This window comes from Panicum virgatum, chromosome 6K (assembly GCF_016808335.1).
Source record: "Panicum virgatum strain AP13 chromosome 6K, P.virgatum_v5, whole genome shotgun sequence".
Lineage (NCBI taxonomy): Eukaryota > Viridiplantae > Streptophyta > Magnoliopsida > Poales > Poaceae > Panicum > Panicum virgatum.
The window spans coordinates 22,551,081-22,623,169 of NC_053141.1; the positions used below are offsets into that span (position 1 = coordinate 22,551,081).

A 72,089-nucleotide genomic window follows, 5' to 3' on the forward strand; every position below is an offset into this window, starting at 1 on the left:
TGTGGAGTCCGGATAGATTGTGCTCAGAGGACAGTCTTGTTATCGGCTTCCAGTGGTCAGGAGGTTACTATCAGTTCAGTGGAACCTTCTGGATTTCTTAGCAGGATATTATCGGAGGTTCATTGAGAATTTCTCCAAAATCGCGAAACCCTTGACTTCTTTGCTAGAGAAGAATGCGGATTTCATATGGATTGATGAGCGTCACATGGCATTCGATGAGTTGAAGAAGAGGTTGACTACTGCGCCAGTCCTTACTCTTCCCGATCAGGCCAAGAGGTTCACAGCTTAGCATGAGCTAAACTATCCCACTCATGATCTTGAGTTAGCCGCAGTTGTGCATGCTCTGAAGATTTGGAGGCATTACTTGTATGGACAGCAGTGTGATATCTACACTGATCACAAGAGCCTCAAGTATATTTTCACGCAGAATGAGCTGAACATGCGGCAAAGGAGATGGTTAGAGCTGCTCAAGGATTATGACCTGGAGATTCACTATCATCCGGGTAAGGCCAATGTTGTGGCAGATGCTCTGAGCAGAAGAAGCTATGTCAACATGGCCGTTGCTTTCTAGATGCCTCCAGAGTTATGCGAGGAGTTTGAGCAGTTGTGTCTGGGTTTCTTGCATCATACTTCGAGTGCAGCATTCGAGGCAGAGCCCACTCTAGAGGCAGAGATCTGGCAGCATCAGAAGGAAGATGAGAAGCTGCAGGAGATTCGTGAGTTGCTCAAGAAAGGCAAGGCTCCTCATTTCAGAGAGGATGATCAGAGTACTTTGTGGTACAAGAACCGCATTTGTGTGCCAGAGGGGAATGATCTCAGGAAGTTGATTCTGAGTGAGGCTCATGATATGGCTTACTCTATTCATCCGAGAAGTACTAAGATGTATTATGATCTTAAGGAGCGTTTCTGGTGGCCCGGGGTGAAGCGTTCAGTCGCCGAGTATGTGGCCATCTGCGACACATGTCAGCGTGTGAAGGCAGAGCATCAGAGGCTGGCTGGTTTGTTGCAGCCGTTGAAGATTCCCTAGTGGAAATGGGAGGAGATCACGATGGATTTCATAGTGGGATTGCCTCGTACTCAGCAGGGGTACAACTCTATATGGGTAGTAGTGGACCATTTGACGAAGGTTGCTCACTTCATTTCGGTGAACACTACTTACTCCGGTGCCAGACTTACAGAGTTGTACATCTCCCGGATTGTCTGTTTGCATGGTGTGCCCAAGAAGATCATATCTGACAGAGGATCTCAATTCACTTCACGGTTCTGGGAGCAGCTCCATGATTCGTTGGATACGAAGCTGCGTTTCAGTACCGCCTATCATCCTCAGACAGATGGATAGACAGAGAGAACCAACCAAGTGTTGGGGGATATGCTGAGAGCTTGTGCTATTCAATATGGTACCAGTTGGGATAAGTGCCTGTCGTATGCTGAGTTTTCCTACAACAACAGCTACCAAGCCAGTCTGAAGAAGTCCCCCTTTGAGGCATTGTATGGCAGAAAGTGCAGGACTCCTCTTCATTGGGATCAGATTGGTGAGAAGTAGCTCTTTGGCCCGGACATTATACAAGATGCAGAGCAGATGGTGCAGACTGTGCGGGAAAATCTGAGGATTGCACAGACTAGGCAGAAGAGCTATGCAGATGGCAAACGGAGGGACCTGACCTTCAAGGTGAACGATTATGTGTACTTGAAGGTGTCACCAATGCGGGGAATGCGCAGGTTTAATATAAAGGGGAAATTAGCACCATGGTACATTGGTCCATTCAGGGTGCTAGAGAGGAAAGGCGAAGTTGCTTATCGCCTAGAGTTGCCCACTGATCTCTCCGAAGTACATGATGTCTTCCATATCTCTCAGCTGAAGAAATGTCTGCGACTACCTGAGGAGCAGGCACCACTGGATGGGTTAGATGTGCAGGAAGATCTGACTTATATTGAGCATCCGGTGAAAATTCTGGAGACATCAGAGAGGGTTACACGGAACAAGCGCATCAAGATGTGCAGAGTTCAGTGGAGTCATCACAGTGAAGCTGAGGCTACATGGGAGCGAGAAGATGAGCTGAGGAAGACATATCCAAATCTCTTTGCTAGCCAGTCCAGCTGAATCTCGGGGACGAGATTCCTATAAGGGGGTAGGGTTTGTAACACCCTAAATTAAATTTCAGCATTTAATAATAAATTTAATTGGCTTTATTAAATTTTCTAAGGTTTATTTGCTTAGCCTTGCATTTATAATTTATTTTCACTTCATAAAGTAATTAAAATTTATTTTAGGGCTAACATGTGTGTGCATTCATGCTGGTGCATAAGTTTTATTTTGTTTGAGTGCATAGGAGTTTGAATTCAAATTTGAATTTGAATTAAAATTAGTTGAGTGTTGGTTTGAAAAAGAAAAGAGGAAAGGAAAATAGAAAACCCCAACTGGATCTAAACCCAGCAACCCATCCAGCCCTCCAACCCAAGCCGCCGGCCCAAACCAGCAGCACCTCGGCCCATCTTTCCCTCTCCGCTCGGGCTGAACCGCTCGCCCCGAGGCCCAGCACCATGGCCTAGAGCGCCCCTTTCCCGCATGGCAGCCCAACCCTCTCCTCCTTGCTTCTCCACCCAGCGCGCGCTCGCCCCTCCTCTGCCTGACCAGCCTGGCCCACCTGTCGGCCCCTTCTCCCTCCTCCCGCACCCTCCGCTCGCGCACCGGCCTTCGCCTGTGATCCCCGCCAAGCATCTCGCCCGTGCTCAACGGTACAGACGCCCAGGAAACCCCAGTCGCTCTCCTTAAATGACACCTCCGCGGCCCCCTACACCTCACCTTCCCTTTTCACCGCCGCCAGCCCGAGATCCAGCACCCACCACCTTGCTCTGCCATGCAGAGGCCTCTGTGCTGCCATGCACACGCCACGCCCGCACCTCCCAGCCTCTGCCGACCACCGCAGGAGCTCCGCAACGTGCCCTGGACCGGCCCCAAGCCTCCTGCCCTCGGCCTCCACCCTGCACTCACCGGAATCGATCACAGCTCTGCCGCCGCAGGTGAGGCCATCTCCGAGCAATTCCTCGTCTCCGTTGAAGTTCCGGCCATCCTGACCCCCGCTGCACCATCACAGCATCCTCCCGCGTCGATCCGCGGACTCCAGACGCCCGGGGACGCACTACTTCGGCCTTTTCTGCGAGCTCCGTCGAGCACCACCGCCGGTCAACGACCCGATGCCGCTGCACGGCCTTCCTGCTCGCTTCCGAGCCTCGGTGAGCACCAGCGTCCCCCCTGCTCTGTTTGCGCTAGGTTTTAGGGCCCATGGCACACCCTAGGTGCCCGGGCATCGCACGCCGGCGAGCCTGCGGCCGCACAACGCCGCCCGGCACTGCTGTGTGCCACGCCAGAGCCCCCACGCGCCCCCTAGTGCACCCGGATGAGTTCGCCGTCGCGCACACTCACTCCCCGACCTGAACACGAGCCGAAACGACCCCGGGAACACCGTTTTGGTGAAGTCCGGCGGCGCTCCGCCACGGACACCGCACACCGGCGACCCGCACCACCGCAGCCCTCGCCTCGCGTCCTGAACCACCGGATCGGCATCCGACGGCTGCGATCTGATAGGGCCGAGGTCAACCAGACCAGAAAATGGTCAACGCCTATAGATTTTGCAAAAGAGTCCCTGGACTCCTTTGTTTTCAACCCGCAGTCCATGTAGTTCAAAAGTAATTCCAGTTAGGCCCAGTTTTTAGCATTTTAGCCCCCGAGCTTTCTGGAAATAGAACCCGCCGTCCAGCCCAGGTCTTTTTGCACGTCAGCCCTCGGATCTTTCCAGTTTTTACTTCTATCACACGCATTCTAGTTGTAGTTCTAGCTAAACGAGTAAGCACAACATGCATCTCATCCAAAGCCTCTTTAAATCTTGACCTCTAAATTGACCCTCGAAACCCCAAATCTTACACAGGCCACGCCCTATCACAGCGCTCCCTATTGGTAGAGTAGTTTCAGAGCACGAAGATGTGTCGAACCCCTTTGGTATGTCCGGCATGAACCCCTAGCCAGGGCTACAAGAACACCCTAAGTGACCTATCTTAAGAATAGATCTAAGAACAAGTGCACCAAAGAAAGAGAGAAATCAACAAAAGAGGTACTCCCAAGCGTCAACCCAGGAGATACTTGATCGCTAAATAGATCGGATGACATGAAGACATTATTCACATAATAGATTCGTTTGGATCGTCACCACCGAGTACATACCATCGACGACTCCAACTAGCTCATGAACTCCATCATGACACAACCACGCAGGGAGGCCATGGTGGCTAGGGTTGGCCTAAGCCATCTCCTAGACAACTTCGAAGACTTGCGGCGGCCGTCGTCTCCCTCCGGTCTTGGCCCTAGGTTTTCGTCGAGTTCTGGGTGGATGGATGCCCCGAGTTGAATAAGGTGCGAGCTATTTATGAGCCGAGGAAGCCACCGGTCGAAGGGGAGGCCGAACCGCCTCAGAAATAGGCTAGGCCGGCCGGCCGGCTCGTGGGCCTAGGCCAGCTGGCCTACCCTCTTTCGGGTCAGCCTCGGTCTCATCTTTCGCATGTAGACTCCTCGCATCTTTTAGAGTTTATGTCCTTCACGATTGCACCCCTTTGGACGTCGTTATCTTGGAGATATCTTCAAGGAAAGGATAGGATAGCGAATCCTTCCTTAAATATTCATTTGCTTTGCTTAATCTCAAAGTATCTTGATCTCATCTTCGTGGGCTTGGTCCTTTGGGCTCTCTTGGAGGACGGATGTGCATGAATGGGCTTCGAATCAACATGGAATTTGGTCCTTCCTTTGGGCTTTGGCCTTTGTCTTTCTCTGTGTTTGTAACACCCTAATTCAAATTTCAGTATTTAATAATAAATTTAATTGGCTTTATTTAATTTTCTAAGGATTTAATTGGCTTAGATTGCATTTAACCTAATTTTGTTGCACAAATAATTAAAATTTATTTTTAGGGCTAACTTGTTTGTGCATACATGCTGATGCATTTGTTTTATTGGTTTGAGTGCATAGGTGCTTGAATTCAAAGTTGTTTTTGAATTCAAATAGTTGAGTTTGAAAAGGAATAGAAATAGGAAAGGAAAAGGAGAAAGGAAAACTAGAAAATAGAAACTCTGAAACCAACCCAACCCAGCAACCTAGCTCAGCTTTTCCTCTCCCTCTCCTTGCCTTCAGCCCAGCAGCCCAACCCGCAAACCTTCTTCCTAGCCCAAACCGTCAGCCCAGGCAATCTCCACGCGTCCGGCCCACGTCCCATTTTCCCGCAGCAAACCCAGCCCAAGCGCCTTGGCCCAGCACCTTGGCCTCCTTCCCTGGCCTGCTCCAGCTCGCCCCGCAAGCCCAGCAACTCGCGCGCGCCCCGGCCTACCCCGCTTCGGCCCACACGCCGATCAGTCCCGCTCCGCGCGATGACACACCTCAGGTCCACCCGCCAGCGAGTCCAAACGCCCGCGCGGACGCGACACCACCCTTGCTCGCTTGGCCCCACCGATCAGCGAGCCACCCCGCGTCCCACTGCGAGCGCCAGCGCCAACGCCCTTTCACCTGGGCCCGCACGACAGCGCGCTCGCACGCGCCCCGTTCGCCCAGCGCGCTCGCCCGCCCGCGCCCCACTTCTCTCGCTGCCACGCTGGGCCCACACGCCAGCCCCTTCTTCCCCGCTGGCGCAGCGCCCGCAACCATCACGCCGAGATCTCCGGCGAACTCTCCGTCCCGGGCCCGCACACCGAGACCCTGGCTTTCCCTTTAAACCTCCACACGGCGGCCCCTGCGACCCATCCCCACCTCTCCAGCCGCCTCAAACCCTGGCCGCCGCTGCCCTCCGAACTCAGAGCAGAGCAGAGCGCTGCACCGCCGCGGGCCGGCTGCTCCACTGCCTCCTAGCCCCGGCCAACCACCGAATTAGCTCCGCCATGGCCCCAGAAAACTTCCTGCGGCCCCTGCACCGGCCCTAGGCCATTGCCTCGCCGGAATCGTGCCCGAGCTCCAACTCTGGTGAGTTCAATCCGCGCCGTGATTCCTTGCCGCCGGCGAAGCCCAGGCCATTCTGACCCCTTGTGTACCCTCACAGGGCCCGTGCGCACCTCCTTCGTGGGTCAGCAGGCCTGGTGCACCCCTTCAGCGGCCACCTCCGCGAGCGCCGCCCGCGACCCGCCGCTCGACGTCGTCGCCGTCCGCCATGCACGGCTGCACCAGCCCGTTCCGACCCTCGGTAAGCACCCTCAGGCCATCCCAAGCCTTTTTGCGCTAGATTAGGTATGCCGTAGCCCTGGAGTCCCCGGAGCACCCGCTCGCCGGCGAGGGTCTCCGTGCAGAGCCGCCGCCGTCCATGTTCACGCCGTCCCGAGCTCCAATCCCCCGTCCTGAGCACGCAGGTGGACCACGCGTGCCGTTCTCGAGCTCCTAGGCCAAATCCCGGGGCAAACCATGCATGGGAGCGCCATTTTGGCTTGCTCCGGCGAACTCGCCGCCGCGGAGCCGCGCTCCGGCGAGTCCCGCCGCCGCCCCACGCGCCCAAACTCCCAGGGCCCTCCGATCCGAGCCCAGCGGTCACGATTAGATCATGGCCCGATCCGATCTGATCCGTCAGATCGTGATCCAACGGCCCTTATCTGAAGATACCGGTTCAGCCTGGTAATTTTGTTAAAGAGCCCCTGCCCTTCCTTGAATTCAACCCGCCGTCCTAGCCTGTTCAAAAATATTTCCAGTTAGGTCCGGTTTTTAACGAATAGGACCCTGAGCTTTTCCCTATTAGAACCCGCCATCCAGACCTGCCATTTTTGCACGTTAGACCCTGGAACTAAGGTTTAATTACATTTAGACCCTCGGTTTTTGCAGAAAACCCCCTGGAACCTAGTTTTTATCGCAGATAAGCCCCTAGAACTTGTTTTTGGCCTAGATTATGCGTTTTAGCTCCGTTTTAGGCGTTCTTTATATCCACGCGATTGTTGTAACGCGTAGAATAGTTTTAGATTAGTTTAGTGTGCTGTTTCTATGTATTGATGTACTGTTTCTTAGTTTTTGTTAGTGTTTGCTTGTATGTTTATTGTTGTGCCTTGTTTTGGCCATGTGTTCGTGAGTAGACGTTGAGCTACTGGAGGAGCATCAGTACCAGTACCATAAGCCATCTTCAGAGCAGTTTGAGCAGCAGAAGAACTTTTGAGAGAGGCAAGTATAACATGAACACCCCCTATCACCTTTAATTATAATTTCATACTGCATTTTAATACTGTATGCCTATAAGGACTTTCCTAGCCACTTTATATCCTTTATATATCCCTTGGGGTTGCATTTTGTTTAGTTGTGCTAGGTTGCTGCGCTATAACACTTAATGGTCCTTTTTAATTAAATTGATTAATGGTTTACTTGAACTTAATTCTGAGAGTGGCCCTCTGTGTGGATGAGTGGCTCACGTCTCGTTAAAAGATGGTTTTTGTAGAAACATGGTTTAGGGGGCCAGCACGGTGCTTACTTCCTGGTTGGCCACTCTCCATAAGGACCAGTTCATAGAGCGACAACTTGGGACAACAGCGCTACCACAAGACTGGAATGGGACGGTCTTGGTGTAATAATTAGGTCTTTTTGGTTTGGAGTAAGTTACCGACGGGGCAAGGGTGGTAAGCTTCTATGTCCCTCGTACTGAGTGGCCTCGTCGATGACGCCCACTAGACCTGCTCCATAGTCGCCGATCCAACCCTCGCGGTTACTCCTTACCAACGAGATTCTTTGTAAAGGCCTCGTAGTGAGTCGCTAGCCATCTCACCTAAGGAAGTGTGATGAACAACTGGCGTAGCTCACGACTTGTGGGTAAAGATGTGCAACCTCTGCAGAGTGTAAAACTGGTATACTAGCCGTGCTCACGGTTATGAGCGGCCCAGATCCTCCTTTTGATTAGTGGGGTTGTCTCCTTCCGACGAGGGAGGTGCCTCTCGGGGTTACCTTGGTATGGTTTTGGTATGGTTCTCAGTAATTACATAATTAATTCTGATTAATTACTATGTAACTGGGTTAATGGTAATTCATCAACTTGTAGTAAATAGCTTTAATAAAATTTTGCCAACACTTAAAAGCTAATGCATTCAGTCAGCCAACCTTAGAGCCTCATAGTTTGTGTTATACTTGTTGAGTACAAGTTGTGTACTCACCCTTGCCTCTTCTCTACTTTTTCCTCTTGGTTATGCTACTGCTGCTCAGTTCCTGCCGACGCGAGGGAGTTCGCTCAGCGCTTCCAGGACTACGAGGACTTCTAGGCGTTCATCTCCCAGTCGACGTCCCTGTGGCGCCCTGCTCAGCTTCGGAGAGCTTTTATCGTATTTGTACTTCGCTTCCGCTGTATCAGACATTTTTGTCATTAATGTAATAAATAATATTCGTATTCATTTTATTATATCTTTATTTGTGATATGTGCTGTGATATACTGTTCATTCTGTTGTATATACGTGTGACTTGATCCTGGCATGTATATGATTGCTCGGTTTATGTTCTTTTATAAACCGGGTGTTACAGTGTTAGCACTCGATCACGGGCCTCGTCATTTCATGCTCCAAAATAGGCCAAAAACCTGCAAAAACGAAGTTCCTCCAAAATATATGTGCAAATGTGAAAATGACCAATAATTAGGCCGGGGTTAGGATGGTTAGTGATTTTGATATTAAATTCATGCCATTATCAAGGGTAAATAAGGGATAAAATGGGTACTTAAGGAGCGCCAACACCGACCTACTTGCGTAAAGTGCACGCTAGCTTCAGCACCGCCTTGGAAGAGCTATAAAAGTTCACCCACACCTCACTTCCAAAGCACGGAGAATTGGAGCAAGTCCAAAGCGAAGTTTAATGTTCCACATAGCATTAGAAAATAGGGAGAGAGGCGAGGTGAGAGTCCGGAGAGGTGCCAGAGTGTCGGCCCCTCTCCAACTTTGTGCCTCCGAGGAATGAAGCTTTGGTTCGAGTAATTTCCTCCTCTTTCATCGGTAATATTGTTTTCTCTCCTTTACTTGAATACTTGGTCTCTCTAGTTGTGGGATCCCTTGTCTGTGTGAGTAGCAAGTTCTATCCATTTGGGGTTTCTTCTTGCCTTAACATGATGCAGAAGTCAGTGACTTGATAGTGTAGGTGTGGTGCCTAGGCTTGATAATTACCTTGGGTTGTGTTCCACCCCACGGAACCGCTGTGGTAGACGGTAGGTGGTGACAGCCCTGTCCGTCCTTTGTAGTCCACCACATTCGGGTGCTTTCATAGCAGTAGTTGGCGACTGCCGTTGGACTCCCTTCTCATCCCTTTCTAAGTCCTTCCCTGAGGCCGCCGAAGCAACTAGAGTACAAGTCAAGTATTCTTGTTAGGAGTAGTTAGCAAGACGATGTTAGATTACATCTGCCTATCTTATCTGGACATCTTCACTCTAGTCATATCACCTAGATAAACAAGAGTCACTAATAGTACACTTCTCGTTCCTTGTGGATTCGATACCCTGGAATACTCCAAGGTGAAAGCTACATCGGTATCCGTACGCTTGCAGATTTATCTATAAGGCTAAGGACTGCCAACACTTATTCAAAAACAAAAATATGGAAATAAACTAATAGCTCTACCGGTTTTAAGAACCAGGGAGCTCCTAAAATTTATTGAAACTAAAATTTAATCTCACCACGATACTTACTCAAGCAAGGATGAACTAAGATTGCATCAACATGAGTATGTTGTGCAACATTAATCCAAAACCTTGTCTTACCTTTCCATTTGAATTCAGCTCGATGACTCACCTAATTGGATTTGATTTTTCTGCAGGGGTTAGTCCATATATGCAACCAACATCTATACAAGTATTAACTCTGAGTTCATCAGTCAAACTTGACACCATGTCAGTTTGACCAAAGAAGACATTTTAACCCAAACACCATGCTTGGTTTAAAAGGCCTGTGAATGTGTTTTCGAACACGCATCCAAACTAGAGCATACAAGAACAGATAAAGGGAGCAAGGAAGCATGGTTGAGCTTTATTCAAAGAGAGATAGGCATGAGCACGAACCTGGTGATCCTCGGGCGACCACCGGGAAGGGCTGTGTGTTGGCGGTCCTTAAGTGCTAAAATTGACCGTCAACTCTTGCAAAGATCTGTGCCAAAACAAACACCAAACTAGAATTAGGACTTTGATACTAATCATTTCCACAAGTTTTGGTGAATCGTTGTTTACAGGAAGCCATGTCTGCATACGGGTGAAAACCGTGCTCATACAAAGGGAAAACTACACATCAGAGCATTCTACGCGAGCACGAGAATTAGAGGGCCCACATCCTGAAGCAAATTAGCCCAAGCCCAAGAGAAAAGACACTTCCGACAAACAACAGCGGTGCGCACAAGGATCTTAGGGCCCAAATGACATGCCAAACCCACATATCTCCAGGAATGCACCCAGAAATCTACATAAGGATCCCACAAGGAGTGTGTCGGCCGAAGATATGCCCAAACGGCCTCAGCAAGGGTGTGGCCGAACCCTTGGTTCGGCTGACCCCCTTCTGGGCCCGTTCAGGCCTAGCTTTCTCTAGCAATCTCCCATGGCTCCCCTACATCCATCCCGGACGTGCATAGTGTCACCTCGCAAGTCTAACCGTGGGTTCACCCTTGGAGAGGCTATATAAGGAGGAGGAGAGCCCCCCATTTAAGACAACAACACAATACAAGATACACTTTGGTGGGGAAAAGATGTAGATTAGGATAGAGAGTGTGTGAGGAGAAGTGTGGAGGAGTGCCGGACTTGTTGGTATCCTTCTTCTGCTTGTACCTCGACAGGTACGAATCATTTGAGTAAGTACCTGAGTTTAGCTTTTGGTTATGTTCTTGGTAAAGTTATTCACTATTGTTTTTCGTTTGCGGGTTCATCGTCCGTCCTTGCGACAGATACTCTAGTAGAGGGCCCCTGATAAAGACGGGAAAACACTGATCGCTGCTAGAGTAGTAATCGAAGGATTAAACGTGGTGTCTAGGCCATAGATTACCTTTGTTTGTCTCGAGCTCAGCTTGCATTGTGGGGTAGATGGCAGGTGGTGACAGCCCTGTTCATCCGCTACGGAGACAATCTGTGTGGTTAGTGTACTCCCCCCGCCTGGGTTCGACATAGAGCAATACTGGAGGTCCCTGGCAGACCAGGGTCAGACCGGTGCCCGAAGTAAATAAAAAGCAGCAGAGCGTAGCCAGCCTTGATCCTTTTCCTTAGATAAACCATGCTGCCTAGTGTAACACCCTAATTTAAATTTCAGTATTTATCAATAAATTTAATTGGCTTTAGTTAAATTTTCTAAGGTTTATTGTGTTTAGTTGGCATTTAATCTAATTTTTGTTCCTAATTAATTAAAATTTATCATAGGTTTAAATTTTGTGTTGCATTCATGCCGGTGCATAGTTTTTAATTGTTTGAGTGTGGTTTGAATTCAAATTCAACTTTGAATTCAAACTTTGATTGGTTTATCAATAGAAAAGAAAGAGAAAATAGAAATAGAAAACAAAACCCAAAACCCAAACCCATAGCAAACCAAAGCCCAAGACCCAGCCTCTCTCCCTAGTCCGGCCCAAACCCACACTCCCCCGGCCCGGTTCGCTCGGCCCAGGCGAACCCCGCGCGGCCCAGCAGCGCCCGGCCCAGCTAGACCCCAGGCGCCGAAGCCCAGCTCCAGCCCGCCTCCCTCTTTCCCGCTCAGCCCAGCTTTCACGGCCCAAGCGACGCCAGCCCCGCGCCCCGCTTCGCAGCGGCCCAACCCGCACGGCCGCTCAGCCCCGCCCGCCGCGCGCTTGCGCCGCTGACAGACCGGGCCACCCTGTCAGCCCCGTCTCCCTCCTCCGCCTCCCCCGCGTCCGGCCGTAACCTCCGCTCCGTGATCCCCGGTGAGGCTTCCCTCTGGGGCACGCTTTCCCAAGATCACCGGGCCGCTTTATAAACGGCGCCCCGCACCTCCCTGCGTCTCATCCCGTCCAGCGCCGCCACCTTCAAACCCTAGTGCCAACCCCGCAACCCCCGCGCCGGAACAGAGCCTGCACCACCGTGGACTCGCCGCTCCGCCGCCTTCAAGCCTCCGCAGGGCCGCGCAAAAGCTCCGCCTCGTTCCCTGGGATCTTCCCAAGCCCGCAGCCTTCGATTTCCAGTCCGCCCCTCGCCGGAATTTCTTCCACGGTCCGCCCTCCGGTGAGCACCTCCGCCGTCGAAATTATTCAACTCCATTGGTACTCCGGCCGCCCTGAACCCCGCATCTCCTTCGCAGCTTCACCGCGCGCCGGTCAGTGGAGCCCAGGAGCCCGGACCTCCCCTCTGCAGCGACTTCCCCGAAGGCCGCCCGCGACTCGCCGCCGGTCCGCGACGCCACCGCCCTGCACAGCCCGTCTGCTCAATTCCAAGCCGTGGTGAGCATCAGTACCCCCTTCTCGTCTTTTCGCACTAGCTGTCATGGCCAGTAGTTTCTTCTCGAGCCCAGAACGCCGCTCGCCGGCGTGTTTCGTCGCGCCAACCCGCCGCCGCCGAGCCCAGCGCCGCCCTGACCACTGCAGAGCCCCGATTTTGGCCCCAGTAGAATACCCTTGTCGCTTAGATGCCATCCGATCCAAAACCGGGTCGATTTGACCCCGGGCCTTCGTTTTCGACGAGCTCCAGCGAGCCTGGCGCTGCGCCGCCGCGGACAGAACCGCCGGCGGTCGGGCGCCGCCGCTTCCCCGCGCGGATTGAACCCCAGCCGCCCGATCCACAATGGACGCACTAGATTAGATCGCCCCACGTTTAGATCCAAACCGCCCGATTCCGATCTAACGGCCCATAAGCGTAGATACCGGTTCGGCTTTACCCTTTTGCTAAAGAGCCCCCCGAGTTCTGAGTAATCAACCCGCAGTCCTATGCCTTTCAAAAGTATTTACAGTCAGGCCCATAATTTAGCACTTTAGCCCCTGAGCTTTGTAGATTTTGAACCCGCCGTCCAGGTTAGTTCTTTTTGCGAGTTAGACCCCAGAGTTTTAGTTTATTTTCGTTTTAGCCCTCGGTTTTAGCAGAAAGCCCCCTGGAACTTCAGTTTTATTACAAATAAGCCCCTAGAACTTGTTTTTAGCCCAGAAAATGCGTTTTAGCTCCGTTTTTAGCGTTCTTTATATCCACGCGATCGTTGTAACGCGTAGAACAGTATTAGACTAGTTTAGTGTGCTGTTTTTATGTATTGATGTACTGTTTCTTAGTTTTTGTTAATGTTTGCTTGTATGCTTATTATTGTGCATTGTTTTGGCCATGTGTTCGTGAGTAGACGTTGATCCATCTGAGGAGCCTCAGTACCAGTACCCGGAGCAGCCGTCTTCGGATCAGTTTGAGCAGCAGCAGGAGCAGTACGAGGAAGGCAAGTATAACATGAACAACCTATCACTTTAATTACAATTTCATACTGCATTTTAATACTGTATGCCTTTAAGGATTTCCTAGCCAGTTTATATCCTTTATATATATCCTTTGGGTTGCATTTTGGTTAGTTGTGCTAGGTTGCTGCGCTATAACACACTTTGGTCCTTTTTAATTAAATTGATTAATGGTTTACTCGAACTTAATTCTGAGAGTGGCACTCTGTGTGGCTTGAGTGGCTCACTTCTCGTTAAAAGATGTTTTTTTAGAAACATGGTTTAGGGGGCCAGCACGGTGCTTACTGCCTGGTTGGCCACTCTCCATAAGGACCGGTTCATAGAGCGACAACCTGGGACAACAGCGCTACCACAAGGCTAGAATGGGATAGACTTGGCGTAATAACTAGATCTTTTTGGTTTGGAGTAACTTACCTGCGGGGCAAGAGTAGTAAGCTTCAATGGTCCCTGCTCCTCCGGCTTGGTCTGTGCTTGGATTGCGCTCCTGTGCTTGTACCCCCGGAGGTGGGCCCCATCGTCGCCGACCTAACTCTCGCGGTTACTCCCTACCAACGAGATTCTTTGTAAAGGCCTCGTAGTGAGTCGCTAGCCATCTCACCTAAGGAAGTGTGATGAACAACTGGCGTAGCTCACGACTTGTGGGAAAAGATGTGCAACCTCTGCAGAGTGTAAAACTGGTATACTAGCCGTGCTCACGGTTATGAGCGGCCCAGATCCTCCTTTTGATTAGTGAAGTTATCTCCTTCCGACGAGGGAGGTGCTTCTCGGGGTTACCTTGGTGGCTTGGTTTGGTTTGGTTTCTCAGTAGTTACATGATTAAACTTGATTAATTACTATGTAACTGGGTTAATGGTAATTCATCAACTCGTAGTAAATAGCGTTATTAAAAATTTGCCAACACTTAAAAGCTAATGCAGTTGAGTCAGCCAGCCTAGAGCCTCATAGTTTGTGTTATACTTGTTGAGTACAAGTTGTGTACTCACCCTTGCCTCTTCTCTACTTTTTCCTCTTGGTTACGCTACTGCTGCTCAGTACCTGCCGACACGAGGGAGTTCGTCCAGCGCTACCAGGACTACGAGGACTTCTAGGTGCTTCGTCTCCCAGTCGACGTCCCTGTGGCGCCCTGCTTCAGCTTCGGAGAGCTTTATCGTATTTTGTATTTCGCTTCCGCTGTATCAGACATTTTCGTCATTATTGTAATAAATAACATTCGTATTCGCTTTATTATATCTTTTTACGTGATATGTGCTATGATATACTGTTCATTCTGTTGTATATACGTGTGACTTGATCCTGGCACGTATATGATTGCTCGGTTTATGTTCTTTTATAAACCGGGTGTTACACCTAGGCTATCTTACCTCTTGTTCTCGTGGGTGAACTAGCTCAAAGACCTTTACACCTCCGTTCCTTGTGGAAAATACGATACCCTGAATACTCCCGGGTGAAGTGCTACAATGGTATTTCCGTGCACTTGCGGACTTCTCTGTAGGAGTTAAGAAATACCAACACTTTGTTTAATGTCAAAAGCAGAACATTGAGTGTACTCACCACAACGTTTTTGTTGATGGAGATAATATTGTCACCATGGCAACTCCTCTCATTTTTTTTATTTTTTTCATTTTTTTAATAGAGCAAGATGCGAGGACATACACAAATTCCAAGACATGATATGAATTGAGGAAAGAACTTACTTTGGGGTACTCACATACCTCCACCCACACTTGGAGTTTGCAAAACTTCAAGTGTGTGGATTTCAAGTCTCCTTCTGTAGTTGTTCCTTAATCAAGGCACATCGAGGTGTTGTAGTCGGTGTAGCTCTCATATTCATAGGTGTTGCTTATCCGTCATTCTTCTTGATCTTCCCCTGGAAAGGTTAGCGACCAAAAATACCCAAAGGAAAACTATGTTCTAGAAGATGCTCTTGCTTTTATTGAAAGGGAAACAAATAAGTAAATAAATAATAGTTTGGGCTATCTCCAGGCAGTGCTTTGTTTCTGGTCATAAGCTCGACCATGATAACTCTAGCAGCCATAATTGGTGATGGGTCATTGTTTGAACACCAATTGTTGAAGCTAGCTGCAAGGTTAGTGCCATGGTGCACTCACGAAATCTGCAATATTTACGATAAACATATACATCTACAACCAACCTTCTGAAGATTTTGCAGAAGAGGACCGTAAGGTGGTTGTAGTCCTCGTGTGTGCACGGTGCACTAAGCATGCCTGACTCTGGAGTTGCATTTAATGAGCATGGTTTACATGGTATGTCAAAGGTGAAACTCCCATGCTCGTTTGTGGAATCCTTTTTTTCGGACTCCAGAGTCGGCGCCTCACAAAATTTCTTGGCCCATGATTTCTCCATCTCAGGAGATTTGTCGTGAAAGATCATAGTTGTACCTCGATCAAGGTCGAGAACAACAGTTTCTAGGCCATCGGGAAGAGGCTCAAACTCGGTCAAGGATGATGATAATCGTTCATCTTCACAAGAGTGAAGGCCACCCTCCGAGTCGTATTCTTCAGAGGATTCTAGAACTCCCAAGAGAATGGGCTCGGATGATATGAACAGAGATGTATACATTATCTCCTCAAGCGGGTTTTGCTCGGGAAGAGGCTTTGCCAGAAAATTTTCTAAACAAGGAGTAGCAGTGGCAGAGCCGGTCTCCCAAAGCTTTTCATCTAGGCTCCCATGAGATGCCAAAAGTTTTTCTAGCGGGAGGCCTAGGAGAAGATCAAAATCGAGGATATCATAGATGTGAAAATCTAAATGCACCTCGATTTTGTCTATGGTGATAGGCACGTCCCATGCAATCCCCCGACATTCAAAGTACAGTCCGGATGGACTTTTAAAGTATTTGTCGGTCAGGGTTAAAAGCTTGTTACCCACAAGAGTATCCAAAAGGCACTCGGGTAAGATGCAAACCTCAGCAGCAGGGTCATGAAGAGCTTCTACAATTTTTCCCTTCATAGAACAAGTGATGGTTGCAGAGGTTGGGCTAATCCGAATCACTTCGGAAGCACGCTTTGCCTCCTTTGACCAATCAATTGCGGGTGTATGGTGGGAAATTATATCGAGGGTCTCATAAAGACACATCAATTTCATAGGCTCATCATGTCTAAGATGATTCGAGGTGTTTCGGATGTTTCCTAAAGGTTCATCCTCGAATTGAAACTAGGACTTCGAAGGTTGAATTTCTTCTTCCTTCATTGTTCATGGGTCGGGCGTGAGTTCTACGGCTGAATCTAAGGAAGTAGAAGTTGAAGGACTGGATTCAGCTGTTGGAAGCCCCTCTTGGTGCGACTTGCACTCTTGTTGGATGGGTTCATTGTGGTTGGTAGGGAATGAAGAGTTTTCTACGAGAAAATCTAAGATCTCTCTTCCTTCCGTTGGAGTTTTCTGAGCAAACAAACCTCCGGCGGCAATGACGAGTTTGAGGGCAGATTCCATGCCTAAACCCGAGCAGAAGATGTTCAATGATACATCCTCGGGTAGAGACAAGTCTGGGCTAGACGCCAAAATGCGTAAGAATCTAGCCCAAGCTACACCTATGGACTCCTCCTTTAATTGCATGAAGTCGAGGATATCTATCGGTAGGGAGTTTATGTATTTATCGCAAGAGAACGAGTGACAAAAGTCAGCTCAAAGCTCTTTCCAATTACTGCACATACTTCCTATCGTGCGGGTAAAATCCTCAAGCGCATGGATACCGCTGTAGCTTTCACCCAAGAGTATTCCAGGGTATCGTATCCACTAGGGAACGTGAGTACACTATCTACGGGTTCGGGCTGTCCAAGGACACACACACTGGTGTGGGAAGGATAGGATAGAGAGGACTAAGATTTAGAATCTATGTTTAGAAGAAGAGATCACGCCGCCGTTATACTTCGAGCTACTGGTTTCGACCGTCTTGTACAAGCCGATAGCTCCAGTAATACGTGCTCTATCCGATATCCGAACGTGGAGGATTACTAGGGCTCGAACAGGGCTGTCACCACCTGCCGGCTACCTCTACAAACCGTGGGACTATCAGACAACAGAGTGGTATAGTCCAGCCTAGACACCACGTCTACGCTATTCCCTACTAACTCTAGAGGCGTATAGGGTTATCCTTTTCTATCTGGAGTCCAACTCTAGAGTCAAATGCTACACTCTAAGCATACACTCATGTAATATAAGGCAGAGATAATAACTTGCAATCTAAACTCTAATTCTAAATAAGAAAGTCTCGAACACTTACAACCCAATAAGCATCCGTCGAGGTACAAGCGGAGAAGAGCACCGACAAGCCCGGCACTTCCCCCGACTTCTCCTCACTCTAGTGTAGAGGTACAAATTGGAGAAGAGCACCATTACCGGTGCCCCTCCTGATTACCTCTAATCCTAACTCCCTAAGACAACTCCCACTCAAGTGAGAACTCAAGAGAAGAAGGTGTGATGTGTGTGGTGTGTGTGTGTTTAATTCTCACCCCCTCCCCTTATATATATAGGAGGGAGCCAGGGGCCTTGCGTCTCCGTGCTACAGCCAATCCTCCTTAAACCGTCTTCTAGAGCCAATAGGAAGGTGACACATGGAAGTTTGAGGCAGTGGGGCCCACTGGGCCATCGGCCGACCAGGGTGGTCGGCCGGCCAGGAACAGTGGCCCACTGACCTCTCCTTTGGCTGGGTGACTGACATGTGGACCTCTCATGCAAGGAAGAGTGGATGCCCAGTTTTCTCCTTATGCATGGCTGCCATGTGGCCCCTTTAATCCTCATGCTTGCGTCTGATTGGTCGAGAGGGGATTGCCTTGGATTGATGATGTGTCATGCGCATGGGCTGCTTCTCCTCCTCTTGTGTGGCTACCAAATGGGCCAATTTGTCCCTTGGGCTTGCTTGTGCTTGGTCTGGGGATTTATGCCTTAGATAATATGCTAGTTATACGTGGTTTTGGCCCGAATTCACCTGCACACATTCTTAGACTAGCATCTGTGGAATTCGTCAAATAATTATCCTATGCTAACATTTATTCCTTCTGATGCTCGACTTTTGCACGATAGTTGACGATCAAAATGGGTCGATAGAGACCGTCAATAGCGTGTCTCCTTCCGTATTCCCACACACATGGAGGTCAACTATAACCAGGGGCTGGGCCCTCTGTTTTTTCTTCGTCAACAGGACAGCAGCCCGGCACCAAGAAAATGGAGCCGTCTTCGTCCCGTTTCTGCTTCGTTCTATTCTTTTCCCCTCCTCTGCTGAAACGTATTCGTAGCTGACAGCCACGTGTGCTGACTGAAACCAGAAGGTCCATGTGTTAGGGTTGTGGGTCAAATATGTCAACGTGAGCTCCACCGGATAGCAGTGAGACGACGTCCACGTGTACGAGTACAGGCCAGCAGGCTCTCGCCCGTCACCCATGGGCCATAGCTATCATGTTTGGCCTGTCCAGTGTGCACCGTGGCAAGGTGGTGCACGCAGATATAAGGCCTGGACCCATTTCAAAGTCAGGCCTTATACAAAATTGCTGTGGTGCTGTAGAGAGGTTTGAGTGAGCCACCAAGATCCACTCCATCCAGCCCATGAAAAAGAAAGGCCCAATATGAAGACCATACACCAATTCTATTTGGAATGCCCCCCCGACTACTTGAGGATAGGGGACCATCCATTTTCTTTTGTGAGATTGACATGCGAGTCCCATCTGTCGGCGATCAGAGAAAAGGGGTTGGGTCCTTTTCCCGCACATCTTGCTGCCAAAGCTGTCGGCGGCGCCAGCTGAACTTGGTCTCCCCTGTCCAAAATTGGTGGTCTTTTTTTCAAGAAATCCACAACTCTCCCCTCTGCTTGGCCCCTCTCGAGCTAAAGTAATCTGAACGCCTCATCTCCAGCTCGCATACGTGCACACAACTATTGGTGTTTTTTATGCACAATAGAATATGGATTCCGCAAGCGCACAGAATCACCGTTGTAGCACTTCACCTTGGAGTATTCTAGGGTATCGTAATTTTCCTCAGGGAAGCACTATGGATAAAGAGTATCAAAGAATTGAATGACAAACTTTACTAGGGATATCAACCAACTAACTTAGTGGGGGTAAGCCTGATAGATAGATAAGATAATGGCCAACAAGGACCGTATGACACAGGAGACTCTAATCCTTAGAGAGGTAAGCAGTTGGGAGGACAATGAGCGAGAAAGACTCCTAAAACACTTCTAAACTATTGAGCTAGACTCTCTTGATTAAACCTTGCTTCTACCTAGTTATCTGGAACCTAGAGCTTACTTTGGCGGCCTCAGGAAGGACTCAGACTGGGATGAGAAGGGAGTCCAACGGCAGTCGGCACTACTGCTATGAAAGCACCCGAACGTGGTGGACTACAAGGGACAGACATGGCTGTCAACACCTGCCGCCTACCACAATGGCAACATGGGGTGGAACACACTTTCTAGCTAACACTAAGCTCGGACACCACGTCCGTACTCAGTGTTAGGATTTCTCTTGTCACGAACAAGAGAAATCCCCCTCAACCTATGGACCTAACTTGAGTTCCCTAGTCCGGGCGAGAAAACCCGTATGGTAAGATCCCGATAAACAAGAAAGATACAGAGTCTAAGCTAGAGGAATTACTTCTGCACACAACTGAGATAACTTGAGAAGATAAATAATGCAGAAAGTAAAGCTGACTCGAAAAGAAAGAAGACAACTATATTGATAAATGTCAAAGGAAAAGATACAAGAGCTAATACCCGACTTCCGATGACGACTGCGGAATCCCGAGACAAGGTCGACTCGACTCTAACTCCCAACTACCTAACCTACTCTAGAAACTAAGAATGAGAGAAGAGAACTCCTTGGTGTGTGTTGGAATGGAGGTGTGGGTGTCCTTTTATAGCTCTTCCAAGGCGGTGCTGAAGCTAGCACGTGCACTTTACGCAAGTAGGCCGGCTGCTTAGCTTCCACGTGAAAGATGGGCATGTGGCATGACAAAGTGAGGTCGGCCGGCCTCCCCTAGGCCGGTCGGCTTGGGATTTCCTCCATTTCGTGCCGACCTTTTTATGGATGCTCCTGATCTCCTCCTAGTGTCGGTGTAGGTTGCGTTGGTTCAAAGCTGAAATTTGTAGGCCAGCCGGCCTCTCCTAGGCCGGCCGGCCTAGAATTGGCACTTCTCGGCCCTCCGTTTCGCTGACGTCTTGATCAAATGGTGCATGAAGTCCATAGTTGTAACACACTAATTTAAATTTCAGTATTTAATAATAAATTTAATTGGCTTTATTTAATTTTCTAGGATTTAATATGCTTAGTCTTGCATTTAAATTAATTTTCTTTCATAAGTAATTAAAATTTATTTTAGGTTTAAAATGTATGTGCATTCATGCTGGTGCATAGTTTTATTTTGGTTGAGTGTTTAGGGTTTGGATTCAAATTTCATTTGAATTCAAATAGTTTGAGTTGAGTTTGGAAAAGAAAAAGAGAAAAGAAAAGGAAATAGAAGAGGAAAAGGAGAAGGAAAACCAACCCAAAACCCCGGCCCAGTTTCCCCTCTCCCCTCCCCACGGCCCGGTCCGACCTCCCTTCCCTTTTGGCCGGCCTAGCTGAGCCCAACCTGTGCCCCCACTCCTTCCCTGTTGGCCTGCTCTGTGCCCGGCCCAGTCCAGTGCCAGCAGCCCAGTTTCTCTCCCGCAGCCCATGTTTTCATTTCCCTCCCTCGGCCTAGCAGAACCCCGCGTCCGGCCCAACCGAGCGCCAGAGGCCCTGCTCGCCCGCATCCCGTTCAGCCCGCACGCGCACGCCTTCTTTCTCTCTGTTAGAGCGGGCCCATCGGTCAACCACACCCCGCCCCCCCCCCCACAATGCCCGCGGTCGCTCACCCGGTAGCCCCGCTCGGCCACTGACAAGCTCGCCCCACCTATCGGCGCCCCCTCCTCCTTCCTTCCTTTCTTCTTCCCCGTGTCGCGCATCTCTATTCGACGAGTTCCTCTGCTCCGCTCGAGCCTCGCTGCACCATGGGCTGCCTGCCTCACCCGAGCCGCCCCGGGCATGAACCCCACCTGCAACCTCTCATCCGGAATGACCCCGCCGCCCACACCCCCAAAACGCCTGCGCCATTCGATCCCAGATGGACGCCCAGTATTAGATCCTGCGTACCGGTTCGATCTGAGCCACTAGATCATGATCCAACGGCCGAGATATACGTGTACCCCTTCGGCCTAGCGTTTTTGCTAAAGAACCCCTCAGTTTCCACTGAATCAACCCGCAGTCCATGACTGTGTAAAAATATTTACATCCAGGCACTATTTTATTCATTTGGACCCCTGCTCTTTTCCCTTTTTGAACCCGCAGTCCAGTCTGATAGTTTTTTGCGAGTTAGACCCCAGATCTAAGGTTTAATTATGTATAGATCCCTGGTTTTTGTGCAAAAGCTCCTAGAAACCCTGTTTTCTTGCAGTTTAGTCCCTGAAACTTGTTTTGGGCCTAGTTTTCACGTTCTCGCTCCGTTTTAGGTGTTCTTTATGTCCACACGATCGTTGTAATGCATAGAATAGTTCTAGCTTAGTTTTGCTTGCTGTTTTTATGTATTGTTGTACTATTTCTTAGTGTTAGCCTTTGTTTGCAATCATGTTTATGTTGTTGCCTTGTTTTTGGCCATGTGTTCGTGAGTAGACGTTGATCCTTCGGAGGAGTACCAGTACCCGGAGCAGCCACCGTCTTCACAGCAATTTGAGCAGCAGCAGGAGAACTTTGGGGAAGGCAAGTATAACATGAACACCACCTATCACTTTTAAATACAAAGTTCATACTGCATCTTAATACTGTATGCCTATAAGGACTTCCTAGCCACTTTATTACCTTATATATATCCTTTGGGTTGCATTTTGGTTAGTTGTGCTAGGTGCCGCGCTATAACACACTTGGTCCTTTTTAATTAATTTGATTAATGGTATATGCAACTTAATTCTAGGAGTGGCCCGCTTGAGTGGCTCACGTCTCGTTAAAAGTTGTTTTTCTAGAAACATGGTTTAGGGGCCAGCACGGTGCTTAGTGCTGGGCTGGCTACTCTCCATAAGGACTGGTTCATAGAGCGACAACCTAGGACAATAGCGCTACCACAAGACTGGAATGGGACGGTCTTGGCTTACTAATTAGGTCATTTTGGTTCGGGAGTAACTTACCGACGGGGCAAGAGGGGGGGTGAGCTTCAATGGTCCCTGCACTACGAGGCTTGGTCTGTGTTATCTTGTACCCCCTCGAGGTGGGCCCCATCATTGCGGAGCCTGAATCCTTAGCGGTCACACCTTACGAACATGGTCCTTTGTAACGGCCTCGTAGTGAATTTGCTAGTCATCTCACCTAAGGAAGTGTGATGAACAACTAGCGTAGCTCACGACTTGTGGGTAAAGATGTGCAACCTCTGCATAGTGTAAAACTGGTATACTAGCCGTGCTCACGGTCATGAGCAGCCCAGATCCTCCTTTTTATTAGTGGGGTTATCTTCCTTTGATTAGGGGGGTTCCCCGGGTGGTTTTGTTTGGTTCTCAGTAGTATCATAATTAATTCTGATTAATTACTATGTAACTGGGTTTATGGTAAATCATTACCTTGCAGTAATTAGCTTTAATAAAATTTTGCCAAGACTTAAAAGCTAATGCAGTTGAGTCAGCCAACCTTAGAGCCTAATAGTTTGTGTTATACTTGTTGAGTACAAGTTGTGTACTCACACTTGCCTTCTCTACTTTTTCCTCTTGTTCTTTTTGGGATACTCTACTGCTGCTCAGTTCCTGCCGACGCGAGGGAGTTCACCCAGAGCTACCAGGAGTACGAGGACTTCTAGGCGTTCATCTCCCAGCCGACGTCCCTGTGGCGCCCAGCTTCCGAGAGTTTCTCGTATATGTATTTACACTTCCGGTGTATCAGACATTTCTGTCATTATTGTAATAAATAACATTCGTACTCACTTTATTATATCTTTTTACGTGATATGTGCTGTGATATATTCTTCATTCTGTTGTATATACGTGTGACTTGATCCTGGCACGTATATGATTGCTCGGTTTATGTCCTTTTATAAACCGGGTGTTACAATAGTGGTGCTCCGGGCCAAAAGATCTCGGTAAGTGCTGCAAATGAATCTTTTTATCCATGTGCTAGGCCTTTCGGTCATAACTTTTGTATTTGCTTGTATATCTAGTGCATATGGATCCATTGGAGGGTCCCTGGTGGTCTTGTGGCAAGGCAAGATGTGTTTGGCAAAGGTGCCGGGCCGGCCGGCCTAGGCGAGGCAGGCCGGCCTGCAGCCTCTACGCAACACGAGTCTGGAACTTGTGATTTGCATAACTTTTGCGTCCGGACTCCGAATTGGGTGATCCAAGTGTCCAATTTGATCATCTCGACAAGCTCTTCAACATGGCAATGTCAAATTTGGCATTTGACGATGTTTATAATGGTGTCATCTTATATCCATGTTTCACCATCCTTGTAGATGCTCCATTTAGTGTTGTTTCTTGCATATTCTGAGCATAATCTTGCAAAACATCTCAAACCACCAAAACTTGTGGAGCTTGTTAGAAATAGGTAAAATATGTATGGAACATGGTGCATGGCTCAATTTATTCCCGAGAAGTTGACGGTCAAAATGGGAATTAATGGCCGTGAACACCTCCCCAAGCTTAAACTTTTGCTCGTCCTCGAGCAAAGCAAAAGCTAAGCTCGGTGGATCAGGAGTTGCATCAATTCTCATACCTTGCAAAAATGTTATGCACAACATATTACTCTAACTCATATGTACTTTGAATAAGTTGGCTCATACCTTGGTTTTTGGTAGATGGTGCTTATTTGCATTTCATCCCTCATCTTGGGTGGTTGAGAGCCTGAACAACCTTTACCGAAATATTTCCTACTTCCTGTTCAGGTTTCTATCTTGGAATATTTTGCAAGTTTTCAAAAAGTGGTTTAAGATTCCCCAACGGTACTCTCAAGTCGCTCAAGGTGTATGATCCTTACCATGGTCAGAAATTTTTACCAACTTCTTCCTACTCTAAGGCTGATGTGGAGTTTTAGGTAGGAAGAGTGCAGCGTACCTTGGTTCCTTGTGTTACCGAGCCGAAGAGTGGTTCGCAAGAGGTATGTACTTGATCAAATCCCGATCTTATGGAAGGTAAAATGTTTAGGGGAGAGGGAGGAAATGGACTCACACTTAGAACATCTCTGGTCTTTTCATTTGAGCTCCTTATTTCAACTCTCTTGAGTGGAGGTATGGGTCTTGTCTCTTTTTTTCTTTTTCTTTCTTTCTTTGCTTCTTTGTCTAGTTTTTTTAGAAGATGACCCACACTCCACGAGGATAGAGTTATTGGAAGGGAGCCTTGCTTGGATAGACCATTTGAGATGGATAGGCTCACTGTAGAGATTTTGGGTTTTGTTGTGAGGGGAATTGTCTGACGAAGGTGGATATCAATACCCGGGGTAGATAATTGACATGCCAGACATTTTGAGGCTAGCAAACAATGGGTACGCAGAGGAGAAAGATCGGTAGATGACAAGTACCTCCCTCAAACAGACTCACCATTCGGCAAAGCTCAAAATAACTCAAGACAGCTTATATCGGTTCATATGATAAAATATTATGTCTCTGGGTAGGGCATGTAAACCAAAGGGGAAATCTTTACCATGTTTTATTTTTAAAGAAATTCCGAGAGGTTCTTGACCAAAGCATGCAATTTTGTTCCAATTCGGGCCATCACCAATCTCACAACAACTTAGACTTGGAAATCAAGCTCATGCTCCCACTCAAACAAGAATTTCAGTGATATTTCCATGAGCCAACATTTCAAGTACTGGGAGAGTAAAAGGTTGTATACGAGGTACTTGCAAAGCATGGACAAAGCAACTATTCATCATCTCCATGATAAGAGCTTACATGGATTTCCACACATATGTGTTGGGAGTTTTATTCAAAGCATGAATTTTTTTTGTGTTTTATTTATTTATTTTGTTTTTGTTATATTTTATTCTCTATTCTTTGAATGACTCAAACTAACTAATTAATTTTTTTAGGACACAAGATGAAAGGACAGGTTGGATGACTTACCTGGATACAATGGCACCCCCAAGCTTGAATGAAGCTCAGTAGGTCCGCCATCTTGGCTGTTTTTTTATATGCAATGTAAAATCAAAAGAATGCATTTGCGAGAATTTAAACATGCCATGATGTGGAATGGAAAAACTATGCAAGAAGATAAACTATCCTATATGCAAATGCAAGAATGGATAACTACCACGTGCCTCATGGCAAGGGCTCGACTTTCTCGTCCTGAGCGAGACTATCCATACCTTGGGTTCTATCGTCGTCACCTGATGGAGATGTTGGTGGCGATGCTTTCTTCTGCCGCCATAGGCAGATTTTCTTCGATCTCTTTCTTCCCAAATTCCAGAAATTTCTTATGTTGAATATTCCGCTTCATGTTCCGTTGGTTATATACCTTGATCTCCTCCCGAGTTCGAAGTTTCTCCATGAATTCGAAGAGGGTAGAGTTGGATGGGGTATATGGCTTCTCTAGCTCTTTCACGGATTCTTTCCGGTTGAAACTTTTGATCTGCGAGCATTGCTCATCCTTCGGTCTGAAATCGAATCTCTCCTTCTGCCCATTGATGTTGAGCATTGCTCAATGTATGCATTTGTCATACTCAAGAATGGCCTTCCCAAATGAGAGGGGTCTTGGTGTCGACTTCCATGTTGAGAATGACAAAATCAACAGGGACAAAGAAATTTTGTATTTTCACCGGAATTTTCTCAGTGATCCCCGTGAGCTGACTAACCGATTGGTCTGCTAACTTCAAACACATTACAGTAGGAGCAAGCGCATGATGGTTAAGTTTATCATAAATTACCTTTGGCATGACGCTGATGCTTGCTCGCAGATCGCAAAGAGCGTGCTTAAAGTGTTGAGCTCCGATGGAACATGTGATGGTGGGGCATCCTTTTTTCTTCTTCTTCTCTAGGAGAGGGTTGAGTATAGCTGTGCTACATTCACCCGTAAGCTGCACGACCTTGGTGGTCGGCAGGACCCTCTTGTTGCCAAGGATATCTTTGAGATACTTGGCGTACGTGGGAACCTGCATAGTATCACAAAGTGGTATGTTGCCATAAAACTTCTTAATTACCTCGACGAACTTGCCGAATTGCTCGTCGGCCACTGGCCTCCTTCTCCTCTCTAGAAATGGTACGGCGGTTGTATCATGATAGTCCCGTGAAGTTCTAGGGGGTTCCACGGGGTTTTCCTGGGTAGCAATGGTGTTGGATTCTTTGGCCTCCTCCAACACCCCGTCTTCAGCATCGGTATTCCTAGCGGTTACAGTCTTCCGCCGTGTTCCTTCATCCTGCAGAAGATGTGGTTTCTATGCAGATTGTCTTGCCCGCACAGTTACCGCATTCACACTTTCTTTCGGGTTCACTCCCGGTTGCTCGGGAAGTTCCCCCGTGTTATGGATACAACAGGATGAGGCCAGTTGAGTTACTTTAGTTTTTATCAATTCATTGAAACTCAACTAATTTTTAATAACAGAGTCAGACCCCTCTAGTTGCATGGCCAAAGACTCAAGAATTTTATCATGAGCAAGAAACTTCTCACTAATTTTGTCATTAATTTGTTTTTGGCCATTCATGAAGTCTTTAACGAGGGCTGAAAACTATTATTAAAAATGTTACCTTGCTGTTGGCCAAAGGAGAGGTCGGGCTTAGAATTCCAACCTTGCTGAGGACGGCAGTCTGAGTCATCGGGAGTGTCGTTCCCAATGGATTTCTTGTCCTCTTTAGTGAACGGGCAAGTTTTGACCTAGTGTCCAGTATTGCCACATTTCTCACATGTCATCCAAAACTCAGTATGGCTAACCTCCTAGTGTGGAGATTCTAGCTTTTTTATGAGAAGATTCATCTTGGCTACCAGCCTATCGACACTGTCGAATTCATGTATTCCTTTTGTATGGGCTGGCTGCCTATCTGCCTTCCAACTCAAGTTGGAAACAACCTTGTCGATGAGCACTCTAGCTCCTACAACATTGAGGGAGAGGAATGCTCCACCCGCTGCTGTGTCCATGTGATCTTGAGATCGTTGGTTCAGGCCATGGAAGAAGTTCTGAAGGATAAGCCATTCTTCCATCCTGTGGTGTGGACATGCTGCAATGTATTCCTGGAGACGTTCCCAGGCTTTCAGAACTGTTTCATCCTGGAGTTGTTGAAAACTGGAAATCCTGTTTCGAAGGGCATTGGTTTTGCCCACCGGAAAGTACTTGGCCAAAAAAGCATTGGCGCATGCATCGCAAGTGTTGAATCCTTCCTTGTAGGCATAGAACCACATCTTTGCTTTCCCAAGCAATGAGAACGGGAACAGTCGAAGATGAATATTATCCATCGTAGTGCCTTTTGGGTTGATTATGCTGCTCATTTCCTGGAAATTTTGAAGATGAGCATTGGCATCCTCTGATGCCTTTCCGCAGAAGGGACTTGCTTGGATCATGTTGACAAGCCCAGTCTTTATGTCAAAGCCATCAGTGCCTTGGTCATTGTTCAGTCTAGTAGGGATATGGCTATTTGACGGGGCTGAGAATTGACAGAGTGTCTTCTAAGCCATGGGTATTGAAGTTGGTGTTGTCAAAACTTGATCCTAAGAAAATTCCTTCTGATAGGACTACTATGCGTCAAACAATTCACCCAATTCTTTTGGATCTGAGTTGAAGTGATATGGTAGATCGAAACTGATCCTGCACTACTCTGCAGAAATCACAAGGAGACCGAGAGAAATGGTAATCCCGCTAAAATTAGCGGTGATAAACTAGTAAATTTTATCAAACTATTCAACGGTATCTTTAGCCAATTGCTTCCCCGGCAACGGTGCCAAAAATGCTTGTTGGTGTTTCTTATACTCAATAGAATATGGATTCCGCAAGCGCACAGAATCACCGCTGTAGCACTTCACCTTGGAGTATTCCAGAGTATCGTAATTTTCCTCAGGGAAGCACTATGGATAAAGAGTATCGAAAAATTGAATGAAAAATTTTACTAGAGATATCAACCGACAAACTTAGTGGGGGTAAGCCTGATAGATAGATAAGATAATGGCCAACAAGGACCATATGACACAGGAGACCCTAATCCTTAGATTGGTAAGCAGTTGGGAGGACAACGAGCGAGAAAAACTCCTAAAACACTTCTAAACTATCGAGCTAGCCTCTCTAGATTAAACCTTGCTTCTAACTAGTTATCGGGAACATAGAGCTTACTTCGGCGGCCTCAGGGAAGGACTCAGACTGGGATGAGAAGGGAGTCCAACGGCAGTCGGCACTACTGCTATGAAGGCACCTGAACGTGGTGAACTACAAGGGACGGACAGGGCTATCACCACCTACCGCCTAACACAACGGTACCGTGGGGTGGAACACACTTTCTAGGTAACACTAAGCTCGGACACCACGTCCGTACTCGGTGTTAGGATTTCTCTTGTCGCGAACAAGAGAAATTACCCTCAACTAGGGACCTAACTTGAGTTCCCCAGTCCGTGTGAGAAAACCCATAAGGTAAGATCCCGATAAACAAGAAAGATACAAAGTCTAAGCTAGAGGAATTACTTCCGCACACAACTGAGATAACTTGAGAAGATAAATAATGCAGAAAGTAAAGTTGACTCGAAAAGATAAAGAAGATAACTATATTGATACATATCAAAGGGAAAGATACAAGAGCTTATACCCGACTTTCGATGATGACTCCGGAATCCCGAGACAAGCTCGACTCGACTCTAACTCCCAACTACCTAACCTAATCTAGAAACTAAGAATGAGAGAAGAGAACTCCTTGGTGTGTGTTGGAATGGAGGTGTGGGTGTCCTTTTATAGCTCTTCCAAGGCGGTGCTGAAGCTAGCACGTTCACTTTATGCAAGTAGGTCAGCTGCTTAGCTTCCACGCGAAAGATGGGCACGCGGCATGACAAAGTGAGGCCGGCCGGCCTCCCCTAGGCCGGGGAGGCCTGCCGGCCTGGGATCTCCTCCTGGTGTCGGTGTAGGTTGCGTTGGTTCAAAGCTGAAATTTGTAGGCCGGCCGGCCGGCCTGGAGTTGACACTTCTCGGCCCTCCGTTTCGCCGACGTCTTGATCAAATGGTGCATGAAGTCCATAGTGGCGCTGCGGGCCAAAAGATCTCGGTAAGTGCTGCAAATGGGTCTTCTAATCCATGTGCTGGGCCTTTCGGTCATAACTTTTGTATTTGCTTGTATATCCAGTGCATAGGGGTCCATTGGAGGGTCCCTAGTGCTCTTGTGGCAAGGCAAGATGTGTTTGGCAAAGGTGCCGGGCCGGCCGGCCTAGGCGAGGCCGGCCGGCCTGCAGCCTCTGCGCAACACGAGTCCGGAACTTGTGATGTGCATAACTTTTGCGTCCGGACTCCGAATTGGGTGGTCCAAGTGTCCAATTCGATCATCTCGACAAGCTATTCAAAATGGCAATGTCAAATTTGGTATTTGATAATGTTTATAATGGTGTCATCTTATATCCATGTTTCTCCATCCCTGTAGATGCTCCATTTAGTGTTGTTTCTTGCATATTCTGAGCATAATCTTGCAAAACATCTCAAACCACCAAAACTTGTGGATCTTATTAGAAATAGGTAAAATATGTATGGAACATGGTGCAAGGCTCAATTTTTTCCCGAGAAGTTGACGGTCAATATGGGAAATAATGGCCGTCAACACCGGCAAAGCTGCATCCTCGCCGGCTGTTGGCGTTTCTTAGCGCAATCACTAGGAATGGTTAATCCTTAGCGACAGCGCCAGAAATGCCTGTTGGCGGTCCTTAGTGCAATTACTAGAAATGAGGGTGCCGAACCCATCCTAGCAACTGCACCCAAGGAGTGCCACTCTCGTGGTATAATCAATACGATTACAGATGGATCCGCAAGTGCACGGATATACCATTGTAGCATTTCACCCAGAGAGTAAGGGTATCGTCATTTATTTGTGTCCCAAAGGACGGCAGTGGCAAAGGTATTGTACACAACATTAACCATGACATTGTGTCTCAAGCAATAGGCAATACTCTAACAGGGGTAAGCCCAGATAAAGAATAAGCAAGGGTAATGCGACACAGCACACATCCACACTCCAAGTGGAAGGAATAAAGGAGAGAAACTATAAAACAAAGGACTACTCTATCCTACGTCAAGTCAGCTGGAGCTTAGGCTAGGTTAGGTCTCCTAGTGCTTCTATCCAAAGCTGGGGTCATGTTAGATCATGGTTAGGACTGCAGGTGCCAGGAAAATGGGATAGCGTGGAGAAGGTCCCGCACTGGAGAACGTCCAGTTCCATTACCTCTTTGCACGAACTCCTACACCGAACCCGAACATCGGGGAGTACACTAAACGCAACACAGCTGTTACACCAGACGGACAGGGCTGTCACCACCTACCGTCTACCCCAGTCACACCGTGGAGCACGGTCATATCCAAAGGATCCCGCATACCCGAACACCACGCTCGTGTATGCGTGTATGGAGTCACTACTCTAGTGCCCCCAGGTCTCCCACCCTTCGGATGGACGAGTAAAACACTAGAACAAGCCCGAAAGCACAACGAGCCTCTATCCGTACCCGGATCATTTGGCCTAACCAAGACCGTAGCATAACTTATGAACGAACTAAGCATAGATTGATAAACTATCAAAATAGCAAAGCAACCATGGCAAAACTCTATATTATGAATAGAAGTCTGACAAGTCGGATACAAAGCCATACCAGGAGCCGAGGATTGCTCAACGACTCCGAGGACGACTTGCTCGCTAAAGAGAACTAGCCTAGCTCCACTACCAAGCTAAGAGAGCAAGAGAGAGGAGAGCCTTCTTGGAGATAATAGAATTAAGGGTGTGTGTGTTGAGAGGGGTGAGAGGGGGCCCTATTTATACTAGTGGAGGTCGGTTCCCGCCAAATGGATGTATGGAAGGTGATCAGGAGACTTGGGGGCGACTCCTCCTCGAAATGCACCTGGACGGGAGGCCGGCCAGGTTCGGCCGATCCAAGGGGTCGGCCGGCCCCACCTGGCCGTCTCTCGTCCTTATCCTTCTCTGTCAGGCTGACATGTGGGCCTTGATGTCTTTCCTTGTATGTATTATGCGTGGCGCGCCCGTTTGCTCTGCCAGATGGGCCCTCTTTGTAAGTGGGTGATGCCCGATGTGATATTCTGCGTAGTTGTATGGTGTCTGCTGCGTGTTTTCATCTTATTCTGCTCTTGCTCATCTGAAATGTACAAAACTCAAAAACAACTATAGAGCGAGGTTAGTAATACAAATATGTGAGTAAGGAATGTAGTTTTCCTTTATTATTGAGTATAGTTGATGGGTGAAAATGGCACTAAAGTACCGTCAACACCGGCCAGCTCTCAAGGCGGCGAGGCATCGCCAACCATCGTTGTTGGTGGATCTCCCTACTGAGTTGGCCATTCGGATCGTGGGCCACATCGGTGTGACCTCGATGCGGCCAATAGAGGACCTCCGCTCGCTTCGGGCAACCTGCCACTTCATGCGCCGCGTGTGCAGTGACCCCGAAGTTGGCCGGCTCATCTCCGTCGAGCGGTTTTACAAGCTGTATCGGTACGTTGTCCCCGATGGCTATCTGACCCTCCTTCCTCGCCTGGCCCAAGTGGGCAACTTCGAGGCCTGCTTCATCGTCGGGATGATTGCCGTCCTCCGTTATCCACTACTCAGACCATTGTCAGTCATCGACGAGAATCTCGAGCGCGCCGCCCGCGGCAGACACAAAGCAACGGCCTATGTAGCTGCCATCCTCCTGTACATCGCCAATGGTGGCACCGACATCGACAATACTGCTAGGCATTACATGAGACAGGCTGTCGGCGATGAACCGGTGAAGGTGCCATGGGGCGGCGCCAAAATGCTGAGCAATGAGGAGTGTTACTAGATCCGCGAGAAGGTCACGTGGCTGAGATTCTGGCTCCAGATGAGGAGAAAGGCGGTGGTGTTACCGATGCGTGCCGATGTAGATCCGTATAAGCGCGGTAAGTGCGATTCCGTTGTTGTTCTACCATGGACGCAATTTGGATGCAAAGTGTTTTGCAGTGAGGACTGCCAGATTTGTTTTGAGCTCAATCTGCTCTTGGGCTGCATTTAATTTGTAAATTTGGAATGGGATGACGATTACTTTCCTTTTGCTTTCGTCTATCCACTGTGCTATAGTATTCCAGAGGACAGCTTAATCTAGACTGAAGTATTAGTAGTGTAGCTTTTGCTTTTATGTTGCTTTTGCTTCATGAATTTTAGAGTGAAATAATTATTAGTAGTTAATTAAAGTAGTGTAGATATATATGCTGTATTATTGTTTCTGCTTCATGAATTTTGGGGACACTGCGTCCACGCTGTCGGTGTCCCGAGTTGTTTGTGCCCAACAGCCACTAGCATATGGGGCGCAGAAACCAGGTGCCACAAACAAGAGACGAGGATGCGACACGCTGACCAAGCGCCTTCGTCGCGTCTGTTTAGTTCTGTGAGATTGACACGCGGGTCCCACTTGTCGGCGACTTGCAAAGAGGGGCCGGTTACATCGACGCCGACAATCCACGAGCCTGAAGTTGAAGCGACGAGACAATCCACAAGCCCTACATCGACACCGGCAATCACATGGCGGCGTGGAGGCACACACCATCAATGCAGGACCTCTTGACGGAGGTGGCCATTCAGATCGCAGGCCACCTCGCGGCGATGTTAGTCTCTCCCATGGATGACCTCCGCAGGCTACTGGCGACGTGCAGCTTCCTGTGCGGCATCACCAGCGATCGCGCCGACGGCCAGCGCATCGATGTACGTTGGTTCACCCCCGCCATGTTATGGAACGACCGCACTGCCTAGGCCACCCTCCTTGCTCAGCCGACCGAGATCGGCAACCCGGAGGCCTACTACATCACCGGCATGAGGCCCGGAGGCCCGGCCATGCATCGCCGCTGAAGGTGGGCACAATGTGGCGGCCTATGTGGCTGCCATCCTCCTGTTCAGGGCCAATACTGGCGCCAACGATGACCAAGCTGCGAGGCGGTACATGTGCCAAGTCGAGGGCGAGGAAGAAGCAGTGGCAGGGGCGGCGGGCAGTGCCGGTGGATCAATGTTCAGCAACGAGGGATGTCTGCATTGCCGCGAGCTTGCCTTCATCCGCGTCATGAGAACACACTGGCGCTGGTAGGTACAAGTGCAGCACGCCGCCGGTGCCGAGCGGCAACCTTCCTTGTGCAGGCTTCTCGTGTAGCCGTCCTGTCGATGAGTGGGACCCTGATGGATTGAGGCGGTTCTGCGGCGAGGACTGTAGGATTCAACATGAAGTCGATCTACTCTTCGAGCGTTTTGGATTCTAGTTGTTTGTGTTGATCTTGCTCGATCACCGCGATGTTAAATTAGTTTGTTTGTGAATTAGTATGAACTAGGTCTTCCTTTAGTGTGTTGCTTTTGCTTCATCTCATCATGAGGATCGATCGAATGCAATGTGTATATATATAAATATGTATATATATATATGTATGTATATATATATATACATATTTATATATATATATATTTATTAATGAAGATCTAGTTGCATCTATCCTAGATTCTAATTCAATTTCGGATGGGACTAATCCCCAAATCTGACACCATAAAACAATCAATCGAACCCCAAATTGCGACAAGTACGTTAATGTGAACATACACACATCACAGTAGTTTCTAATTAAATAGAAATTAATTTACAAGCTTGTTGCTAGCAGTGGCATAACACTGCGATGGCGACGATGACGACACGTAGTACTACTACTTGAAAATAAAAGTAGCTAGCTCCTAGGTGAACTAAGCACACGTGGAGCGGTAGTTGCACCGACGATGACGACATCATCGGCGCCGGCGACTCACGGTTGGGTGTGGCGTGGGTCGCTCCCTACATCCACCCCTCGTTCCAAGCCAGGACATGGCGGCGGCTGTACTTCTTCTTGTTCGCACCCCTAAGGGCGCTGGAGTTCGCCTGCCCCACGACGTGATCCCTTACCTCGGTCAGCCTCCTCTACCAGTGCGCCAGGCCGGGGCATACAGGGCACAGGTAGGTGCCGTCTCCCCGGAGGGAGACGCGCAGAGTTGAGCCACTGGGAAATGGAAGCTTGTAGTGCCGACGGATGTCCTCGTCCAAGTCCATGTCCGTCTGGGTGTCGGAGGAGTCATCAGAGGTGAACGCAGCGGCATCGTCATTGTCGAACGCACTGGGAGGTAGGATGACCATGAAGCTCAGGGGGGCCGAAGATGATGGCGCGGGGTACGACGAAGGCACTGCCACTGCCGGAGGAGGTTGGGAAGGCGCCGCCACCGCCAGAGGAGGCTGGGAAGGCACTGGGGAGGCCCTAGCACCTCTGGAGGCTAAATCCACGAGCGGCGGGTCGAGCTCGCCGGCATCAGAGTGCGATGGCCACCCGAGGTTGCCGGCATCGACGCGGGAGCATGCAGGAGAGGCGCCGGAGGGTCGATCCTGGCGTGACGGGGATCCCGACGCCATGGCCGAGGGGGAGAGACTCCGCGACCGACTGGCGAATGCGAGGGACAACGGGGAGAAAGATCACTTCATGTCGTCCGAGACGGCGAGGCTGCAGCCTGCAAAGGGGAAAAGATTGTGGTAGTGGAACTGTCGAGGATGCTGATGGAAAATAACAAACCCTTAAATAAATAGTTGGACAGGCTTCCTTGAGAAGGCACCGGCGTCGCTCCTCGAAGAATGTGCGGGGAGAACCGGCCATGGGATGTGGGTCATCGATTGGCAGATCAACGGCTAGGAGGCCGTGGGACGTGGGGTTGATCATAATATCGACCGTTACAAATTTTATGAAAAATATGTTCAAATTGAACTACGTGTGCGTCCAAAAAGATTCAAAAAATTAGAGAAAAAAATATATTCAGAACCATATGTACCGTTATAGCCCATGTCCTAGGTATGGAGGCAAAATTCAACTGTTTGAGATGGATAATTCAAACGTCTATGCCTAAGGTAGTTTTTAAAAAAATTAATAAAACCATTAGTTTGTCAGAAAATCGTACAAACTTACACATAAACATATGTTAGGTATATAAGCATGTGAAAAAAAAATTCAATGGTTTTGGGAAAGTCGGACCATACATTGTCCACAAATGGATACATCTCCCGCATAGTTTCCTATAACTCAAGACAAACTATCAAATTTCTATAGCTCAGTGAAACTATTGGCCTCATATACACCTCCAATTGGGACACAATATAACATTTACCTTACAATTACAGAATATGAAGTTATATTTGCAATTTTTATGCCAAATCTTTTATTAATTATTGCTTAAGGTGTAACACACTAAGAGATATGTAAAAGATCTATGCAATAGTATAGAATTTTCTAAACAAACACAGCTAAATGGAAGATAGGGATTTTGAATAAAATCAACAACAACAACAACAACATAGCCTTTTTTCCCATGCAAGTTGGGGTAGGCTAGATATGAAACCCGAAAGAAATAAGTTCAAAGTTCAGGCACATTGATAGCTAGTCTCCAAGCGCTCCTATCCAAAGCTATCTCTTTAGAGATAGGATTTTGAATAAAATCGGGAAAAAGAATCATCAAAATTGGCGTTCATATGAGGGAGAAATACCAGTTACAAGTTCTAAGTCCTGATTAAATGTATGAAACAATGGACAATTTACGACCTCTTATGCATGTGAACCAATCACGCTATTGGTACTTTGTAACATCATGAATAAAATCAGCAAGCGCACGGATACCGCTATAGCTTTCACCCAAGAGTATTCCAGGGTATCGTATCCACTGGGGAACGAGAGTACACTATCTATGGGTTCAGGCTCATCCAAGGACACACACGCCGGTGTAGGAGGATAGGACAGAGAGGGCTTTCTAAGATCTAGAATCTATGTTTAGAACAAGAGATCACGTCGTCGTTATACTTCGAGCTACTAGTTTCGACCGGCCTATACAAGCCGATAGCTCCAATACTACGTGCTCTATCCAATATTTGAACGTGGAGGATTACTAGGGCTCAAATAGTGCTGTCACCACCTGTCGGCAACCTCTACAAACCGTGGGACTATCAGACAACTAAGTGGTATAGTCCAGCCTAGACACCATGTCTATGCTATTCCCTACTAACTCTAGAGGCGATCAGGGTTGTCCTTTTCTATCCGAAGCCCAACTCTAGAGTCAAATGTTAATAACTAAGCATATATATCAACTTATATAAGGCAGAGATGATAACTTGCAATCTAAACTCTAATTCTAGATAAGAAAGTCTCGAACACTTACAACCGAATAAGCATCCGTCGAGGTACAAGTGGAGAAGAGTGCCGACAAACCCGGCACTTCGCCCGACTATCTCCCTCACTCTCGTAGAGGTACAATTTGGAGAAGAACTCCATTACGAGCGCCCCTCCTGAGTACCTTTACTCCTAAACTCCCTAAGACAACTCTCACTCGAGTGAGAACTCAAGAGAAGATGTTGTGGTGTGATGTGTGGTGTGTGTGGTGTCTTTATTTGGACTCCCTCCCCTTGTATTTATAGGAGGGAACCACCCTCATCTCGCCCGGGAATGAAGCCAAACCACCATAGGTAGCCAACCACGCAATGCCACATGTCACTGATGTCACGACCCAAACTTTCTAATCATAATTAAAATTTAAACAAAGTCATCATGAGCATCATTAATGCATAATGGAGCATCATGTGCATGTGTGGTTTGATTTAAATTCAAATTTGTGTATGTTTGAATATGTGTGTGTGAAGGAAGTTCAATTTCTGCTATGCAACTTGGACTCCAAATTTTATTTAAATACTAGACATCAAATTTTGATTTAAATTTTTTTTTCAGGATTTTATAACCTTTGAGTGGAGCTGCAAAATTCTTGGAAACGTGAAAAATAGCTGTTTTGTTCTTTTTACTACAGTCAAACGGCAAAAGCTTTTTGAGTGATTCTTATTGGAAAATGTTCTTGGTTATTTTATCTTCCTCCAGTAAAATTTTCATAAATTTTGGAGCCCCGGAACTATCTAGTTTTGAATGTGGAACTTGAACCGTTTCTTTTCTCGCCGGCCCCACACGTCATCCTCACCTCTCTCTTTCTCCCTGCTCTGCTCGCCCACGGATTGGGCAGCAGGGGCAGCGACGCCCCCTCGGCTGCCGCCGGTTGGCCAGCGTGGCCGTGGCCGGGGCGCTGAAGCGCCCGCTCGCCTCTCCTCCTCCCCTTTAAAGCCCGGCTGGCTCCCCAGTGCCCAAACCCTAGCCACTTTTCCCCAAACCTCCGTTGTTGCCGCCACCCGAGCTCCACTGCCGGCCTCAATTCATCATCTCTGGTGAGCCCCTCCTCGATTCCTCGCGTGGGGAGCATCCTCTCGTCGTCCTTGACCGATTCCGCTCCTAATCCGGCTGATTCTCCCTCCCTGCAGTCTTCCCAGCAAATTGCTCCACCCGCCGCCACCGTTCATCATCGTGCCGCCCCCTCATCGCCTCTCCTCGCCGTCTGCCGTTGGGGTGAGCCTCGCCTCTTCCCGGAACGCGCCATGCGCCCACTCCCCGGCCCGCTCTGGCCCTGGCTCGCCGCGCTGCCTTCCACCGCCGCCCACCGTCGCCCCGCTCCGCCGCGCCGTGGGCGCGCTCTGGCACCGGTCAAGGCCTCTAGCCTGCCTTGACTCGGGCCTTGGTCCGCCTACCCCATGGGGCCCGCCTGTCGGTGGTTGGGTGGTGCCTGTTGTGTAGATCTAGCTGTTTTTTGAGTTTATGTTGTGCTGTGATCTTGTAAAATGTGTGTAAATTTGTGTAGATCTTGGAAAAATATGAAACTTGTTTTGTTGAGTTAGTAATACTTAGATCTACTCTGGAAAAATGTTGTTTTGCATGTTATCTTGCTGTATATTTAGATATGTTTTAATGTTGCAAAAGGAAGATAAATGCTTAGTTAATTGTGTACTACTCTAAAAATGCCAAACTAAATTTTTTTAGATTCTTTGTGAAATGATCTTTCCAGTAGTACCACTTGTTTTAATGTTTCCATGATTTCTGTTAAGGTTTTAGTGTGATTTCTTATGCTCTATCTAAAAATAATTTAGTGTAGAACTTTTTGCTGGAAATTGATAAAGTGGTGAAACCAGTTCTGTTAGCTTTGTATTCATGTCTATTTTTTGTGGTAATTTTCCTAGATTTGTTCAGTTAAGTTTGCATGTCCTTTTTGTTTATCTTATTTAGAGTGGCTGAAAATTGATATATTTTTGGTTAATTCCAGAAAGATGTGTTTGCTGCAAATCCAAATTTCATGGGTTCTTTGTAGTGTTCTCTGCATGTTCAATTTAATTTATGATTTGTTCTTGCTGTGTTAGTTCTTTTCTTAATTCTCGCTTTAGTTCCTTGCTCGCATGTTAATTAGTAATCGGTTGTCATCGCATGTGTTACATTTGTGCATCATCACATGTGTACCATTCATGAACCAACTATGGCATCATTCTAATGCATACATCTCATTCATGCATTTTAGTGATCGAGCCGCCGGAGAACGAACCCACCGAGCCCGTCGAAATCATTGAAACCGAGCCCGTTGTGGAGTTTGTTGTTGACCCGGAAGAAAACCAAGGCAAGCAGCTAAGCTTGATCCCTTGTACCTATTTAAATTGATGCAATTTAGTTATCTCATTTGGGTATTATTGGGTTATACTTATAGTATGTTATGTATTGCATTCTTGTACCTACTTTTATGCATTTAGCTTCCCTTGATTATTTATTCTTGTCCTTGTCACTTGCTAGTTAATGAATTAATTAACTTGCTTAGATGCTTAGCCATGCTTAGAGTATAATGTCACATGATAGGAAAGTATGGTCAAGAGTCATCACACTCATCCGGTTATCCTTGATCGCACTTGTTCGACTTGAGTCATGTTGGTTTGGAAGAGTAGTTTCGTGGTCCGGGCGGAATGGTAGGGCCTAGACAATGAAGTCACGGGCATAGTCCACTTAGATCGATTAAGGACCGTCAGTGGATGACGTTGGTTTTGAGCAACTTATCATGCTACCACATATCCAAAATAATGGAATGGATGAGCCAATTACCTCCTTTGACTTGGTCATTGAGGCCCGGTCCTAGATGCGTGGCCAAGGGGCAATGTAGAGAGGCTTAGGGGTGTCCCCGGTGGACCTAGGTGACTCTCCGCGCAAGTTAGGCGTACCCTCAATGGTTGAGCCTTGTTGGGAACAGTTGACGTGAGTACCCCCTTATCCAACGTGATCGGTTGGGTGAGCCACATGGTCCTTATGTCGTGTGGGTAAAGTAGTACACCCTTGCAAGGTTTAAATCAATTCAAATTGTCGCGCTCTCGGTTATGAGCAAGCTCTTTGTCCCATGAATTCTTCGTAGCAAGTATCGTTTATGGTGGTATATGTTCATGGCACTTCTATGGTCAATTACTTGGTTTAGCTTTATTCAATTAAAACTTGAGTTGTGGGTTGGGCAAGATTAAATAATTTTGCTAGAGAGTCATATGTTGGTTAGAGAGCTCATGCTTGCACAATAATCACTTAACCTTAAAGCCTCTTTTGAGCCTCTTGCATGATCCTTGTTTATTTAATTTGCGTAAGACTTGTGAGTACCATTTGTACTCATGTTGCTTTCTAAACTAAGTTGCAGGTGAGCCGGAGCTAGTTTTTGGCCACTTCTACCCTGCCGATCCTAGTGTGGGGGGAGGAGTAGGTCCTTGTGTTGGAGATGGCGCCCTTGAGCAAGACGCCGTTACTTTTGTTGCGATTATCGTTTCCGTAGCGAGATGGGTTCTTGGGAGATCATGACAAACACTAAACTTTATTATTCATGTCTCTTTCTTTTGAACCAAACTTGAATTAGATTGTTGAACCTTTTATTTTCAGATTGGACCCTCCTATGTCGAACTTGTAATAATTTAATTGTTGTACTCTTTTATGTTTAAAATTGCTCTCTACGATCTTTGGTGATATACCTTTGTAAATGGTACGTGCGCACAATCCTGGGCATGTGGCAAGCACGTACCGGGACTACCGGATTTGATGTCATTTTAGGCGAATATCATGTCGGTCGATGGAGTTGTGATAGCTCTAATTTAATGGTTGATGACTGGCAGTTTGCTTAAAGCGGTGTCAAATTGGGCGGTTCTTACAACTGAGAGTCGGTGGGGCCCGTGGGCTGAGCCCGTTCAGCCCGGTTCTTGGTCTGAAGGCTGCTAGGTGGGCCCTCATGACATATATATGGGTATGGGCTTGTCTTGAGTCGGTTTGGGTGCTCTTGTGGGCCCGTATATCCTCGTGAACGTGCCTGATTTGTCGAGAAAATTTTACTTTGGATCGATGACATGTCACCCTGCTCATGGGCTGCATTCTATTCTCATTTCCAAGCATAAGCAACCTGCACATGAATGTACACCAACAATTAGTGGAATTTGTTAGCAATAACTCCTACCACTAGTGTTGACGCTCGTCTTTCATATGCTCATGCAAGAGCTGATAGCTTGCTCTGATGGTCGGGTTTGTATCTCGACGCTTGAAGCCTGTTTTACCTGCATTTCTGCCTGAATTCCACTGTAGCAATATTTCTAAGAGAAAATGTGGAATTGGCTCTTTCTGGATAACATAGACAGGTATGAGACTTTATTCTCATGATTTCAGGCTCAAGATGACACTTGAAATTAGTCATTAGCGAGCGTCAACAAGATATCCCACACTTAGTTCTTTGCTCGTCCTCGAGTAAAGGCAAGAACTAAGGCGGACCCAACATCACATGATATGACACCTACATACAAATTATTCTAAACTTCACCCTTACCTGTGAATTTTGACGTGTCTACCATGAAATGTTTGGGCAGTTGAAGAGTGGAATGGTGTTGACTTCAGTTTCCTCCACTTTCCTGCCATATATATGGGGTTTTGAAAATATTTTTGCAAAGACCAACCATAGCTTTACTACTCCATAGGATCTCTCATGTCGCTCATTGTGTATGTATCCTCACCAAAGCATTGCTTCTTTTCATCCTACTCCTAAAGATAGCTTATGTGGAGCTCATGGTAGGAGAAATGGAAGCATGCACTTGTGTCACATATCTCACAAGATCAAACAATGGATCCATGACAAATCAAACAAGTTGATCAAGACTGTGCACATGTGTGGGAGGTGGACGATGGAATGAAATACTCCTTTTATGAATCTCTCTCTCCTTTATTTGGATAACATGAGGTCATGGCTATATATATATATTTTTTTTTCTTTCTTTTCTTCCTTTTTTTACATGGACATTGATGTGTCCATTTTTTTTCTCTCTCTTTTTTTGGGTCATGCTTCTTGGGCATGCCATTTTTTTATTATTATTATCATTATTATAGCCCATGCCTCATTTGAAAGATACTAGAGAGAGATCTCATTAAACATGGAGTTTAATTTTGTGGATGGATGGAATGGCATAGCTGACTTCTAGTGTAGAAGTTCAGCTGGTGGATTGCACGTGATCTTGATCAAACAAGTATGAAAGACATCTCACTAGAGTCACAAAGTTTGAAGAAGCTCAATGCAACAACAAGGAACATATGTGTAAAGATTTGTATCATGAAGATCATCATATGGCTTTGGTAGGACAAACATGTGGAGTTGTAAAGCTATGGAGGTTTTCCTTTTTGATAAAAATTTCCCAGACACATAAGCAGATAAAGCAAGGATTCTTCCATCAAACCAAATCTCACTAGTCAACAACTTAACAATTATGGGTTCCTTAAGATATGATTCACAAGCTCAGGCTTAGCAAAGAATAAAGAGTATGCAAGCCAATCACAGAGAAGCACAGAACCAGAGGATACCTTGAGTTTAATTTTAGTGACTAATCAAAGATTTCATATAAACTCAAAGGTCGGGGAGAGTGAGGGGTAGAGTGCACAAACCGTCGCGATGTAGAACGAACGATGGTAGTATCGGTTGGCCAAACCTTGCTAGTATCAGTTCGTCTTGGCCTTTTGCATGTTGGTTCGTTCGGTGTTGTGCACATGTTGTGGGAGATCTCGAGTGTATATGCATGAAAGTTCCGAGAGATCTCCCCCACACTTGTTCTTGTACCTGGTGCTTATTCAAAAAACAAAAATATGGAAACAAACTAATAGCTCTACCGGTTTTAAGAACCAGGGAGCTCCTAAAATTTATTGAAACTAAAATTTAATCTCACCAAGATACTTACTCAAGCAAGGCTGAACTAAGATTGCATCAACATGAGTATGTTGTGCAACATTAATCCAAAACCTTGGCTTACCTTTCCATTTGAATTCAGCTCACTGACTCACCCAATTGGATTTGATTTTTCTGCAGGGGTTAGTCCATATATGCAACTAACATCTATACAGGTATTAACTCTGAGGTTCATCAATCAAACTTGACACCATGTCAGTTTGACCGAAGAAGACATTTTAACCCAAGCACCATGCTTGATTTAGAATGCCTATGAATGTGTGATGCATCAAACACATTCAAACTAGAGCATGCAAGAACAGATAAAGGAAACATGATTGAGCTTTATTCAAAGGGAGATAAACATGAGCACGAACCTAGTGATCCTCGGGCGACCTCCCGGCAGGGCTTTGTTTAATGTCAAAAGCAGGACATTGAGTGTACTTACCACGGCGTTGATGGAGATAATATTGTCACCATGGCAACTCCTCTCATTTTTTTCACCCTTTTTTTTTGAGCAAGATGCGAGGACATACACCAAATCCACGACAAAATATGAATTGAGAAAAGAACTTACTTTGGGGCACTCACATACCTCCCCCACACTTGGAGTTTGCAAATCCTCAAGTGTATGGAGTTCAAGTCTCCTTTAGTAATTGTTCCTCCATCAGGACATATCAAAGTGTTGTAGTTGGTGTAGCTGACATGTTCGTAGGTGTTGCCTGTCCGTCGTTCTTTTTTATCTTCCCCTGGAAAGGTTAGCGACCAAAAATACCCGAAGGAAAACTATATCCTAGACCATGCTTTTACTTTTTATTGAAGGGGAAATAAATAAGTAAATGATAGTCCGGGCTATCTCCCGGCAGTGTTTTGTTTCTGGTCATAAGCTCGACCATGATAACCCTTGCAACCATCATTGTTGATGGGTCATTGTTTCACCACCAATTATTGAAGCTAGCTACAAGGTTAGTGCCATGGTGCACCCATGAAATCTGCAATGTTTACGATAAACATATACATCTACAACCAACCTTCTGAAGATTTTGCAGAAGAGGACCATAAGGTGGTTGTAGTCCTTGTGTTTGCACGGTGCACTAAGCATGCCTGACTCTGGAGTTGCATTGAATGAGCACGGTTTACATGGTATGTCAAAAGTCAAATTCCCATGCTCATTTGAGGAATCCTTTTCATTGGACTCCAGAGTCGGCGCCTCACAAGATTCCTTGGCCCATGATTTCTCCATCTCAAGAGATTCATAGTGAAAGCTTGATGTTGATTCTCGATCATGATTGAGAACAACATATTCTGGGCCAGCGGGAAGAGGCTCAAACTCGATCAAGGGTGATGATGAATGTTCATCTTCACAAAAGTGAAGGCTATCTTCCAAGTCATATTCTTTAGTGGATTCTAGAACTCCCAAGAGAACGGGCTCGGATGATATGAATGGAGATCTATGCATCATCTCCTCGAACGGGTTTTGCTCGAGAAGAGGCTTTGCTAGAAGATTTTCTAAACAAGGAGTAGCAGTGGTAGAGCCGGTTTCCCTAAGCTTTTCATCTAGGCTCCCATCAGATGCCAGAAGTTTTTCTAGCGGGAAGCCTAGGAGAAGATCAAAATCGAGGATGTCGTAGATGTGAAAATCTAAATGCACCTCGATTTTGTCTATGGTGATAGCCACGTCCCTTGCAATCCCTCGAAATTCAAAATACAGTTCGGATGGACTTTTAAAGTATTTGTCGGTCGGGGTTAAAGGCTTGTTACGCACAAGAGTATCCAAGAGGCACTCGGGTATTGTTGACGCTCACTAACGACCATTTTCAGGCGTCAACTAGATCAGAAAATCATGAGAGTTTGCATTTCTTACACGCATCTTTATCCAATAAAGTCCCTAAACAACACTTTACCTTCTAGAAAATGCAAGTTGTGTTTTTGAGCTAATATGCAGGTTGCAAGCACACTTTGGCCTGACATAAAATCACAGAAAATATCATAGCGACCATTCAGGCTCAATTGGACCAAGTGTAGCCCAAGAACCAATCCTAATCCAGTCAAGACAAGGTAAGCCCCGGTGTTCAGACAATAGGAGGCTCGAGACAGCCCGTTGGAAGAAGTTGGGGGCGGTTGGAGCCTCGGGCAGGCCGACCGACCTACCTGGTCGGCCGACCTAGCCCGTGGGCCCCACTGCCTCAACCAGCCAGGTGTCACCTCCTCATTGGATGCCTAAGGCAGTTCTGCAAGCTTCACCCCGTTGCTCCCTGCTATAAATACAAGGGGGGTGGAGAATAGGACACACACACACACCCCACATTACGTCTCCTCTCTTGCTCACCTTGCATAGTCTTTAGGCTTAGTGGAGTTTAGGAGAAGTCTAGGAGTCTTCGAGTCACCGGATCTACTCGGGAGTTCTGGTATGGGTTCATCTCTAGCTCTCTCTTATAATATTTGGTTGTTTGTAATAGAAATAGACTATGGTTACTGATATCTGCTTGTAGTATGTTGATATATGCTTCTTGATATGGTTGCGTTATTGTTCAATTCTTCCATTGCATGATCGCCCTGTGCTGGCGATGGTTAACATATCGGCCTTAGAACTCTATCAGCTGCTCCAGTATTCGTATGTTTGCTCTAGTGTGATGTCTGTCCATCCAGAGGGTGGGGGCTCTGCGCGTGACACTAGAGTATCCCTAACTAGTGTAGACATGGTGTCTAGATTAGCTAAGAGTTGCTGGATGTCAACTATACCCACGGTTTGTAGTAGAGCATATTTTATCTTTTCTTTTATTTATTTATCCAGAGGGTAGTTTGTGTGTGTGTCACACTACCTCCTACCATGTTATATATCTTACCCCTGTTTATGCATAAGAATATCCAATCTAGATAAATTTCATCAACTAGTCTATATCTCTTCATTCACAGCCTTCCCTGCGAAAATATAAATGACACCCCGGTTGTAACACCCGGTTTACAAAAGGACATAAACCGAGCAATCATATACGTGCCAGGATCAAGTCACATGTATATACAACAGAATGAACAGTATATCACAGCACATATCACGTAAAAGACATAATAAAGCGAGTACGAATGTTATTTATTACATTAATGACAAAATGTCTGATACAGAGTATGCGGAAGCGTAGAACAAGTACGAAACTCGGAAGCTGGGCGCCACAGGGACGTCGACTGGGAGACGAACGCCTAGAAGTCCTCGTACTCCTGGTAGCTCCGGGTGAACTCCTCCGCATCGCGGGTGAACTCCTCGTACAAGAGGAAAAGAGTAGAGTAGGCAAGGGTGAGTACACAATTTGTAATCAACAAGTATAACACAAACTGTGAGGCTCTAAGATTGGCTGACTTAACTGCATTAGCTTTTAATCTTGGCAAAATTTTAGTATAGCTATTTACTACAAGTTGATGACTTACCATACCCCAGTTACATAGTAATTAATCAGAATTAATTATGATACTACAGAGGACCATACCAAACCAAGCCACCCGGGGAACCCCCCTAATCAAAGGAAGATAACCCCAGTAATCAAAAGGAGGATCTGGGCTGCTCATGACCGTGAGCACGACTAGTAAACCAGTTTTACACTTTGCAGAGGTTGCACATCTTTACCCACAAGTCGTGAGTTACACTAGTTGTTCATCACACTTCCTTAGGTGAGATGACTAGCAAACACACTACGAGGCCGTTACAAAGAATCTCGTTGGTAAGGCGTAACCGCGAAGAGTTGGATCAGCGACGATGGGGCCGACCTCACGGGGGTACAAGACACGGAGCACAAACCAAGCCGGAGGAGCAGGGACCATTGAAGCTTGCCACCCTTGCCCCGCAGGTAAGTTACTCCAAACCAAAAAGACCTAATTAGTAAGCCAAGACCGTCCCATTCTAGTCTTGTGGTAGCGCTGTTGTCCCAGGTTGTCGCTCTATGAACCGGTCCTGATGGAGAGTGGCCAACCAAGCACTAAGCACCGTGCTGGCCCCCTAAACCATGTTTCTAGAAAAACCAATTTTTAACGAGACGTCAGCCACTCAAGCACAGATCACAGAGGGCCACTCCCAGAATTAAGTTGCATATACCATTAATCAAATTAACTAAAAAGGACCAAGTGTGTTATAGCGCGGCACCTAGCACAACTAACCATAATGCAACCCAAAGGATATATATAAAGGATATAAAGTGGCTAGGAAAGTCCTTATAGGCATATAGTATTAAAATGCAGTATGAAATTGTATTTAAAGGTGATAGGTGGTGTTCATGTTATACTTGCCTTCCTCAAAGCTCTCTTGCTGCTCAAACTGCTGTGAAGACAGTGGCTGCTCCGGGTACTAGTACTCCTCCGAAGGATCAACATCTACTCACGATCGCAATGCCAAAACAAGTCCAGCACATACACATACATGCAAACAAGAGCAAACACTAAGAAACAGTACAACAATACATAAAAACAGCAAACAAAACTGAGCTAGAACTATTCTACGCGTTGCAACGATTGCGTGGACATAAAGAACGCCTAAAACGGAGCTAGAACGCGAAAACTAGGCCCAAAACAAGGTCTAGGGGCTTTTCTGCAAGAAAAACTAAGATTCTAGGGGTTTTCTACAAAAACTAGGGACCTATACATAAAAACTGGAAAGATCCGAGGGCTAAAGCACTAAAACAACCGGGTTGGACTGCGGGTTCAAAATCTAAAAAGCTCAGGGGTCTAAGCGCTAAAAACTAGGCCTGGTTAGAATTACTTTTGAATAGGAGCGGACTGCGGGTTGAATCCAGGAAAGGCCGAGGGCTCTTTAGCAAAAGTGCCCAGCTGAAGCGGTATGCGCGGATCTTGTCAGCTGGATCTGGATCGGGTGGCTCAGAACAGAATGGATATGGATCTAATCTGATCCGTTGACCACGGATCAGGCGACTCTGGTGAGTTGGGCGCGCGGGCGGCGGCGCAGGTCACCGGTGACGGCGTTCCCGCGGCGGGCTTCACCAGAGAACACCGATAACGGTGTTCCGGGGCCTAATTTGACTCGGATTTTGGTCCGGAATAGAGTACGCATCATACGTGATTCACTGGTGGCATCAGCTAGGCCCGGGGTGGCTTGGAGTTGGGTGTTCGGCGGCGATGGCGGCGCTGCGGCTGTAGGGGACGCCGGCGACTGGGTGTTCCGGCCTCGAACGTGGCCTAAGGGTTGCAGCAACTAATGGTAAAGGAATAGGGGGACTCATGGGTGCTCACCGAGCCCTGGAAACGGGAGGAGTGCCAGTGCAGAGGGGTCGACGGCGAGGTTCGGGCGGCGGGTCGTGGCGGAGCTCGCGGAGGAGGTCGAAGCGGGGGTGCTCCGGGCTCCTGGACTCCACGGATCGTCGCGTGGTGCTCCTGCGAAGCTGGTGAAGGGTCAGCGTGACTGGAGTGGCACCGGCGGCGAGCAATCGTGGTGGCGCAGCGAGCTCACCTGGGGGTGGTCCTGGCGCGATTCCGGCGCTGCTCAGGGCTGCTGTTGAGGCAAAGGGCTCGGGAAAAACACTGGAGTCGCAGCGGAGCTAACGCGGGCGTTTGCGTGGGTGATGGCATAGCAGGGCGGCTGGTCCACGGCGGAGCAGAGCTGCGGTGTGGCAAAGGCATGGCGGAGCGGGCACTGGGGTACAGAGGCGGCGGTGGAACGGCGTGGTAGGGCGCAGGAGGGTCACGGGGCCGATTAAAAGGTAGAGGCCGGGGATCATGGGCGGACATGCCCAGTGCTTAGATTACGGCCGTGATCACGGCGTGCAGACGAAGCGGATCGTGCTCCATGGCCGTTGCGCGATCCCGGGCATTGGGGGAGGAAGCTTCTGGAATGAACGTGCTTGCGGGAGGATGACCGGTGGACCTGCGGGATCGGGGTGGTCCACGGGCAGCAGGGGAGCGGCGCGGGCGGAGTGGAGCTTCGCTGGTGTGAGGAAGAAGGAAGGTGGGAGGAAGAACGCGCCGACAGGTGGGGTCCCGGCGGTAGTGAGAGAGAGAGAGAGAAGGCACGGGTGAGCGGGGGAAGCGAGCTGCGGTTTGGGCTGAGCGCGAGAGAGGAAGGGAGGGAGCTGGGCCGGTGCCACGCGGGCCGGGCGCGGGGTTTGGGCCGGCTGGGGAGGTGGACTGGGCCGCAGGGAGAAGATGGAAGGAGGGAGCGGGTTGGGCCGCCGGTTTGGGTTTCTCTTCTTTTCTCTTTTTCTTTTCCTTTTCTATTTCTAATTCAAACCAAACTAAACCTATTTGAGTTCAAATTTGAATTTGAATTCAAACCACACTCAATCAAATAAAATTATGCACCAGCATGAATGCACAAACAAGTTTAAACCTAGAAAAATTTTAATTACTTGTGAAAGAAAAAATTAAATTAAATGCAAGGCTAAGCATAATAAACCTTAGAAATTTAAATAAAGCCAATTAAATTTATTATTAAATACTAAAATTTAAATTAGGGTGTTACAAACCCTACCCCCTTATAGGAATCTCATCCCCGAGATTCAGCTAGACTGGCTAGCAAAGAGATCTGGATATGTCTTCCTCAGCTCATCTTCTCGCTCCCATGTAGCCTCAGCTTCACTGTGATGACTCAAATGAACTCTGCACATCTTGATGCGCTTGTTTCGTGTGACCCTCTCCGATGTCTCCAGAATCTTCACCGGATGCTCGGTATAGGTCAGATCTTCCTGCACATCTAACCCATCCAGTGGTGCCTGCTCCTTAGGTACTCGTAGACACTTCTTCAACTGAGAAATAAGGAAGACATCATGCACTCCAGAGAGGTTGGTAGGCAACTCCAGGCGATAAGCAACTTCGCCTTTCCTTTCTAGCACCTTGAATGGACCAATATACCGAGGTGCTAGCTTCCCTTTCACATTAAACCTGCGGATTCCTCTCATCGGGGTCACCTTCAGATATACATAATCATCAACGCTGAAGGTCAGGTCCCTCCATTTGCCATCTGCATAGCTCTTCTGCCTAGTCTGTGCAATCCTCAGATTCTCCCGCACAGTTTGTACCATCTGCTCTGCATCTTCTATAATGTCAGGGCCAAATAGCTGCTTCTCACCAATCTGATCCCAATAAAGAGGAGTCCTGCACTTTCTGCCATACAATGCCTCAAAGGTGGACTTCTTCAGACTAGCCTGGTAGTTGTTGTTGTAGGAAAACTCAGCATACGACATGCACTTATCCCAACTGGTACCATACTGAATAGCACAAGCTCTCAGCATATCCTCCAACACTTGGTTGGTTCTCTCTGTTTGCCCATCTGTCTGAGGATGATAGGCGGTACTGAAGCGCAGCTTCGTATCCAACGAATCATGGAGCTACTCCCAAAACCGTCAAGTGAACTGTGATCCTCTATCAGATATGATCTTCTTGGGCACACCATGCAAACAGACAATCCGGGAGATATACAACTCTACAAGTCTGGCACCGGAGTAAGTAGTGTTCACCGGAATGAAGTGAGCAACCTTCGTTAAACAATCCACTACTACCCATATAGAGTTGTACCCTTTCTGAGTACGAGGCAACCCAACAATGAAGTCCATAGTGATCTCCTCCCATTTCCACTCTGGAATCTTCAATGGCTGTAACAGACCTGCTGGCCTCTGATGCTCAGCCTTGACACGCTGACAGGTGTCACAAATAGCCATGTACTCTGCAACGGAACGCTTCATCCCATACCACCAGAATCATTCTTAAGATCATAGTACATCTTGGTACTGCTCGGATGAATAGAGTAAGCTGTATCATGAGCCTCACTCAGGATCAACTTCCTGAGATCCTTCACATCTGGCACACAGATTCGGTTCTTCTACCACAAGGTACCCTGATCATCATCTCTGAAATGAGGAGCCTTGCCTTTCTTGAGCAACTCACGAATCTCCTGCAGCTTCTCATCTTCCTTCTGATACTGCCGGATCTCTGCCTCTAGAGTGGGCTCTGCCTTGAATGCTGCACTCGAAGTATGATGCAAGAAATCCAGATTCAACTGCTCAAATTTCTCGCATAACTTTGGAGGCATCTGGAAAGCAACGGCCATGTTGACATAGCTTCCTCTGTTGAGAACATCTGCCACCACATTGGCCTTACCCGGATGATAGTGAATCTCCAGGTCATAATCCTTGACCAGCTATAACCATCTCCTCTGTCGCATGTTCAGCTCATTCTGCGTGAAAATATACTTGAGGCTCTTGTGATCAGTGTAGATATCACACTGCTGCCCGTACAAGTAATGCCTCCAAATCTTCAGAGCATGCACAACTGCGGCTAACTCAAGATCATGAGTGGGATAGTTCAGCTCATGCGGACGTAACTGCCGTGAAGCATAAGCAATCACTCTGCCCTCCTGCATCAGAACACAACTAAGACCATCCTTCGAAGCATCACAATACACCATGAACCTCTTGCTCTGGTTTGGTAGAGTAAGGACTGGCGCTGTAATAAGCCTCTTCTTCAACTCATCAAAGGCCATCTGACGCTCATCAGTCCATTTGAAATCCGCATTCTTCTCTAGCAAAGAAGTCAAGGGCTTCGCGATTTTGGAGAAATTCTCAATGAACCTCCGATAATATCCTGCTAAGCCCAAGAATGACCAGACTTCCTTCACCGTCTGCGGTGTCTCCCACTTGAGCACATCCTTCACCTTTCTCGGATCAACTGCAATGCCTCCCTCGGAGATGATATGACAGAGGAATGGAACCTCATCAATCTAGAACTCGCACTTGCCGAACTTAGCATACAGCTGATGCTCCCTCAATCTCTGCAACACGAGCTTCAGATGAACTTCATGCTCTGCCTCTGACTTGGAAAAGATCAGAATATCATCAATAAAGATCACCACGAAGACATCCAGATAATCCATGAAAACCATGTTCATCAGGTGCATGAAGAAAGTCGGGGCATTAGTCAAGCCGAAAGACATGACTGTGTACTCATACAGCCCATACTTACAGGTGAATGTCGTCTTCGGAATATCCTTAGGATGGATCCTCAGCTGAAAATAACCCGAATGCAGATCAATCTTCGAGAATACACAAGCACCTCGAAGCAGATCAAAAAGATCCTCAATACGGGGCAGTGGATGCTTGTTCTTGATGGTAACTGCGTTCAGATCCCGATAATCGACGCACATTCTCTTCGAACCATCCTTCTTATCTACTAACAACAACGGAAAAGCCCAAGGAGAAAAGCTGCGATGGATATAGCCCTTGGCTAGCAACTCATCAATGGTCTTCTTGACTTCCTCATGCTCTATATGTGCCATGCGGTAGGGCCGCTTTGCAATAGGAGCTGTGCCAGGCAAGAGATCAATAGAAAACTCAATGTCGCGTTCAGGCGGCATACCTGGCAAATCATCCGGAAAGACATCCGGGAACTCAGACACCACGGCAATACCGTCCGTGGGTCTAGCCTCCATCTGATGAAGAAATCCAGAAGGTTCCACTGCACTGATAGTAACCTCCTGACAACTGGAAGCCGATAACAAGACTATCCACTGAGCACAATCTATCCGGACTCCCCACTAGCAAGAGTCTCCATCCCCAGAATGACATCGATGCCCTTGGTGTCTAGCACTATCAGATCTGTGCTGAATCCTACCCCCCTTATGGATACACTAACTCTGGGGCAGAAGGTATGAGACCTCAATTGTCCTCCCGGTGAAGATACTGAGAAGCACCTCTTTAATGTGCCAGTACGAATACCATGATGCTCGACAAAAGACTGTGTAATGAAGGAATGCATAGCACCAGTATCGAAAAGACCTGTAGCTAGATATGAATTGACCATGAACGTACCAATAACCACATTGGGAGCCTCGGCCGCTGACTCGGCCGTAACGTGGTTCACCCTCCCCTGAAGTGGCGCCCTAGGCTGAGCTGGGCGTCCCTGCTGTCCCGCCTGCACTGGGTTTGCTTCTTCTCCTTTTCTTCCTCTTTTCTTTTCTTTTTTTGGTTTTCAAACTTCACTCAAACTATTGAATTCAAACATGAATTTGAATTCAACCCTAGCACTCAAACAAATAAAACGATGCACCAGCATGAATGCACAAACAATTTTAAACCTAGAGAAAATTTTAATTACTCGTGGAAGAAAATTAAATTAAATGCAAGGCTAAGCATATAAAACCTTAGAAAATTAAATAAAGCCAATTAAATTCATTATTAAATAGGAAATTTAAATTAGGGTGTTACACCGGTATACTCCCGGGTAAAATGCTACAACGGTATTCCGTGCGCTTGCGGATTTATTCATGGTTCATGAAATACTACCACCCCAAATTGGCGTCTGTGGCCGTCATCACTGCTTTCCCAGTGGTGACGTTGGTAGGCGCCAACAGGTATGATGCAAACCTCGGCAGCAGGGTCATGAAGAGCTTCTACGATATTTCCCTTCATAGAACAAGTGATGGTTGCAGAGGTTGGGCTAATCCGAATCGCTTTGGAAGCACGCTTTGCCTCCTTTGAAAAATTCATAGGCTCCTCGTGCCTAAAATGATTCGAGGTGATTTTGGATGTTTCCTAAAGGTTCATCCTCGAATTGAAAACAGGACTCCGAATGTTGAATTTCTTCTTCCTCCGATGTTCCTGGGTTGGGCATGAGTTCTACGACTGAATCTAAGGATGTCGAAGTTGAAGGACTGGATTTAGCTGCTGGAAGATCCTCTTGGCGCGACTCGCACTCTTGTTGGATGGGTTCATTGTGGTTGGTAAGGAATGAAGAGTTTTCTAAGAGAAAATCTAACATCTCTCTTCCTTCCGTTGGAGTTATCTGAGCAAATGAACCTCCAGCGGTGATGTCGAGGTTCAGGGCAGATTTCATGCCTAAACCCGAGCAGAAGATGTTCAATGATACATCCTCGGGTAGAGACAAGTCTGGGCTATTTGCCAAAAGGTGTAAGAATGTAGCCCAAGCTGCACCTATGGACTCCTTCTCTAATTGGTTGAAGCCGAGGATATCTATCGGTAGGGAGTTTATGCGTTTATCACGAGAGAATGAGTGACAAAAGTCAGCTCGAAGCTCTTTCCAATTACCGCACATACTTCCTATCTTGCGGGTGTACCATTGCTCTGCCTTCTCTGTGAGAGATAAAGGAAACAACTTCCACCGCAAGGCCTCCTGTGTCATGCCTGGGATTACCAAGCTTGAACACAGTTCCTTGAACACTCTCAAATGATCATAGGGATCTTCACTAATTGTTCCAGAGAAGGGTCGATTTCGCCATGGCTTTGAAAGCAGGGCGGGGTTCACCGCTTCCAGGCATGTGGGGTTCGATGAGGATGATAGCTTCCAGAACTCGGCCGTGGGGTTAGAGAGCTGCGGAAAGGATAGCTGCTTTATGGGTAGCGGGGGTTGAGGTAGAAATACAAAAAAGAAACAAATATGAGGACGACTAAGTCCGAAGATAATGTAGCTACCGTTCCCCAGCAATGGCCCGAGAAAGCTTGTTGGTACTTTGTAACGTCATGAATAAAATCCGCAAGCACACCGATACCGCTGAAGCTTTCACCCAAGAGTATTTCAGGGTATCGTATCCACTGGGGAACGTGAGTACACTATCTACGGGTTCAGGCTCATCCAAGGACACACACACCGGTGTAGGAGGATAGGACAGAGAGGACTTTCTAAGATCTAGAATCTATGATTAGAAGAAGAGATCACGTCGCCGTTATACTTCGAGCTACTGGCTTCGACCGGCTTATACAAGCAGATTGCTCTAATAATACGTCCTCTATCCAATATCCGAACGTGGAGGATTACTAGGGCTTGAACAGGGCTGTCACCACCTGCCGGCTACCTCGACAAACTGTGGGACTATCAGACAACTAAGTGGTATAGTCCAGCCTAGACACCACGTCTATGCTATTCCCTACTAACTCTAGAGGCAATCTGGGTTGTCCTTTTCTATCCGTAGCCCAACTCTAGAGTCAAATGCTACTCTCTAAGCATACACATCAACTTATATTAGGTAGAGATGATAACTTGCAATCTAAACTCTAATTCTAGATAAGAAAGTCTCGAACACTTACAACCAAATAAGCATCCGTTGAGGTACAAGCGGAGAAGAGTGCCGACAAACCCAGCACTTCCCCCGACTATCTCCCTCACTCTCATAGAGGTACAATTTCGAGAAGAGCGTCGTTACCGGCGCCCCTCTTGAGTACCTCTACTCCTAAACTACCTAGAACAACTCTCACTCAAGTGAGAACTCAAGAGAAGATGTTGTGGTGTGATGTGTGTGGTGTCTTCATTTGGACTCCGTCCCCGTGGGCCGCCACCACATGGTCGGCCGACCGTGGGCTGAGCCCATTCGGCCCGGTTCTTGGTCTGAAGGCTGCTAGGTGGGCCCTCATGTCACATATATGGGTATGGGCTTGTCTTCAGTCAGTTTGGGTGCTCTGGCGGGCCCGTAGATCCTCATGGACGCGCCTGATTCATCATGAAGATTTTACGATGTTTAATCTAAACCTTGTGGACTTGTGTTCAAACCCTATGTTTTCTTCTTTTACCTCCAAATTTTTTTCCCCTTTGTTGACGGCTACTAAGTACCAAATTTAGGCCATCAACTCCTGCATAAATACATAAAATGTAAACATCAACATAGTGGTAAGGTTTTACTACTGACCATTTCCTCGAGTGTTGGCAATTATTTGTATGCAGGTGAAATGAGGCAAAAAAACACACTTCAAGAGCAAGGAAACACACTCCTCAATCCAAGGCAAAAGACGTCGACCAATCAGAGCACGCCATTCAGCCTCACATGGATTCATGGGCCCACATGCAGCAAGAAACCGACATACCCAAAGCATAGACACGTGCAACAGGGATAAGGGGACACATGGCGACCCACCAGAGGAAGCTGGAGGCTGTGGGGTCCAGTGGGCCGTCAGCCGACCAGCATGGTCGGCTGAGCCCACCAAGGTTCCACCGACTCTCCCCTTTGACGTGTCACTTGCTCATTGGTCCTAGAAGGCGGTTTGGCAAGGCATAGCTGTAGCTCTCACCTGTACACACCCTTGGCTCCCTATTATAAATAGTAGAGGAGGGGGGACAAATGAAGACATCCATCAAGTGCTCTCTCAAGTCTTCTCTTGGTTTAGAGTTGTCTTAGAGTAGGGAGAGGGTAGAGGTACTCAGGAGGGGCGCCAGTCTTCGGCGCTCTTCTCCATTTTGTACCTCTACGAGAGTGAGAGAGTAGTTGGGAGAAGTGTCGGGGTGTCGGCACTCTGCTCCTAGCTTGTACCTCTACGGATGCTGCTACATTCTTCAGTATTTAGTAAGTATTCGTGGTTCCTATCTCTAGTATTATACTTGGTTTAGTGTATGCTAGTAGTGCTTGCAGTTGAGTGAGATCAGTTCTCTTACTCACGGGTTCATCACTCTGTATTCATACAGAGTGCTGTAGTTTGCTACGGGTCAACATACGTAGTTAGATTGCAGTAGTAATCAATAGCATAGACGTGGTGTCTAGGCTAGGGGTTATCCTTCGTTTTCCTTATATCCCACGATTTGTTAGAGGTAGGCCATAGGTGGTGACAGCCCTATTGGTCCATCGTAATCCTCCACGTTCGGATATAGCGTAGAGCTGTTGGCTGGAGTCGACTGGCAGACCAGTTGTAAGCCGATGCCCGAAGAGAGTATTGTGCCTGAGAGATGACCTTTAACCCAGTAGTAGCACTATCTTAGGAATCCTCTGTACCCTTCTACTTATCTTGGTGTGTCCTTGGACTGATTAGAATAGAAACACGTTCTCTGTGGATTCGATAACCCTTGGAATACTCTGAGGTGAAAGCTACAATGGTATCCGTGCGCTTGCGGATTTATTCGTGATGCTAAAATACCCAACACCCTTTCCGATCGTCCAACATAGATTCATACATACAGATTCATCCACATGACAAATTAAGACAAACCCACATGATTAACCACACATAGGATTAGCAAATGTTCACCATACATAGGATCTTCCGAAGCATTAGGGACGCCAAATTAACACCAACACCCGCACCCAGTTTTTGCTCTCGATTTCCAAATCTCAACTTCATATTCGAGGGCAGCAATCTTGGCTTGTGCTTTTGCAAGCATCTTGATCTTCTCATACAGTTCATCACATATTTGATGCATGTGTTTCCTCATGAACTCCAGTTCATCAAAGGAGTCGGATGAGTCATCATCGCCGGAGGAGACGTAGTCGCAGGAGGCCGGTGTAACACCCGGTTTATAAAAGGACATAAACCGAGCAATCATATATGTTTCAGGATCAAGTCACACGTATATACAACAGAATGAACAGTATATCACAGCACATATCACGTAAAAGGTATAATAAAGCGAGTACGAAAGTTATTTATTATATTAATGACAAAAATGTCTGATACAGCGGAAGCGAAGTACAATTACGATAAAAACTCTCCGAAGCTGAGCAGGGCGCCACAGGGACATCGACTGGGAGACGAACGCCTAGAAGTCCTCGTAGTCCTGGTAGCGCTGAGTGAACTCCCTCGCGTCGGCAGGAAATGAGCAGCAGTAGAGTATCCCCAAGAAGAAAAAGAGTAGAGTAGGCAAGAGTGAGTACACAACTTGTACTCAACAAGTATAACACAAACTATGAGGCTCTAAGTTGGCTGACTGACTGCATTAGCTTTTAAGACTTGGCAAAATTTTATTAAAGCTATTTACTACAAGTTGATGAATTACCATAAACACAGTTACATAGTAATTAATCAAAATTAACCATGTTACTACTGAGAACCAAACCGAACCAAGCCAAGGTAACCCCGAGAGGCACCTCCCTCATCGGAAGGAGATAACCCCACTAATCAAAAGGAGGATCTGGGGCGCTCATGACCGTGAGCACGGCTAGTATACCAGTTTTACACTCTGCAGAGGTTGCACATCTTTACCCATAAGTCGTGAGCTATGCAAGTTGTTCATCACACTTCCTTAGGTGAGATGACTAGCAAACTCACTACGAGGCCATTACAAAGGACACGTTGGTAAGGTGTAACCGCTAAGGAATCAGGCTCCGCAACGATGGTAACCACCTCGAGAGGTACGCAGACCAAGCCTCGTAGCCTGGCCACCATTGAAGCTCACCACCCCCCATGCCCCGTCGGTAAGTTACTCCTGAACCAAAATGACCTAATTAGTAAGCCAAGACCGTCCCATTCCAGTCTTGTGGTAGCGCTGTTGTCCCAGGTTGTCGCTCTATGAACTGGTTCTTATGGAGAGTGGCCAACCAGGCAGTAAGCACCGTGCTGACCCCCTAAACCATGTTTCTAACAAAACCAATTTTAATGAGAAGTGAGCCACTCAAGCCACACAGAGGGCCACTCTCAGAAATAAGTTGCATATACCATTAATCAAATTAATTAAAAAGGACCAAGTGTGTTATAGCGCGGCACCTAGCACAACTAACCAAAATGCAACCCAAGGTAATTATATAAAGGATAAATGTGGCTAGGAAATCCACAAAACAATAAGCATGGCCAAGTGTGTACTGGGGCTCCTTAGATGGATCAACGTCTACTCACGAGCACATGGCCAAAAACAATGCACAACAATAAGCATGCAAGCAAACACTAACAAAAGCTAAGAAACAGTACATCAGTACATAAAAACAGCATACTAAACTAGTCTAAAACTATTCTATGCGTTACAACGATCGCGTGGATATAAAGAACGCCTAAAACGGAGCTAGAACGCGAAAACTAGAGCAGAAACAATGTCTAGGGGCTTTTCTGCAAGAAAATCTAAGTTTCTGGGGGTTTTCTGCAAAAACCGAGGACCTAAACATAATTAAACATTAACTCTGGGGTCTAACTCGTAAAAACAGCGGGTCTGGACGGCGGGTTCAATTTTAAAGAAGTTTGGGGGTCTAAGCGTTAAAAACTGGGCCTGGGTGTAATTACTTTTCTACTAACTAGGACTGCGGGTTTATTTTGAAAGACAACAGGGGCTCTTTTGCAAGAAAGACAGTCGCTGACCGTTTTCCGGTCCAGTTGACCTCGGGCTGGTTTATTTCGGGCCGTCCGATGGAGATCGCGTGGCCCAGAAGGGACTCAGCGCGCCGGAGCAAGCCAAAACGGCGCTCCCGTGCATGGTTTGGCCTAGGAGGCCGAGAACGGCATGCGTGGTCCACCTGTGTGCTCAGGACGGGGGATTGGAGCTCGGGACGGCGTAAGCGGCGGTGGGGCGGGCCTCTGTGGCGGCGTCCGCCGGCGTACGGGTGTTCCGGCCTCTGGAACGGCCTACGACCTACCAAAACTAGCACAAAGCTAGAGGGGACCGTGCTGAAGCTTACCGAGGGCTTGGATCAGACTGGGATGGCACGCAGGGGGGTCGACGGCATGAATCGGCGGCGAGGTCGACTCAGTGCTTCGCGGAAGTGGACGTCGAGGTGTGCTCCGGCGTCCTGGTGTCCTCGGATCGGTTCGTGAAGATTCTGCGAGGGAGCAAAGGGGGTCAGCAGGCACGGAGCGGCAATGGAGGCGTGGGATTGCAGTGGCAGACGAGCTCACCGGCGGCGCTGCACAAGAGAAATTCCCGTGCTGCAGGGCCTCGGAGTCGCGAGCAAGGGCTTGGCGTGCTTCGGGGCGTCGATGTGGGGCTAAGGCGGGGATTTGTGGTGGCTGTGGTGCAGCGGAGTGGTGAAAGCACGGCGGTGCAGGAACTCCGTGCGGCAGAGCAAGGCGGGCGGTGCGAGCTAGGGTTTGGGGCGGCGGCTGCGATGGGGATGAGGCGCAGAGGGCCACGGGGTGCAATATAAAGCAGGCGGGCGGGATCTGGGCGTCAGTGCCGTTGAGCACGCGGGCGAGGATCTCGCCGGGGATCTCGGGCGAGCGAGCGCGCTGAGTAAGAAGGAAAGAGGCAGGCGACGCGGGGCGTGGGACGCTGGCAGGTGGGGCCGGCGGTTCAGACGGGTTGCGCGCGCGGAGGGGTGGTTGACGAGCGGGGTCGGCCTGTCAGAGGGACGCAGCGCGCGAGCGTGGGCGAACGGGCGGTGATGCTTGCGGGCTGCGCGGGCGGGCGGCACGAGCGGGCGTGCGGGAGTCGGCCTACTGGGCTTGGCTCGGGAAGAGAAGGGAGCGGGCTGGGCCAAAGCGGGGTGAGGAAGAGGGGAAACGGGCCGGCTGGGTTTGGGCTGTTTTGCTGGGTTGGGTTGGTTTCAGAGTTTCTATTTTCTGGTTTTCCTTTCTCCTTTTCCTTTCCTATTTCTATTCCTTTTCAAACTCCACTATTTGAATTCAAACTCAAATTTGAATTCAAACTCTATGCACTCAACCAAATAAAAGTATGCACCAGCATGAATGCACGAACATTTTAACCCTATGATAAATTTTAATTACCTGAGGATCAAAATTAGATTAAATGCAAGTCTAAACACAATAAACCTTAGAAATTTAATTAAAGCCAATTAAATTTATTATTAAATACTGAAATTTGAATTAGGGTGTTACAAATCCTACCCCCTTACAGGAATCTCGTCTCAAGATTCTGGGCTTACAGGAATCTCGTCTCAAGATTCTGGGCTGGCTAGCAAAGAGATTAAGATATGTCTTCATCAACTCCTCTTCCTTCTTCTGGCAAGTCTTCCGGAAAGACGTCCGGGAATTCAGACACCACGCGAATACCATCCGTGGGTCTAGCCTCCATCTGATGAAGAAAACCAGAAGGCTCTGTAGCACTGACTGTCACCTCTTGGCCATTAGATGCTAACAAGTGAACTGACCGCTGAGCACAATCAATTCTGACTCCCCACTTGGCAAGAGTATCCATTCCCAGAATCACATCAATACCCTTGGTGTCTATCACCATCAGATTTGTACTGAACTTTACCCTCCCTATGGAAACACTGACTCTGGGGCAGAAGATATGAGACCTCAATTGTCCTCCAGGTGAAGATACTAACATGCACTTCTTTAATGTGCTAGTACGAATACCATGATGCTCGACAAAAGACTGTGCAATAAAGGAATGCGTAGCACCAATATCGAAAAGCACTGTAGCTAGATGGGAGTTGACCATGAACATACCAATAACCACGTTAGGAGACTCGGCCGCTGACTCGACCGTCACGTGGTTCACCTTCCCCTGTCGTGGTGCTCTGGGTTGGGCTGGGCGCCCCTGCTGTCCTACCTGCCGTGGAGTCGGTGGAAGGCGTTTCTGTGGACAACTTTTGGCATAGTGACCTTTTTGCCCGCACTTGTAGCACTTGCGGTGGTGGTGAATGGCGCTACTTGGTTGACCTCCCTGTGAACTTATCATCATATCTTGCATTATTTCTGCTGCTTGCTCTTTGGACTCCTTGCGACCGCGTGGCTGAATCACATTCATAGTGATAGTCAACCCATCAACATAATCATAGAGTGCTTGGTTCTTGACCTGTGTATCTCTAGAGCACTCAGGATCCTTTTTCTTATGGATGGTCTGTAGCTCTTCGACCGATGGACAGTCAAGGAAAAGGGAATCCTCCGCTAGCTGCTCTTGATGAGACCTCTTCCTCTTTGTACCGGAGAACAACCTCTGGTTCTTTCTAGTTGTGGCTTCATCTTCAGTTGCACGAACTTGACGACAAGGAACGCCATAGAATTGGCAACACGGGCAAGCTTTCTCACCATCACCCATTGCACTGTCTCCAAGGTCTTTTTGTTCTGCCGACATCTGAGCTGGGTAAAGAGGAAACACAGGTAAGGTCAAGGAAGAGAGAAAAAAAACTCCACTATTTAAGGTTCTATTTTATTTAGAAAACACTGCCAAGGCATCTCTGCTGCTAACTCCAGATGGGTGTTACATAACTCCGAGAAAAGGAACTATAGCATAACTCTTCTGCTCCGTATGAGAGATTCTCCAATTCCCATGTACTACCTATAGGCCGAGGTGTCACATCCCTACCCCCTTACAAAAACCGACGTCCTCGTCGGTGACGTCCTTGCCAGTGAATCCCTGGATATCGTATCCTCTTCGTATTATCCTTCTTCTTAACAAACAAGATCGGGGAAACTCAAGGCATGATAAGGTAGAGAGGATAGAGTGAATTGTTTTACCCCCAACGATCTAACTCATTTTATTAATTAATTAACTTTAGCTTAAGACTAATTTTTATTAAACAACTTTAAACTAAAAAGCTATGCAATCATCCAAAAATCCAAATCAAACATGTAGCATAATAACAAGCAGACAATTTTCACAACTTAGCCGAGTTTAACACACGACTCGACTAACACAACGCGTCGCAGAACGTTCTATCGTGCTGAGGTCAGGGAATCCTAGACTGAAAAGGGTCAGTGAGATACTTCAGGGCCAAAGCTACGGAAACTAATTCTATAGAGAAAAATCAAGGGAAGACGAGTAAGAAATTCAGAATTCAAGGAGTATAATAGCAAAATAGTTTCAGCAGACAAGGCTGAGAGAGAAAAAGACTTAAAACTCGACCAGTTCTATCTAGGCTTTCGTCCTACAGTCGATATAGCTCTGATACCACTCTGTAACACCCGGTTTATAAAAGGACATAAACTGAGCAATCATATACGTGCCAGGATCAAGTCACACGTATATACAACAGAATGAACAGTATATCATAGCACATATCACGTAAAAGGTATAATAAAGCGAGTACGAAAGTTATTTATTATATTAATGACAAAAATGTCTGATACAGCGGAAGCGAAGTACAATTACGATAAAAACTCTCCGAAGCTGAGCAGAGCGCCACAGGGACGTCGACTGGGAGACGAACGCCTAGAAGTCCTCGTAGTCCTGGTAGCGCTGAGCGAACTCCCTCGCGTCGGCAGGAACTGAGCAGCAGTAGAGTATCCCCAAGAGGAAAAAGAGTAGAGTAGGCAAGAGTGAGTACACAACTTGTACTCAACAAGTATAACACAAACTATGAGGCTCTAAGTTGGCTGACTGACTGCATTAGCTTTTAAGTCTTGGCAAAATTTTATTAAAGCTATTTACTACAAGTTGATGAATTACCATAAACCCAGTTACATAGTAATTAATCAAAATTAACCATGTTACTACTGAGAACCAAACCGAACCAAGCCAAGGTAACCCCGAGAGGCACCTCCCTCGTCGGAAGGAGATAACCCCACTAATCAAAAGGAGGATCTGGGCCGCTCAAGACCTTGAGCACGGCTAGTATATCAGTTTTACACTCTGCAGAGGTTGCACATCTTTACCCACAAGTCATGAGCTACGCTAGTTGTTCATCACACTTCCTTAGGTGAGATGACTAGCAAACTCACTACGAGGCCGTTACAAAAGACACGTTGGTAAGGTGTAACCGCTAAGGAATCAGGCTCCGCAACGATGGTAACCACCTCGAGAGGTACGCAGACCAAGCCTCGTAGCCTGGCCACCATTGAAGCTCACCACCCCCCATGCCTCGTCGGTAAGTTACTCCCGAACCAAAATGACCTAATTAGTAAGCCAAGACCGTCCCATTCCAGTCTTGTGGTAGCGCTGTTGTCCCAGGTTGTCGCTCTATGAACCGGTCCTTATGGAGAGTGGCCAACCAGGCAGTAAGCACCGTGCTGGCCCCCTAAACCATGTTTCTAACAAAACTAATTTTAATGAGAAGTGAGCCACTCAAGCCACACCGAGGGCCACTCTCAGAATTAAGTTGCATATACCATTAATCAAATTAATTAAAAAGGGCCAAGTGTGTTATAGCGCGGCACCTAGCACAACTAACCAAAATGCAACCCAAGGTAATTATATAAAGGATAAATGTGGCTAGGAAATACTTATAGGCATACAATATTAAAATGCAGTATGAAAGTGTGTTTAAAAGTGATAGGTTGTTCATGTTATACTTTCCTTCCTCGTACTACTCCTGCTGCTGCTCAAACTGGTTGGAAGACGGCTGCTCCGGGTACGGGTACTGGGGCTCCTCAGATGGATCAACGTCTACTCACGAGCACATGGCCAAAAAAATGCACAACAATAAGCATACAAGCAAACACTAACAAAAGCTAATAAATAGTACATCAGTACATAAAAACAGCACACTAAACTAGTCTAAAACTATTCTACGCATTACAACGATCGCGTGGATATAAAGAACGCCTAAAACGGAGCTAGAACGCGAAAACTAGAGCAAAAACTAAGTTTCTGGGGGTTTTCTGCAAAAACTGAGGACCTAAACGTAATTAAACATTAACTCTGGGGTCTAACTCATAAAAACAGCAGGTCTGGACGGCGGGTTCAATTTTAAAGAAGTTTGGGGGTCTAAGCGTTAAAAACTGGGCCTGGGTGTAATTACTTTTCTACTAACTAGGACTGCGGGTTTATTTTGAAAGACAACAGGGGCTCTTTTGCAAGAAAGACAGGCGCTGACCGTTTTCCGGTCCAGTTGACCTCGGGCTGGTTTATTTCGGGGCGTCCGATGGAGATCGCGCGGCCCAGAAGGGACTCAGCGCGCGGGGCGGCGGCGCTGACCGCCGGAGCACGGCTCCGCGGCGGCGAGCTCGCCGGAGCAAGCCAAAACGGCGCTCCCGTGCATGGTTTGGCCTGGGATTTGCTCTAGGAGGTCGAGAACGGCACGCGTGGTCCACCTGTGTGCTCAGGACGAGGAATTGGAGCTCGGGACGGCGTGTGCGGCGGTGGGGCGGGCTTCTGTGGCGGCATCCGCCGGCGTACGGGTGTTCCGTCCTCTGGAACGGCCTACGGCCTACCAAAACTAGCACAAAGGTAGAGGGGACCGTGCTGAAGCTTACTAAGGGCTTGGATCAGACTGGGATGGCACACAGGGGGGTCGACGGCGTGAATCGGCGGCGAGGTCGACTTGGTGCTTCGCGGAAGTGGACGTCAAGGTGTGCTCCGGCGTCCTGGTGTCCTCGGATCGGTTCGTGAAGATTCTGTGAGGGAGCAAAGAGGGTCAGCAGTCATGGAGCGGCAATGGCGGCGTGGGATTGCAGCGGCGGATGAGCTCACCGGCGGCGCTGCACAAGAGAAATTCCCATGCTGCAGGGCCTCGGAGTCGCGAGCAAGGGCTTGGCGTGCTTCGGTGCGTTGATGTGGGGCTAAGGCGGGGGTTTGTGGTGGCTGTGGTGCAGCGGAGCGGTGAAAGCATGGCGGCGCAGGAACTCCACGCGGCAGAGCAAGGCGGGCGGTGCGAGCTAGGGTTTGGGGCGGCGGTTGCGATTGGGATGAGGAGCAGAGGGCCGCGGGGTGCGATATAAAGCAGGTGGGCGGGATCTGGGCGTCCGTGCCGTTGAGCACGCGGGCGAGGATCTCGCCGGGGATCTCGGGCGAGCGGGCGCGCTGAGGAAGAAGGAAAGAGGCAGGAGACGCGGGGCGTGGGACGCTAGCAGGTGGGGCCGGCGATTCAGACGGGTCGCGCGCGCGGAGGAGTGGTTGACGAGCGGGGTCGGCCTGTTAGAGGGACGCAGCGCGCGGGCGTGGGCGAACGGGCGGTGATGCTGGCAGGCTGCGCGGGCGGGCGGCACGAGCGGGCGTGCGGGAGTCGGCCTGCTGGGCTTGGTGAGGGAAGAGAAGGGAGTGGGCTGGGCCGAAGCGGGGTGAGGAAGAGGGGAAACGGGCCGGCTGGGTTTGGGCTGTTTTGCTGGGTTGGGTTGGTTTCAGAGTTTCTATTTTCTGGTTTTCCTTTCTCCTTTTCCTTTCCTATTTCTATTCCTTTTCAAACTCCACTATTTGAATTCAAACTCAAATTTGAATTCAAACTCTATGCACTCAACCAAATAAAAGTATGCACCAGCATGAATGCACGAACATTTTAACCCTATGATAAATTTTAATTACCTGAGGATCAAAATTAGATTAAATGCAAGTCTAAACACAATAAACCTTAGAAATTTAATTAAAGCCAATTAAATTTATTATTAAATACTGAAATTTGAATTAGGGTGTTACAGCCGGCCTCGAGCCCCCGGATGCCGCCTTCTTTAGTCACCTGCCACGTGGCCATTTAGCCGGCGGCGAGGCCCTTGACGGAGCTCCGCTGGGTCGCTTTTTTGGCGACGAGGCCATGTAGGGCACCAAGGCTGAGGAGGTCGCGCACCCTTGCGCGTGCACTGACGGGGGCGCTTGTCCACTGGCGAGGCTGAGGAGGGCGACGCAGCCTTTCGCGGGCGCCCACGGGGGTGCTTGACCATCGGCAAGGCCGAGGATGCCGATGTAGCCTTTCGCGAGCGTCCGCGAGGACGATTGGCTACTGGCGAGGCCAAGGAGGGCGACACAGCCTTTCGCTGGAGCCGACGGGGGCACTTGACCACCGGCAAGGCCGAGGATGGCGACTTAGCCTTCCACGGGTGACTACGGGGGTGCTTGGCCGCCGGTGAGGCCTTGGAGGTGTCCTTTGACGTCGGTGCGAGACCGTGGGGCCGCTTGGCCGGCTCCAACAGTTGCAAGGCCACAATTAGATCGGCCGCAGGCACGGGAAACCCATGCCGGACTCGGAGCTGGAGTCGCTGTTTACGTCGATGAGAACCATACCACTCGCCGGGCTGGTGGCAGGTGGCTGGTGATGGCGCTTGTGTTGGATACAGATCCATTCAGGGAGGTGGGGAAAAAGGGGAAGAAGGGGGAGATGCTGAGGGGCATGTAAGTAATTTCCATCCATTTAGGTTATGCGTGACCATGCGTTCAAGACTAGTAGGTTGTTGACGCGTGTCACCACATCCCATGACAAAGGACCCTTTTGTCCCTGCTTTATCCTTTAGGACAACCCGAGAGCCCGGACCCGAGCCAGACGCACCTCCCTGCCGCTACTCTGCTTGCCGCCAGCCATTGCCGCCGGAATTTGCCCCTGCTCACCACCCGCAGTTGCCGCTGGCGCAAAAGGATGTCGCGTGTTGTAGATTCCTCATCTGGACGGAGGCAGATGGCAGAGCTTCTTGGCCAGGAAACTAGGTTTCCCATGGTGATTTGCCTGATGAAGTGCTCGAGGGCAAGGGTCCTTGAGTGACAGAGGTACACCAGGGTACCTCCCAGCCGAGTAGTTATCTCCCGACTGGGTACCTACTCAGCCAGGACCACTCTGCATGACTACCCGGCGGACAGGCACTCGGCTGGACGTCGGGAGGTTCCTCCGAGGATCAGGATCAAGGCGCGGATAAGGATTCCGGATGTCTAGGGACCTCAACCGACCTGATTCCATGTAACAACTGGAGTAGATATCCTCCCTTACTTGTAACCCACGACACCTGGCCTATAAAGGCAAAGTGAGGAGACCCATAGAAAACAATTCCCATATGATCATTCATCGTCGTCTAGCTCATACAATACACAAAACACAAGATGTAGGGTGTTACGCTCTCAAGTAGCCCGAACTTGTCTAAACCCTAGTGTCATCTCGCAACCCTCTGACTCTTGGCTCCGGAATTCCCCCTTCACCTACAAATCTACCGCCGGGCATGCCCCTGGTGGACCTACCGGATAAGCAATCTGACAGTTGGCGCACCAGGTAGGGGTGATTTCTCAGGAGTCCTTGTAGCGAGTTTGATGGCATCAAGATCATGCGTCTTCTTCTCTATCAGTGTCAACGTCCAGATGCAGGCCGCCGCCAGATTCTCCTTCACCTTCGGTAGTTTCCCGGAAACTACGGTTCCCCGGAACCCACCCACCAGACCCTCGAGCACCGAGAGTGGCAATTCTACAAGCCGCATCGTTCATCGAGTTTCCGAACTCGACATCAATGATCCCCCGATTGTTCACCCTAGGGCAACATGTCGCCCTGCCATCTCCAACACCGATCTAATCTCCGGAATAGATCGCGTTACCAGATCGATCGCTGAGTGCATCCACCTCAGAGAGAGCATGCTGGGTCATCCAGGCGACTCGGCCTCCGTACTCTACAGCCTCCGCAATAACTCGTTGGTGTACTCAGATCAGGTTCAAGTATGCATGGGTAATCTGCGCATCACCGAGTTGGATCAGTCCAACTTGGAACAGATCCGATCTGATTCGCCCTCATATCCTGAGACCGAATACCAGGTCGCCTTCTACACCCTCCCGCCCAACCGCAACAACCCCGACGGTCGGCGCCAGATCTCAGTTGTCTCGTTGGACACTGAGTCCTTCGACGGCAAGGACAATCAGCAACAGGCAGATCGCCTTCACACAACGCTCTCCGCACCGATCGCTGGGCCAACGAAGAGGTCATCCGCCGGGGCGAAAAAGATCTCGAGAACTACAAGCGTTGCAACCCCCGGGTTGCACCAAGGCGTGGATCTCCACCAAGGCCCAGGAACCTCGAGAACGAGTTCATCCTGGTCTACGACGGCCACGAAGTCTTCGCCACGCCATCTGCAAACATGGCCGTTGTATTCCTGGTATTTGAAGGTCTTCCTCAAAACCCTAAGATTGCAAAAGCCCGTGCTCGTCTCCACATTGCAGCAGCCCAAACTCAGGGCTTACGGAAGGAGTACTCCAACTACCGGGCTCAATCGAACTCCAACTGCTCAGTACGCCCCATCACCGGGACGAGGAGGTCAACCAGCCGGATCTTTGCCCCCGCCTCAACCGCCGCGATCTTCAACCCCGCGTCAACAACCATCACCGCGAGCGAGACGAGGCTGAGTGGGAGCGATGTTGCCGCTACGATGAAGAGTACGGCATACCCAGCGCCAATCGCAACAACCGCGATCATCAACCTCGAGGCAACGACTACAACCCGGCGGATGACCTCGATGGCTTCTCCGCCTTCTCCGACAGGTTGCAAGCCATCCAGTGGCCCGTAACCTTCAAGCCGGTCGGCATCGAGAAGTTCGCTGGTGAATCCGACCCCAAGACGTGGTTGCGCACCTAATCCATCACTGTTTGAGCTGCCAACGGCAACAACGACATCATGACGGCGTACTTCCAGGTGATGATGAGCCGCCAGGCTCTCAACTGGCTCAACGCTCTCCCTGCCGGCTCGGTCAACAGCTTGCAGAACCTCTGCACCGCTATCGTCTAGTACTACCAGGCAGCCTACCCGGGCCCCAAAACCAGATGGGATCTGGGCAGTGTCACATAGCTTCCCACCGAGTCCTTGCGCGACTACATCAAGAGGTACTTTGCTAACTGTAACACGATTACGGAGGTTGATGAAAGGGATGTGATCCACCACTTCCACCAAGGCCTCGATAGCATCGAACTATGGAGGAAGATGTTTGAAAGCAACCCCAAGACCATCTCCGATATGATGGCCGTCGTCAACAAGCATGCCGACATGGAGGACGCCGAACGTGTCCACGATCACCACAAGAATCGCCGCAATCCTGCCGATCGTCCCCGCCAGAGGGGCAACGACCCGGCGCGTCCAGGCTGCGATCGTCCACCCCGGCACAACAAGAACCGCGACCGTGCCGAGTCGTCCAAGGCTCGCGAACGCAAGCGCGGCCCCAACAACATCATCGCCATTGCTGACCGGCCTCAGCAGCGCACCTCCCTCAACTAGGAGGAGCTCGACAGGCTCCTTGATGCCAAGTGCCCTTGGCACAAGGATGCCAACTGCACCGCGCACGAGTGCCGCACCCTCTCCAACAGTGTCGCCCCAGAAGAGCCCAAGTGGCCCAGGTTGGACGACCGCGATAGGCCGGGTAGCTCCAGAAGCTCCCGTGGCCACGGCCGCAGGAACCGCTTGCCCAGGCGAGACGAGGACAATGAGCAAGGCAACAAATCACCCGGTACCTTCTAGGAGGAAGAGCGGGTGATCAACTTCATCTTCGAAGGCTCCAGCGCGCCATCCTGCCGGTGCAGGATCAAGCTACACAACCACGACGTCAACTCGGTGTTCAAGCACCTGGTTGAACCACGCCTTTGGTCGGAGATCCCGATTTCCTTCGACCGACATGACCACTGGGTACATCTACCCATGCGGGGTGCTTACCCCCTCATGGTGAACCCGGTGATTCGCCAGATCTATCTGGCCAGGGTGCTCATCGATGGTGGCAGCGCCCTCAACATCATCTTCGCCAAGACCCTAGAGGATATGGGCTTCGACATGACCAAGCTGGTCCCCTCGGACTAGGCCTTCTACGGCATCATCTCGGGTGCTAGCTCGACTCCGGTCGGCAAGGTCACCCTCCCAGTCTCCTTCGGTACTCAGGACAACTACAGAACCAAGTCCATCATCTTCGAGGTGGCGCCATTCGAGACCTCCTACCATGCTATACTTGGGATACCAACTCTCACCAAGTTCATGGCGATCCCAAACCATACATATCTTCTCCTGAAGATGCCAGCTCCGAACGGAGTCCTCTCCATCCACGGCGAGATCCAGATGTCTCACTCCCGTGAGACAGAGAACATCAACACCGCCGAAGCCATGGAGAGGAGTAGCAACCAGGCCCTAGTCGCCCAGGTGACAAAGGACCTCCCGAAGGACTAACTTTAGATACCTGCCAACAACTTGGTGTCAGGATCCTAGCTGCATCCTGACAATCAGACAAAGGCCATCATCCTCAGGGACGATTAGCCCGACAAGACCGCCTTGATCGGGATCGAGCTCGGTTCCGCATAGGAACTCGTGCTCACCTCCTTCCTCCACGCCAGCTGGAACATCTACGCATGGAAGCCATCTGACTTGCCAGGCGTTCCAAGGTAGGAGGCTGAGCACTCCTTGGATCTCAATGGGAAGGCATGTCCCATCAAGCAACGGCTGCGTGGCTTCGCTCAAGATCGGAAGGAGGCTATTAGGGTAGAGGTAACCCGGCTCCTAGCCGCTGGTTTTATCCGAGAAGTCACACATCCCGAATGGCTGGTAAACCCAGTCCTTGTAAAAAATAAAAATAGTGAATGGAGAATGTGTGTCGACTATACAGATCTCAACAAACACTGCCCTAAAGATCCCTTCCCTCTTCCATGCATCGACCAGGTTGTTGACTCAACAGCCGGATGCACGCTCCTCTCTTTTCTTGACTGCTACTCAGGTTACCACCAGATCGCCGTAAAGAAGTCGGACCAAGAGAAGACATCCTTCATCACGCCCTTCGGGGCATACTGCTACAACACCATGACATTCAGCCTCAAGAACATGGGTGCTACCTACCAGAAGGCCATCCAGAAATGCCTCCAGGGGCAGATCGGGTGCAACGCCGAGGCCTATGTAGATGATGTCGTCATCAAGACAAGGTCCAATGATCAGTTCATTGCCGACCTCGCGGAAATATTTGAAAATCTCAGGAGATTCAAATAGAAGCTAAACCCCACCAAGTGCGTGTTTGGCATCCCATCCGGGAAACTAGTCGGCTTCATCGTAAGTAGCCGGGGGCATCGAGGCCAACCCGACTAAGATCAACGCTATCAGGTTCATGAAGCCACACAGGTGCAAGAAGGATTTGATGAAGCTTACTGGGTGCATGGCGGCCTTGAGCCAGTTCATCAGTCGGCTCGGCGACAAAGGCCTGCCCTTCTTCAAACTTCTCAGGAAGTCTGACAAGTTCGAGTGGAACGAGGAAGCTGCTGTAGCCTTTCAACAGCTCAAAGAGTTCCTCACAACTCCACGTGTCCTCACAGCTCTAAAAGATGGGGAGATTGTACTCCTCTACATCGCGGCAACCACCCATGTGGTTCGCACCGCTCTGGTCGTCGAACGAGACGAGTCGGGTCACGTCTACTAGGTGCAACGACCCGTCTACTTCATCAATGTAGTACTCGGCAAGTCCAAGCTGCGCTACCCCCAAGTGTAAAAACTCCTCTACGCGATGCTCATCACGTCAAGAAAGTTGTGGCACTACTTCCAGGCACACAATGTCAAGGTGGTATCCTCCTTCCCACTCGGCGATACACTCCACAACAGAGACGCCAACGGCCGGGTCATCAAGTGGTCGGTCGAACTCGGGGTCCTATCCATCAAGTTTCTTCCCTGCTCCACCATCAAGTCACAAGCTCTAGCCGACTTCATTGCCGAATGGACGGAGATCCAGGACCCCCCACCCGATGAACGACCCGAGCACTAGGTCATGTACTTCGATGACGCTCTCAACCTCGACGGCGCCGGCGCAGGCATTCTTTTCATCACTCCGAGAGGTGAACAGCTAAAATAAGACCTGCAGCTACTCTTCAAGGCCACTAACAACGCAGCCGAGTACAAGGCTCTCATCCACGGTCTTAGGATTGCCGCCTCCCTTGGCATCAAGCGGCTTCTCGCCTATGGCGACTCAAAAGTCGTCATACAACAAGTCAACAAGGATTGGGAGTGCTCCCAGGAAAAGATAGACACCTACTACAAGGAGATACGCAAGCTTGAAGCCCACTTCTACAGCTCGGAGTTCCACCATGTCCTCCGGGACTACAACGTGCCAGCTGAAATCCTCTCCAAGCTGGGCTCCAAGCAGGCCCTCGTCCCTGCCGGAGTCTTCGTACAGGCTCTCAACTCCCCCACAGTAAAGGTCGAAGAGGAGCCTCCAACAAAGCCTGACCTAGTGCCAGCCCTAGGTCAGGAAGTACTCATCGCCGATCCAGATTGGCGAGCCCCGATCCTTGATTTCATCATCAACAACAAGTCCTACCCAAAGTACAAGGGGCATGATGTTGACGGCT

General features: G+C 48.5%; 1 non-coding gene across 1 annotated transcript; it reads left to right on the forward strand.

The window, feature by feature from the left end:
* Positions 1-27,502: 27,502 nt before the first annotated feature.
* Positions 27,503-27,609, forward strand: LOC120639386. Its single transcript, XR_005661389.1, has one exon. It is a non-coding gene; the product is annotated as a small nucleolar RNA R71 (small nucleolar RNA).
* Positions 27,610-72,089: the final 44,480 nt, after the last annotated feature.